At 43.5% G+C, this 72,089-nt stretch overlaps 1 protein-coding gene and 3 long non-coding RNA genes across 4 annotated transcripts; 3 read left to right on the forward strand and 1 right to left on the reverse strand.

Moving 5' to 3' along the window:
- Positions 1-669: 669 nt before the first annotated feature.
- Positions 670-10,325, forward strand: LOC143815778 (uncharacterized). Its single transcript, XR_013223796.1, has 3 exons — positions 670-788; positions 3,188-3,273; positions 10,307-10,325. It is a non-coding gene; the product is annotated as an uncharacterized LOC143815778 (long non-coding RNA).
- A 2,095-nt stretch (positions 10,326-12,420) lies between these two features.
- On the forward strand, positions 12,421-36,966 carry LOC143815779 (uncharacterized). Its single transcript, XM_077295376.1, has 5 exons — positions 12,421-12,922; positions 13,572-15,519; positions 30,312-30,411; positions 33,325-33,372; positions 34,900-36,966. Exons 1-4 carry the CDS (start codon positions 12,568-12,570, stop codon positions 33,343-33,345), a joined length of 2,424 nt encoding a protein of 807 aa, XP_077151491.1. The 5' UTR covers positions 12,421-12,567; the 3' UTR covers positions 33,346-33,372; positions 34,900-36,966.
- Positions 31,226-33,318, reverse strand: LOC143815780 (uncharacterized). Its single transcript, XR_013223797.1, has 2 exons — positions 32,744-33,318; positions 31,226-31,606 (listed from the first exon to the last, which is right to left on the reverse strand). It is a non-coding gene; the product is annotated as an uncharacterized LOC143815780 (long non-coding RNA).
- Positions 36,967-39,860: 2,894 nt separating the features above from the next.
- On the forward strand, positions 39,861-45,497 carry LOC143818140 (uncharacterized). The gene is made up of 3 exons (XR_013224338.1): positions 39,861-39,966; positions 45,189-45,343; positions 45,429-45,497. It is a non-coding gene; the product is annotated as an uncharacterized LOC143818140 (long non-coding RNA).
- The last annotated feature ends 26,592 nt before the right edge of the window (positions 45,498-72,089 follow it).

Below are 72,089 nucleotides of genomic sequence, written 5' to 3' on the forward strand. Positions count from 1 at the left end.
CTTAAAGGGGTTATGTGGTGAAAACAAGTTGTCACCTATCTATAGCTTAGAAGATAACTTCTTGTACAGTGGGTGTCCCTCAGCTAGGACCCACACGTTCATAATCTTTATGAATGAAGCAGCAGTACGCATGTTTTGACACTGCTTCATTCATTCTCTATGGGGCTGCTAAGTGCTGCTCTTGACTTTTCCTGGCAGCCCCATAGAGAATAAATGAATCGAAGATCGTGCATACAAACGGATATTCCACTTTGTAACAGGGATAAAAGTTCCTCGTCGGGGACAAAATATCCTTGCCCTAATGATTGGTATGGGTTCCATAGATCAGCAAGTTATAACCTATCATGGGGATGGGTGAAAACTTATTTCACTGTTCAAACCTTTTGATCATTCATTCAAAAAGGATGCAGGTAACATCAGCTGGGTCACTTCTGGTTGAAAACAGTGAGTCCTATTGTTTGGACATTTTACAGTCCTTAAAAAAGCTCGTTCTTGGTACATTTGCAAAAATTAATAATTTCGTAGAGAGGCACTGATGTTCCTGAGGCACAAGTAACAGCTAAAGCTAAAGATGGGGGAAAGAACTTTAGGCTATTCACAGTACGTTAGTGAATGACATTAGAGAACTATGTATTGGCTGAATGATAAATTGCCCCAGGTTACAACTAAGAGCTACGTGAGACTAGGTGTAAAGGAAACACCACACCTTTTTCTAGTTAGTTAGATTCTTTAAAAGCCCTGAGCTAGGAGCTGAAGTATAGATCAAGGAACAGTTGCTCTGCCAGAAGGTAAGATAAGTAGTAGGTAATTCAAATGGAAAGTTTGTTTCGACTTTTGGATTTGATGTCTTAAGGCTTATACTTACTTGCAAGAAACTCGGATGAGTCTTCCACTTCAATGCCCCCGGCACTCAGGAGCAGAGCGGAGCTCAGCTTCATGTATTGCTATGTGGCCACGCACTCCGCTCCTGAATGCCGGTTGCAGGGCCGGATATTGATGTACGTACTCATCCGAGTTTCTCGCAAGTGAGTATAAGCCCTTAAAAAGATATTCATTTGTCAGCAGAACTTAGTATGAGGAGGAAGGAAAACTATTGTTAATCCATCAAGGTTTGATATCCTATTACTGGGATCTAATAACGATTTGGAGACAATCATATTGGATAATATTAATTTTCAATATAATCCATGTAAATTTAATGGGGAAAGATTAAAAAAAATTGATGAAATTACATATACTATATATTTAAGTAATGCAATTTTTTTCTCAGAATTCAGTTTTAAATGAAATCTTGAATTGAAAGCGCCCACTTTTAACACCATATTATTTTAGGTTCTCAGAATTTTGTGTTGATTAATTTTGCAATAAATCTTTAAATCATACAGGGTGCCAAATCTATTGAACCAGCACGTCAAATTTTTTTTTGTCCTTATACTTCTCATTTAATAGCAAAATTCTAGCAGTGTAATTTGGTTCTGTGATATCTCAACCATGTCAGATAACGAAGATAGTAAACATTCTCCTGTGTGAATAGGTTAGCCTCTTAATTCATGTGAAATATAGGAAGATTTAATCACTAATTAAGTTTCTCCCAACAGTTACAACAAAATGCCCAAGGAAAAGGTCTTTCCTCCTTGCTTCTATGCATGTTCTCTCATGCAGTTAAAAATACAATTATAAGGAGCCCAATTATATGAGTCTAAAGTATGATCTCCACTCAGTCACATTAAGGGTGATTAGAACTTGTGTGCGCTCTAAGCAGAATCTCCAGTGTGTTATATAAGAGGTATCTTTTGACTGCTCAGGCCTGTATCCTGCTTGTAAAAGCTGTCAAGAGGAAACCTATTGCAAGCAGAGAAGACTGTAAGATTGAAACCACTTATGATCATAGGATACACTGAGACTCTACAGTGTTAGGGGACAACAGTCATTCTGGGAACTGGATAGGACTGAAACCTGTATTCTGCATTAGGGAAACAATATCAGAGTGTTAGAGATGAATGAAAATGGAAAATCTATTGACAGAGGTATGTACAAAACATACATAAAGGCCTAATTATTATTTTTTAACAACGATTTATAAGCAAAAAATAAAAATAAATTGTATCTTCCTATGGTATACTGTGTTACTCTTCACTATAATCTGAAGGCAGTAAACTAGGGGTGGCTGCATATATTAGTAATGTCTATGTCTATACATAGCTCTGTATCTGACAAACAAGACTTCGATCATTAAGAAGTAAGAAATTACTTGGCACAGCATTGTGATATTTGGTGTTTAAAGAAAACCTGTCAGTTAATTAATGCTCCCCAAACCACTTGCAGCATGAATCAGAGCCTGGCTGCACAATTGGAAGCAGGTATATTGTTCTCTGAAAAGCTCTGGAGTTTCAGAGAAAATATTGTTATAAGATCAGGGACCATAGTTGGTGACGTCACGAGAACTGCACCCAGCTGGCTTTTCCCAGTGCTGTTGCAAGTTGACATATCTCTCCCATAGCAACAGACCTGACATTTACCTGGAATGTTGCAGAGAAAAACTGACTGGGTGCGGCATCGGACTAGTGTCGTCACTGACTATGCCTCTGGACAGTACTTTTAAATATTTTATCGCTGAAACGTTTTAGACAAAAATATACTCGGCTGCAATCATGCATTCAGGCTCAAATTCATGCTGCCTGTGGTTTGGACAGAATGAATCAGCTCACAGGTTCCCTTTAAAGAGAATCTGTCAGCTCCATTTTGTAATGTAAAGTAAAGACATTGTTGCAATGAGGCTGTAATACTGATACAATTGATAACTTTGATGAATAAATCTGCTTTCTCGTTCTTCTTTAATGACCATAAAAAGCAAATTTTACAAATATAAAGTCTTCCAAGTGCATTATTAACACATCCTCAGAGCACTTCCAGCCTCATTTGCTGATGACTTCATACTAGCTTTCCTAAGAATGACATATCAGATCCTTGCAGAAAAAGTATAATTTTTATTTAAGGATAAGCACCTGCTTTGACGCAAATTCTCCAAAAACAATTTACATTGTAGTAGACTGTATCTCTCGCAGATTGCTTCCCCGATATATCTTGCACCTCTATGATAGTCTCTCTCTCTCTCTGACTCTCTCTCCACACTGAACGCTATCTCCCTCTCTTATTCACTCCTAATGAATGCGTTTCGCTTTTTCAGGCTTTGATCATTCATCATGGGAAGTTTGAAGACCACGCTTATATTAATATTTGCTCTTTACATCAAACACAGCTGTTCAATCATATGTAAGTAAAAGTTTATGATGGATCAAATATAGATAATTTGAATTTTTTCCTCTAAATAGCATGTTGTACAGCAGCATTTACAGTTCTTTTAGGGGTTTCAATTGAAATCTTTTGGGGGGGTTGAAATAACATAAAAATGCACTCTCCATTAACACCCACTATCATGGTTCCCTATATATATATATATATATATATATATATATATATATATATATATATATATATGTCAGACTCATTGCCATGAGACGTAGCAATGGCACACAATAATTGAACAAAGAAGGGATATGTCAACCTGAGGCTACATTCACATGACTGTACCTTTGGTCCCTATCAACAGTATAAGGTTCGATTTTTACAATTCCACTATTTTTAGATTTAAATTTTATGGCGTTGACTGTGCATGACATGGTAACTTTGTTCATTGCTCTGTGGGTCACTAAATATGAAAAAATATATTTTGATTTGTGTTGACATATTCTGAGACTATTTATTGACTTAATGCAATTGCATAATGCAGTAATATTTCATAGGATTGATATATATGTTAAAGATATGTAAATGATGAAGAAATGGAGGCAAAACTTTAAAATAATCTCAGTTTATTCAGTATCGCATGAAGATATACACACACTTACAAACCTTGACATGCTATCAGTAAGGTGTCTGAGGAGTGTCCTTCCCTGTTGAATACACAAGGGCACACAAATCAACAAGATTCGCTGTTTGCTGCTCCCTGTCTAATTGCCAACCAATGATGTCCCAGTAGTGCTCAATGAGTGATAAGTCCAGAGACATTGCAGGCCATGACAGCACTTTGAGTCCATGCAGGTTGCTCACATGAACAACATGAAAAATTGGCTCCTGGGACACTTTTGCGAAATGGCCATACCCCTTCTCATTCCTAATGCTTTGCCTTGTTAAAATTAAAACACATATAGTACCCAACGATGCTGATGCTGTTGCAGCAGTGTCCGCACTTGCGTTCCTGAGGCTCACATGAGGTTGTCATGGTCAGGTGCCCCCTGTGCCCAATGAATGCTGGAACCACTGTCCCTGCCTTCAGACAAATCAAACACTAAGAGGAAGTCAGAGAGAAGCCTCAGCCATTGCTTCCTTTGATGTTCAACACATCCGAAGGAGGGGACAGTGAAGCTGAGGCTGATTTGGTGCATGGCTAATGTGAATTACCAACCTCACGTGAGCCCTGAGAACCTGAGTGCTCATGCTGCTGGAACAGGTTCTCCAAAGCGTCCCAAGAGCTATTTTTCAACATGACATTAACAGGTTGCATGCTGCTCACATTACTATGAGCGGCCTTCATAGCCTAAACATGCTAAGGTGGTCTCCAGGGTCTTTGGACTTGTCTTCAAACAAGCATATGTAGGACATCATTGGTTGGCAAATGCAAAGGAAGCTGTTAACCCATTATCTACCAATGTCCTTTTTTTTGGGACGCCTAATCTTTTGCTTCTAGCAACTAAGATTTTATAATTTTTATAATTAGGTCCAATTTTTTTCTGTCCTGAATGCTGCTGCCAGAATCATATTCCTCACCAACCGTTACACCGATGCCTCTACCTTGTGCCAGTCATTACATTAGCTACCCATCCACTCCAGAATCCAGTACAAAACTACTACCTTCATCCACAAAGCAATCCATGGCTCAGCACCACCCTACATCTCCTCTCTGGTCTCAGTCTACCACCCTACCCGTGCCCTCCGCTCCGCTAATGACCTCAGGTTAGCATCCTCAATAATCAGAACCTCCCACTCCCGTCTCCAAGACTTTACACGTGCTGCTCCGATTCTTTGGAATGCATTACCTAGGTTAATACGATTAATCCCCAATCCCCACAGTTTTAAGCGTGCCCTAAAAACTCATTTGTTCAGACTGGCCTACCGCCTCAATGCATTAACCTAACCATCCCTGTGTGGCCCATTCAAAAAAAAAAAACATAATCAGGTTCCTCTCATCATGTTCTCATACACTTTATGCAGTTAATAGCCCTCTGTGTCTGTACTGCTACATACTTAGGCTGTTAACTGGTTCATGCAGCTTTACATGAACACCCGAGCCTTACACTATGGCTGGTCCAAATAACTAAAGCAATTGTTACCATCCACCTCTCGTGTCTCCCCTTTTCCTCATAGGATGTAAGCTTGCGAGCAGGGCCCTCATTCCTACTGGTATCTGTTTTGAACTGTGATTTCTGTTATGCTGTAATGTCTATTGTCTGTACAAGTCCCCTCTATAAGTTGGAAAGCGCTGAGGAATATGTTGGCGCTATATAAATAAAAATTATTATTATTATTATTATTATTATTATTATTGTTTTGTTTGTAAAATGAATGTTTTCAAAATAGGAAATCATGTCATTGTCATTTTTAATTGAATATTGGGACACCCTTTTCTGAAAAATCCGTAAAATGAAAATTTCAAATTTGGCAAGTAATGGGTTAACAGTGGATCTTGATGTTTTTTGTGCTTAAATGCTTTCAACATAGTAGAGCATTCCTCACACAACCATGAATAACCTCAATAATAGCAGCCAAGGCATCTAAGTGTATGTATTTCTCTACATGTCACTCATAATCAATACTGGATAAATCTAGATGTTTTGAAAATTTTGTTTCCATGTTTCTATCATTTACATGTCATTAACATGTTAATCGATCCTGTGATTTTTTTATAATTCCATGACTTTTCTTTCTTGCTGTTACAACTTCAATGCTGAGGAGTGTTTTAAGATTTGTGATAACTACAAGATGAAGCTGTTAGGTCATCTTTGATAAGTTAATGTATCCACACAGGTATCATAATCCTAAATGTACTATTATGCACAATCACCTCAGTACTGACCTCCAGATTTAGTCATGGAAAATTCATGCAGTGGACACAAAAGGTGATGATTTTGCTTATCCTCCAGCAGGGTTAGTTATGTTTGTAAAGCACTCTTATTTGGTAAAGTATGACATAGTTATTGAGCATTGTATGAAAATAGTACTAAAAACTGGTTTTTCACCACTGTATGGAACTTACCGTATATACTCGAGTATAAGCCGACCTGAGTATAAGCCGAACCCCCTAATTTTGCCACAAAAAACTGGGAAAACTTATTGACTCCAGTATAAGCCTAGGGTGGAAAATACAGCAGCTACCGGTGAATTTCAAAAATAAAAATAGATGCTCCATACTGTTCATTATTGCCCCAAAGGAGGTTCCATATAAAGCTGTGCCATATATAATGCTCCATACCGTTGATTATTGCCCCATAGATGCTCCTTATAAAGCTGTGCCATATATGCTCTGCACTGTTCATTATGGCCCCATAGATGTTCCTTATTAAGCTGTGCCTTATATGCTCTGCACTGTTCATTGTTGCCCCATAGATGCTCCTTATAAAGCTGTGCCATATATGCTCTGCACTGTTCATTATTGCCCCATAGATGCTCCTTATAAAGCTGTGCCTTATATGCTCTGCACTGTTCATTATTGCCCCATAGATGCTCCTTATAAAGCTGTGCCTTATATGCTCTGCACTGTTTATTATTGCCCCATAGATGCTCCTTATAAAGCTGTGCCTTATATGCTCTGCACTGTTCATTATGGCCCCATAGATGCTCCTTATAAAGCTGTGCCATATATGCTCTGCACTGTTCATTATGGCCCCATAGATGCTCCTTATAAAGCTGTGCCTTATATGCTCTGCACTGTTCATTGTTGCCCCATAGATGCTCCTTATAAAGCTGTGCCATATATGCTCTGCACTGTTCATTATTGCCCCATAGATGCTCCTTATAAAGCTGTGCCATATATGCTCTGCACTGTTCATTATGGCCCCATAGATGTGCCATATAAATCTGTGCCATATATGCTCTGCACTGTTCATTATTGCCCCATAGATGCTCCTTATAAAGCTGTGCCCTATATGCTCTGCACTGTTCATTATGGCCCCATAGATGCTCCTTATTAAGCTGTGCCTTATATGCTCTGCACTGTTCATTATGGCCCCATAGATGCTCCTTATAAAGCTGTGCCATATATGCTCTGCACTGTTCATTGTTGCCCCATAGATGCTCCTTATAAAGCAGTGCCTTATATGCTCTGCACTGTTCATTATGGCCCCATAGATGCTCCTTATAAAGCTGTGCCATATATGCTCTGCACTGTTCATTGTTGCCCCATAGATGTGCCATATAAATCTGTGCCATATATAACGCTGCTGCTGCAATAAAAAAAAAAAAAACACACATACTCACCTCTCTTGCCTGCAGCTCCCCAGCGTCCCGTCCCGGCGTCTCTCCGCACTGACTGTTCAGGCAGAGGCCGGCGCGCACACTAGTACGTCATCGCGCCCTCTGACCTGATTCATAACTTTAATGAGCGGTCCCACGTGACTGCTGAACAGGGGAAGAGCTGCGGCACCCGAAGACAGTGTGACAGGCAGGGGGAGCGCCAGGAGAGCTGGGACTAGGTGAGTATGCCTCAGACCTCTCTTCCCCTCACCCGCCGACCCTGCCGCCGACCGTGACTCGAGTATAAGCCGAGAGGGGCACTTTCAGCTGAAAAATTTGGGCTAAAAATCTCGGTTTATACTCGAGTTTATACGGTACTTTGACCTATTTTGGTAAATTATTCTTTATTTCACATGCCAATCATACAGATTAAAGGGGTCCACATACCCCATAAAGCGTGTGAGAACAAGATATACAAGGATCCTGCTTATGAAGAAAATTTTGAATGGGCAACCCAGGGGTAGTTAGATAAATGTGAGACAGTAGGCCAGTCTAAAGAAATGCGTTTTTAGGGCACGCTTAAAACTGTGGGTGTTGGGTATTAATTGAATTATCCTGGGTAGCGCATTCCAAAGAACTAGCGCAGCACGTGAGAAGTCTTGGAGATGGGAGGTTCTTATTATTGAGGATGCTAACTTTATATCATTAGCAGAATGGAGGGCACGGGTAGGTTAGTAGACTAAGGTGAGGGAGGAGATGTAGGGTGGTGCTGAACCATGGAGCGCTTTGTGGGTAAGAGTGATAAGTTTATATTGATCTCTGGAGTGGATTGGTAACCAGTGCAATGACTGGTAGAGGCATTTAAAACAGATTATTGAGGGGAGAGCATGGTAAGAGGGAGACCGATAAGCCAACTGGAAAAAATATACCACGGTACTTGAACATTTTTCCATTGAATCTCAAAGATACTGCACATCGGGAAATGTTTTTTAGTTCTGACTTCAATATTTTGGTATAGTAGTCCCATGTACAGATACATTTCAGACAGTGAGTGCAATGTGTTCTATTTGATTACATGTATAATATGTAATATTAGAATACAATGCAGTGATGTTATCATATCTTGATGTATGCTTTGTGTACTCCAATAGACGTAGACATAGGTGCATGTATGTCTGGCTCTGCATTGACAACTCATGAAATAACTGATACTATTGGTTGCAATGGTTTCAATTCCACCTGTCCAGCAAATCATATATTGTAGCAAAATGGTTCAGGTGCTGGTCCTGTAACCTGATCACAATGTGTCGTGTCACTTTGGGTTCTCTGTCCTTGACCTCAGACTTGGAGTAAATGGTAAAAAGTTTTATGGCACGCATTTTTGGATCAGTTTTGCCAAAAGTTGTGATCTGTTTAGTTGCATCAGGCTCAGAAAACTAAGTCTGATGCAAAGTACAGGGTGGACCATTTACAGGGTGGGCTATTTATATGAGTACACCTAAACAAAATGGGAATGGTTGGTGACATCAACTTCCTGTTTGTGGCACATTAGTATATGGGAGGGGGGGAAATTTTTCAAGATGGGTGGTGACCATGGTGACCACTTTGAAGTTCGCCATTTTGGATCCAACTTTTTTTTTTCCAATGGGAAGAGGGTCATGTGACACATCAAACTTATTGAGAATTTTACAAGAAATACAATGGTGTGCTTGGTTTTAAGGTAACTTTATTCTTTCATGAGTTATTTACAAGTTTATGACCACTTATAAAGTGTGTTCAAAGTGTGTTGGATTGTCAAATTGTTCAAGTTGTGTTGGAATATCAATGCAACCCTCTTCTCCCACTCTTGAAACACTGATAGCAATACCACAAAAGAAATGCTAGCACAGGCTTCAAGTATCGGTTGTTTCAGATGCTGCACATCTCGTATATTCACAGCATAGACAATTGCCTTCAGATGACCCCAAAGATAAAAGTCTAAGGGGGTCAGATCGGGAGACCTTAGTGGCTATTCACCTGGCCCACAATGACCAATCCACTTTCCAGGAAACTGTTCATGTAGGAATGCTCGGACCTGACACCCATAATTATCTTTGGTCATCTGGGTCATCCTCATTGAGATGCTGCAGCAGCTGGATTTTGTAAGGGTGCCATTTGTGAGTAGCTAATATCCGCCAAAGGGATGTTCGATTGATGCCAGAAAGGAGCGCTGAATTTGCAGAATGGGCAAAATAAAAATTGGAACAGGACCATCAGTTTACACAGAACATTATGTTCAGTGATGAGGCAAACTTTTTTGGGTGGGCCATTTATGAATGGTGACAGTTTTCTTGTGTAGGGTGTCTTGCATTGAAATCTGCTGTAATGACCCGGGTACTATATTCATCAGACATCAACACAATTTCTATCAGCTCATCTTCGACATATCAATGGCTGTAAACAAAGAGAAACTTGTGAATAACTCATGAAATATTAAAGTTACATTAAAACCAAGCACACCATTGTTTTTCTTGTGAAATTCTCAATAAGTTTGATGTGTCACATGACCCTCTTCCCATTGGAACAATTAAAGTTGGATCCAAAATGGCCGACCTCAAAAGGGCCGACCTCAAAAGTGCCGCCATGGTCACCACCCATCTTGAAAATTTTTCCCATTCCCATTTTATTTAGGTGTATCCATATACATGGACCACCCTTTATATATATGAACCAATCTTTAATTTATTTGCTTTTTATGCCAAATGTTAAGTTTTATACTTTTAATGTTTTAATGCTTATCATTATCTTTTTTTTCCAGCATTCACATCTAGTAAGTATTTGCATGCTTTCTTCAGTTACTTAATATGTAACATAATTTTCGGACTACAAGACGCACTTTTTTCCCAAAAAATGTAAGGGGAAAATGGGGGTGCGTCTTGTAGTCGGAATATACTTACAAATTATGCGGCAGCAGCAGCGGCGGCAGTCCCGATGCAGCCATGCTGGTGCAGCTGTGGCTGTGCTGCGGGCAGGGACTGTGCTGCAGGCAGGGGCTGTGCTGTGGGGCTGTGGCAGCGGCTCTCTAGGCTCAGTGGGGGCTCCAACGGCATTTCTTCAAAGCCCGGAGGCCCCCCGCTCATCCGACATGTTGCGGTGGCCTCCGAGAACATAGGCGCCAGGAAAATGGCCGCCGGGCCGGTGCACTCTCAGATTCAAATCTCGTCAACGAGATCTCGTCTCCCGAGATCTCGGGGCGAGATCTCGGCAACAAGATCTGAATCTGAGCGTGCGCCGGCCCGGCGGCCATTTTCCTGGCGCCCATGTTCTCGGAGGCCACCGCAACATGCCGGATGAGCGGGGGGCCTCCGGGCTTTGAAGAAATGCCGTCAGAGCCCCCACTGAGCCTAGAGAGCCGCTGCCACAGCCCCACAGCACAGCCCCTGCCTGCAGCACAGTCCCTGCCCGCAGCACAGCCACAGCTGCACCAGCATGGCTGCATCGGGACCGCCGCCGCTGCTGCTGCCGCATAATTTGTAAGTATATGCCGTCGGAGCCCCCACTGAGCCCAGAGAGCCGCTGCCACAGCCCCGCAGCACAGCCTGTGCCCCAGAGCCCAGCCACTGCCGGCAGCACAGCCTGTGCCCCAGAGCCTAGCCTGTGCCCCAGAGCCCAGCCTGCGCCCCAGAGCCCAGCCTGCGCCCCCAGAGCCCAGCCTGCGCCACCAGAGCCCAGCCTGTGCCCCAGAGCCCAGCCTGTGCCCCCAGAGCCCAGCCTGTGCCCCCAGAGCCAAGCCTGTGCCCCAGAGCCCAGCCTGTGCCCCAGAGCCCAGCCTGTGCCCCAGAGCCCAGCCACTGCCCGCAGCACAGCTTGTGCCCCAGAGCCCAGCCTGTGCCCCGGAGCCCAGCCCCTGCCCTGAACACAGAGCCTCCACCCCTGCCCAAGCACAGCACCAGCCTGGGATGGGATTTCCTGGAGGCCAACGCACCAGCCTGGACCACCGAAAGGCCCCTGTGACCACTTCTCCACCTGTGGCGAGCCCTTCACTGTTAAGCTGAATTTGGACTGTAAGACGTACCCCCATTTGAAACATTTTTTTTTTCCTTATTTTTATTATGAAAATTTGGGGTGCGTCTTATCGTCCGGTGCGTCTTATAGTCCGAAAAATACGGTACATTATTGAAATACAGTATATAGGACAAATCACATTCTCCTATGGAGCACAGCCTTTATATAATTTTCTTAAATATTTTCTGTGTAGCACAGTCCCTTTATGTGTGCTGATCCCATGGGTGCACAGAAAGCACTCACAAGATCACCATGAGAAACATGTATATCATTGTATGGCAACACACAGCCTCCTAAGATGTATATTTTGGTCTTGGGTCAAGAACAGATTAGCGTGTTAATAAATGAATCAGACTCTCTACTTATTTATTATAGTAGACCTCTATATACTGAAAAATAGAGAAACTTATGGTGAATCAATCAACACCAGCTTGTTGACAGTTTCCATGTTCCAACTTTTTATGAGTACTGCACAGTATAGGAACAAGAAATAAAAATTGGAAAGAAAGCAATGAATATTCAGTATACTCAAAGTGTGTCACAATATTCCATTTGCTTTCTGTAGAGGAAATAAACTTGTTTTTAAGTAATTACACTCATGAGATGAATTGTTAAAACATTCACCTTTTTTGACTGCATCGTTACTATTACCATTCTATTTTCTTTTTTATAGATGCGAAAACATGCCAAGATTGCAATAAAGATGCCATTTGCAAACAGTTGACTAATTACGTAGAATGTAGTTGTCCTAGTGGAACTGCAGGAAATGGTTTTAACTGCACGAAAATTGTGTTCTGTGATTCCACAAACTGCTGTCCACAAGGCTATACCTGGAACGGAGCCACAAAAAACTGTGATGATATTAACGAATGCGCAACAAATACTGATAAGTGTGCCTCTACAGCTTACTGTATTAATAGGAATGGCATCTACATTTGCAGGTATGATGCATCGATTCTATGTCCTACTCAAGTATGCAGCACTGATGAAGATTGCGTTAACGTAAATGGATCAATGATGTGTGTTGATCCTTGTAAAGCGTTCCAAACGTTGGATGGATCCAATAGGCTGTACACTATTAACAGTACTGGAAGATTTCAAACTGATCGATACTATTTTGGTTGGTTCAGATATAAAGCGGGCTTTAGAATGAGAGCGGGGCCTGTTGGAGTACTGAAATGTGGATCTCTTAATCCTTATTCTCTCAATGCTAATTACCAATCAATTACTCAAAATGTGCAAACAGTTCCGCTTTGGAGTAACACAGAACCTCCAGTCACTGGACCATCCATACAGGTGAAGGCCTGCCCTGGAGGATTTTACGTTTACAAGTTTTCTGGAAGCTTAACGTTTGAGGTCTATTGTACAGGTGTGTGATACTACTAGATATTTTTTTACATAAAAACTATAAAGTTTATGCTTGCAATAATTTTATGCATAATCTCGTGAACAACAGAATAAACCGTCTGTAGTAACAAATCATGATGATGAATATTTAAGACTCTTTTGAATATCATAATGTGTTCTCTGAAGCCATGAAAATTATAAAGTACCTAAATATTTACTAAGTAGTGAAGAATCAAGGGGCATCTAATATGTAAGAGAAATAATATAACAAGGCTGCTAACCATTTGGGAACACAGCCTTAAAATAATTACAATTCTTTTTTAAAATGGATTTACACTGCTACAGAAATGTTTTAATTCAAATAAAAAAATGTTTTCTTTTAGAATCATTATTCCTCATGCAAATATAGCACCTTGGCCACTAATCTGTCACTGTAATTGCAGTGATGATATGTTATTTCAGCATGTGAACAATAATTACAACAGCATTGATGTTAGTGAGGTTAACACACTGAAACCAGTGATTGAGTACTTACTGATCCTTGTAGTAGAAAATGCAAAATCCAACTTAAATTCAAGGGAATGCTCTAATTGGACTCACATTGCAAATATGGTTCAACCTAACTGTTTGACTACTTATTTTATATGCATATAATTTATTTTTATTTTCAGAACAAGAACCAGCTACAACAACGGCAAAACCCACTACTACATCCACTTCTAAGCCAACCACAAAACCCACTACTACATCCACTTCTAAGCCAACCACAAAACCCACTACTGCATCCACTTCTAAGCCAACCACAAAACCCACTACTACCTCCACTCCTGAACCCACTACAGCATCCACTACTACCTCCACTCCTGAACCCTCAACAGCATCCAGCACTACCTCCACTCCTGAACCCACTACAGCATCCAGTACTACCTCCACTCCTGAACCCACTACAGCATCCAGTACTACCTCTACTCCTGAACCCACTACAGCATCCAGTACTACCTCCACTCCTGAACCCACTACAGCAACAAGTACTACTTCCACTCCTGAACCCACTACAGCATCCAGTACTACCTCCACTCCTGAACCCACTACAGAATCCAGTACTACCTCCACTCCTGAACCCACTACAGCATCCACTACTACCTCCACTCCTGAACCCACTACAGCATCCAGTACTACCTCCACTCCTGAACCAACTACAGCATCCACTACTACCTCCACTCCTGAACCCACTACAGCATCCAGTACTACCTCCACTCCTGAACCCTCTACAGCATCCAGTACTACCTCCACTCCTGAACCCACTACAGCATCCACTACTACTTCCACTCCTGAACCTACTACAGCATCCACTACTACCTCCACTCCTGAACCCACTACAGCATCCAGTACTACCTCCACTCCTGAACCCACTACAGCATCCAGTACTACCTCCACTCCTGAACCCACTACAGCAACAAGTACTACCTCCACTCCTGAACCCACTACAGCATCCACTACTACCTCCACTCCTGAACCCACTACAGCATTTAGTACTACCTCCACTCCTGAACCCACTACAGAATCCAGTACTACCTCCACTCCTGAACCCACTGCAGAATCCACTACTACCTCCACTCCTGAGCCCATTACAGAATCCACTATTACCTCCACTCTTGAACCCTCTACAGAATCCAGTACTTCCTCCACTCCTGAACCCTCTACAGCATCCAGTACTACCTCCAATCCTGAACCCACTACAGAATCCATTACTACCTCCACTCCTGAACTCACTACAGAATCCACTACTTCCTCTGCTACCGATTCACTCACATCTGAACCAGGGACAGCAACCACTAATGCACCTACTTCTGAACCAAGGACAGAGACCACTGATTCACCCACTTCTGAACCAGGGACAGAGACCACTGATTCACCCACTTCTGAACCAGGAACGGAGACCACTGTTTCACCCACATCTGAACCAGGGACAGTGACCACTGATTCACCCACATCTGAACCAGGGACAGAGACCACTCATTCATCCACTTCTGAACCAGGAACGGAGACCACTGATTCACCCACTTCTGAACCAGGGACAGAGACCACTGATTCATCCACTTCTGAACCAGGGACAGAGACCACTGATTCATCCACTTCTGAACCAGGAACAGAGACCACTGATTCACCCACTTCTGAACCAGGGACAGAGACCACTCATTCATCCACTTCTGAACCAGGAACAGAGACCACTGATTCACCCACTTCTGAACCAGGGACAGAGACCACTGATTCATCCACTTCTGAACCAGGGACAGAGACCACTGATTCATCCACTTCTGAACCAGGAACAGACACCACTAATACACCAACTCCTGAACCAGGGACCACTCTAGGGACAACATCACATCCCCCTGATAGCCCCAATGACCAAATAAAATTAAAAATTTCCATTTTTAGCAACTCCGTGCTGAGCAGTTTCCTTTATAGCAAAGTGAATGCTACAATGCCTTCTTATGTAGTGCTTGAGGCTGAGGACAGCCATGGAAACCAAAATATTTTGCTTATTTATTCCAAGTTTGACATTCAAGATAATCCAATAAAAGATCCATATTCCTTCGAAACATTTTTAGCAGATGAGTAAGTATTTTCAACATTTCAAAATGTTTTTCTTTAATACTTATCTTTATAAAATATTTTGTTAAGGCACAGTTCCATGCATCTTATGTTTAATATAAATAAACATACACTGCTTATATACAGTAGTTCAATGTAATAAATTAAGTGCTTGAAGCTGAGGACACCTATGGAATTAATTTATGGTTTGCTATAATAGCTACTGTAGCTATATAAAATATGAGGTCAAGACACAATTTCCTGCTTTTTATATTTTAAACAGACATGTATTGATTATATACAAAATTAACCATGATTAATTAATTAATAAATTAAGGGGTCTAAGGGGTAACGTTTCTCCTTATGGAGAGTGACATACCAGCTGGCTTGTCAAGGTAAGGAGGCTTATTCGCCGTGCAATGCTCCTCTGGGAAATTAACTATGCAAATTGCCTCTTCTGAGAAAAAGAGGAGTTAACTCTATAGGCGCTATAAGTCCTCTTTTTCTCAGAAGAGGCAATTTGCATATTTAATAAAGTAAGTAATTATGCAGATGGCCAGTAATTACTCAGATGACCATCCCTTAAAAAAATCCTAACTGTCTATCTTTTTATCATATTTTATTATTACGGTATTTTATTATTATTATTTGTTAATGTGGCTATCTGCTGTATTATCTATCTTTGTATTTGTTTGTCTGTATAAAGATGCATTTACATTGCATGACTATTGGGAACAAGTGTTCCAAGCAGTGCTTGCTTTCTATGATCATGCAGTGTAATCAGGCTGCCGAATACCCAAACAACAAGCAAAATGTTCATTTATCTGGTGAAATGATTGCTAAGCTTGCTTAATAATAATCATTCTTGGCATCTTAGCATCCTGTGTAAGTAGGACATATACAGTACTTCCAAAAACAATCACTGCCTATGCACACAGACTGATTGCCTACTTATTGCAATGCAGTTGGCCTGTCTAAACAGGCTAGTAAATGACCAACAATTGGCAAACATGTAGATGGTCTGATGTTGTTTCAAGCCGCAGATCAAGTAGTGTAAACCCATGTTAAGTTAGGCCTCAATGTTAAAGGAATTGTCAGGACAAAAAGAAAAGTTTCCAAGGGACTTGCACTTTAACCCCTTAATGACCGCCAATACGCCTTTTAACAGCTGCAGTTAAGGGTACTTATTCCTCAGCGCAGCTTTTTAACGGTGCTGATAAATAAGTGTATAGCGCCCCCCAGCGTCAGAAATTCTCTGGAGTCTCGGCTACTGCTACCTGGGATAGCTGAGACCCTGAAGAACATGATTTGTGTTGGTTTTTATAGTCCACAGCCACATGATCGCTGATCACCGAATAACGGCGATTGCAAAAAAAAGTTTGATTTTCAATTAATTTCTCCATCCTCTGATATGATCTAGCATACCAGGGGAGAGACAAATGGGGTCCCCTGAGCCTTTCCCGATGCCTCTGCCATCCTCGGATCCTCCTGCTTCTTCCCAGGTTTTTTTCCTGGAAAAATATAGAGGGCACATGCACAGTGCTCCCACTGAAATCTACCGGCCGGTACCTAGCAAAAATAGGAGATTTTTTCTTTTGGTTCATTTTAAACATTGTGATAGACCCTATCACATTGAGATCAAAATAAAACAATATCAACTAAAACCACCTTTTCTCACCCCCTTAGTTAGGTAAAAATAATAAAATAAAAATACAAAATTTCCATTCTTTGCAGTTGGGTTGGGGTTAGGGTTGAGGTTAGAGCTAGGGTTAGGGCTGAGGCTAAGGTTAGGGTTATGTTGGGGTTACAGTTCTGTTGGTGTTATGGTTGTATTGTTGGGGTTAGGGTGGTGTTGGGGTTACAGTCGTGTTGAGGTTAGAGTTAGGGTTGTGTTGGGGTTACGGTTGGGATTAGGGTTAGGCGTGTGCTGGGGTTAGGGTTGGGGTTAGGGCTGTGTTAGGATTGAAGTTAGAATTGGGGGGTTTCCACCATTTAGGCACATCAGGGGGGTCTCCAAATGTGACATGGTGCCTGCCGTTGATTCCAGCCAGTTTTGCGTTCAAAAAGTCAAACGGTGCTCCCTCCCTTCTGAGCCCTGGCATGTGTCCAAACAATAGCTTTTACCCCCATGTACGGGGTATCAGCGTACTCAGGATAAATTGCACAACAAATTTTGTTGTCAATTTTTTCATGATACCCTTGTGAAAACAAAAAAAAGTAACTTTTTTGTGAAAAAAGTTAAATGTTAATATTTTCCTTCCACATTGCTTTAGTTCTCGTAAAGCACCTGAAGGGTTAATAAACTTCTTGAATGTGGTTTTGCGTACTTTGAGGGATGCGTTTTTTAGAATGTTGTCACTTTTGGATATTTTCTGTCATATTGACCCCCCCAAAGTCACTTCAAATGTGAGGTGGTCGCTAAAAAAAATGGTTTTGTCAACTTTGCTGGAAAAATGAGAAATCACTGGTCAACTTTCAAAAGTCCTACCAAAAAAAATTATGTTTCCAAAATTGTGCTGATGTAAAGCTAACATGTGGTAAATGCTATTTATTAACTATTTTTTGTGACATGACTCTGATTTAAGGGCACAAAAATTAAAAGTTTGAAAATTGCAAAATTTTTACCAAATTTCCATTTTTTTCATAAATAAATGTGGAGCGCCCCCACACCGCCGCAGGGCCGAGGGGTACCCGGAGCCGGGCCTCTGGGATCTCAGTCCTGGGGTTGTCACGGTGGCTAGACCTGGTCCGTGGCCCTGTCTGTCAGTGGGGGACGTCCGGTGCAATAAGTGGTGTTGTAACGGTGCAGTTGTGGGGTGCAGGTCGCGATAAATAATGAGGACACCAGGTTGCAGTCTCTTTACCTCTTTACTGAAGATCTCTGGGTCCTCAATCCAGAATACGGCTCACCAGGCTGCGCAAGTCCGGCCGGTCCAATGACACTTCCAGAGTTCTCTTCACAGGAGGAAATCTGTGCCTTCCCCCTAGCGCTATGTGTTGTAGTCCTTCCCTGCTGTGCTTACGGAAAGTACCCCACAACTGTTGTGTCTGTTTCTGATGTTCCCTCACAACTCGACTAGATGATGTTCTGCTAATCCTCCGTCCCTCCCTGAGGTTCGGGTAGGAACGGCACCAATTTGACGGGTAGGCCTGGAGTTCTTCCGGGACCCTAGAGACGCCCCTCTCCCACAATTGCCTCCCAAGACTTCATAGGTGATTTGAGTTAGACAGCCCGCCTGAGACTGACTGTCCTGCCACTGTTTGGAGTATTGCTTGAAGCTGAATGTTGTTCTACTCCCTCGGCGTTCCGGCCACCGGTATTGCGCCTCAGTAGGATGTTGCTTCGGTCTTACAGCACGACTCCTACTGGTATTTCTCCTTTGCGTGATCCCGTTTCTCACTCAGCACAATCTATCTCTCTTCTAATCCTTTCTTGGGCACCGCCGCTACCCGGAGCAGGCACGGTCCCGTTACGTTCGTTCTCGTTGCCAAGCCTCTGTCAGGATCCCACCCCTGACAGAGACCATACTGTATCTTCCCCTACAACACCCTCTGCCACAAGGTGTTGCCTGGTTCCAACCCAGTCAGCTTTCTGATCTAACTTCCTGCCTGACCCCCGGTTTACCCACTATGGTGGGGAGTGGCCTAATGAATAGCACTCTTAGCTCCCCCCGGAGGCCCGGCTGTGAAATGTATTGGTGTCTGTGATACCTGATCAGATGAACTCCTTCAGTGCCATCGGACGCACCATAGCTCCCCATAGTGGCGGAGCCACAGTACTGCAACGACCAGGACTCTGGGGCGCTGCACTCCCCCCTGGTTAAACACAGTACTCCGGGACTGGGAAGAAAACAACAATACAAGTTTAGCAAAAAGACATACAGTTTGGTTGAGTGCAATAACAATAAGTATACTTGAACAAGCTTCCCTTTATGGGAGGTGAGGACACTTGAACGTTACAAAACATGGTTAAATATCATAGCAACATGCTATAATTAACTTTCCTTACCCAACCGGGTATTCTACTAAGTGCAAAAATTGTTGAACAATAATTTAACCTTGCCTTTAAGGACATACACTCTTAGTCCACTAAAGACCTTCCTATAATCACATTATAAGGTATTTTAACTTTTTCATTCTCCTTCTTTAAATCTGCAGGACCGCCTGTCCTATCGGCACCAGACCTACTGCCTCTCCTTTCTGTTACAGGACCGCCCCGTTCAGCCAGGGCCTACTGCCTTTTCAACTACTATACACAGTATAGAACATAACATTACTTTCAGTTTAAGAGCACTGAGCCATCTCTACATGACTCCTATGAGGACTCAGGGTTTACCTTCTAACCTAACTATCTATCAACATTATCAAGCATTTTCTTCTGAACATTAAGCCTTCTCATTATCTTTCTTTCTATCATGCATGCTGGACTCCACGTCTATCCCTATGGGTCCACTGCATCCTTCTTCTACCTTTCACCTTTTTACTTCTCAGAGCACATCATCAGTATTTCTTCACATTTAACTAATTAAACACATATAACTTTCTCGTACAACATTATCATCACTTTTCTCTCATCAACATTATTGCTACTTGTCTTAAGCAATATTTCTATCGAAATGCGGCAAATGAACATCCCCTTTAAGAGAGGACCAAGTCTCTGTGAGGTAGCGTATTTTCTCAAGCTACCAGTCCATACTCAGCAAAGGTTCCAGTGCGGTATCTTCGCAAAGAGTCCTTCTTTAAGTAAAACCAGTAGGGAGCGCCTTTAATAAGGTGCAAACTATGTACAAGAAGTTTGGATCATGCACTGTTCATGATTTCAGCAGTTTTTAAATAACATAGAAAAAATAGAAAATAACCAAAAACAATAGGGGTCCCGGGTCAACAAAGAGATCCCTTTTAGAGTTAACCCTGGACGGGTTTTAGCAGCAACATAAAAGCAATAAAACAGTAACTATTTACAAGTAAGAAAGTACAGTAAAATCTTACTGTGGTGGTCTCCGATCTGGCCTTACCAGGCCAATGGATCGCACTGGTGAGCCAGGAAGCAGTTCCGGTCCAAGCAGCGATAAAATCCCTCGCCGGGAGGCCCTTCTCGTTGGCAGGTGCACACGTTCCTCTGGGGCACGGCGAGGCCGGGCTTCTCGAGGTTCCGCGGGGCCGGGCTCTGCTGCTTTCCCCACGGGATCTTCTTCTTCCGGTGTTCCGGCAGCAGCCTGGAGGGCAATGCATCGCTGTACGCCTCGCGCCATCCAGCCAGCCTCTCCCGTAGCCCTCCTCCATCTGGTGTAAGTCACCGCATCACCTGGCTCCAGGTCGCGGGGAAATCTTCCGCTGCAGGGCTCCACCTCCTCCCGATCCACGTGGATTTGTAGCGGCTTCCCGATTTCTTGGATAACCCCGCGTCCATATCGGGGGTTGAAGGAGACCACTACACCCCAGTGGGACGGCGGGATCTCCGGAGCTCTGACCAAGTCAATCGACGCTGCAGGCTGGGGCCGGCTCCGCCATGCTGCCATCAGACGCCGTAGATGTTCGGCATCCGGCAAGATCTTCAGGTCCGGCGTCTGTAGCGTACCTCGAGCCGCGGCCAGGCGGAAGGGAACAGGGGACACTGGGGACAAACGGATCTCCGTGGGCTGGCCTAGCCGAGTAAGCACGCAGGCATCAGCCTCCAGCCGGCGGGCTAGCTGTTGGGTCTCGGCTGCAGCCACACACTCCTCAGACAGCGGCAAAGGGGGTCGGCCCACCGGTGGCTCCGTAAGGGTCAGACCCCACAGCGTTGGCGCCTCTGGGGCTGTGTCGGGCCGCGCAGCCTCAGGCCGGATCGGATCAGTCCCACGCGGGATTCCTGGTGTCGCCATCTTTGCCTTCTCTCCAATGTCCTCTTCCCGCGGTCTCTTTCGTGGGCGGCCCCGTCTCCATGGTCTCCACCCTCCAAACAGGATCAGGAGGCGGACCTCGGCCGTTGACGGACACGTCCTCAGGACCAGGAAATGTTTAGACTGGGCGGCCATTGCCCTTCCCGCTCTCTAGCTTGTCTACGCCCACTCCACGCCCCTCTTCTTCTCCTGCGCCTCTCCTCAGCGCTGCAATGGCGGCGGTTTTGGCGGCAAGTGGCGCAGCACACAGTCTTTGCAATAAAGTACAGTCCAAGCACAGTAAATCACAGTTCCAAGGCACACATGACCTGATTCTTCAGGCTTAAGTAGATCCTGTTCGGGGACGCCAAGTTGGAGCGCCCCCACACCGCCGCAGGGCCGAGGGGTACCCGGAGCCGGGCCTCTGGGATCTCAGTCCTGGGGTTGTCACGGTGGCTAGACCCGGTCCATGGCCCTGTCTGTCAGTGGGGGACGTCCGGTGCAATAAGTGGTGTTGTAACGGTGCAGTTGTGGGGTGCAGGTCGCGATAAATAATGAGGACACCAGGTTGCAGTCTCTTTACGTCTTTACTGAAGATCTCTGGGTCCTCAATCCAGAATACGGCTCACCAGGCTGCGCAAGTCCGGCCGGTCCAATGACACTTCCAGAGTTCTCTTCACAGGAGGAAATCTGTGCCTTCCCCCTAGCGCTATGTGTTGTAGTCCTTCCCTGCTGTGCTTACGGAAAGTACCCCACAACTGTTGTGTCTGTTTCTGATGTTCCCTCACAACTCGACTAGATGATGTTCTGCTAATCCTCCGTCCCTCCCTGAGGTTCGGGTAGGAACGGCACCCGTTTGACGGGTAGGCCTGGAGTTCTTCCGGGACCCTAGAGACGCCCATCTCCCACAATTGCCTCCCAAGACTTCATAGGTGATTTGAGTTAGACAGCCCGCCTGAGACTGACTGTCCTGCCGCTGTTTGGAGTATTGCTTGAAGCTGAATGTTGTTCTACTCCCTCGGCGTTCCGGCCACCGGTATTGCGCCTCAGTAGGATGTTGCTTCGGTCTTACAGCACGACTCCTACTGGTATTTCTCCTTTGCGTGATCCCGTTTCTCACTCAGCACAATCTATCTCTCTTCTAATCCTTTCTTGGGCACCGCCGCTACCCGGAGCAGGCATGGTCCCGTTACGTTCGTTCTCGTTGCCAAGCCTCTGTCAGGATCCCACCCCTGACAGAGACCCTACTGTATCTTCCCCTACAACACTGTTATGGTTTCCAATGGCAAGGAAACATCAGAAGCATAGAATAAACGGACAAGCTCTCGGGTGATGGAAACTAGAGCTGACCGCGATGCTAAACCTACACACCACACTAGAAGTAGCCAGGGGGCATTCCTGCGTTGTCTCTAGATGCCGCGCGCCAGCCGGAGAACTAACTACCCCTGGTAGAAGAAAACACAGTCCTGGCTTGCCTCCAGAGAATGTCCCCACAGGAGATAGCAGCCCCCCACATATAATAACGGTGAGAGCAGATGAAAAGACACACGTAGTATGAAAGCAGATTTAGCACAGAGAGGCCCGCTAACTAAATAGCAGAAAGATACAACAGAGGACTTCGCGGTCAGCTGCAAAACCCTTCAAAACACCATCCTGAAATTACCTTAACTCATGTGACAACTCATGCCACTGGAGTGGTAATTTCAGCCCAACAAGAGCTTCCAGCTGCAGAGATTCACATAAGTGCAAACTGGACAAAACATACAAAAATAGACTTAAGGACTAAAGTGTCCAACTTACCTGAGCAGAAAACTGGGAGCAGGAACATGCAACAGAATCACTCTGGATACATTGATGGCCAGCATTAGAATGACTGAGGAGCAAGGTTAAATAGGATACTCCCACATCCTGATAGGAACAGGTGAACTGAGAAGGCAAAGCTTGCAGGACACCAATACCACAAGAGACCACCGGGGGAGCCCACGAACCGAATCACAACACAACACCCTCTGCCACAAGGTGTTGCCTGGTTCCAACCCAGTCAGCTTTCTGATCTAACTTCCTGCCTGACCCCCGGTTTACCCACTATGGTGGGGAGTGGCCTAATGAATAGCACCCTTAGCTCCCCCCGGAGGCCCGGCTGTGAAATGTATTGGTGTCTGTGATACCTGATCAGATGAACTCCTTCAGTGCCATCGGACGCACCATAGCTCCCCATAGTGGCGGAGCCACAGTACTGCAACGACCAGGACTCTGGGGCGCTGCAAATGCAAGTCATATCAAAGACATTTTACCATTAACATAAAGTACAATATGTCACAAGAAAAGGGACAGTGGTCAGAATTATAAAAATTGGCTTGGTCATTAAGGTCAAAATTGGCTTGTCATTAAGGGGTTAAATAAATAGCAAACTATTTGATACTTACATACCAGAACTAGTGATGAGCGAGTATACTTGTTGCTCGGGTTTTCCCCGAGCACGCTCGGATGACCTCCGAGTATTTATGACTGCTCGGAGATTTAGTTTTCATCATGGCAGCTGAATGATTTGCAGCTAGTACCCAGCCTAAGTACATGTGGGGGTTGTCTGGTTGCTAGAGAATCCCCACATGTAATCAAGCAGTCTAGTAGCTGTAAATCATTCAGCTGCCTGTTGTGGATTCTGTTTGTGGGCTCCCTCTGGTGGTTACTGCTGGTACTGGGTGACTTTGGTGGGTTGCGGCCTTTGGTTTCCACCTGTCCATCAGAGGCTGGGTGTTTCCTATTTTACCTGGTCTTTCTGTCATTCCCTTGCCGGCTATCAATGTATTCAGATGTGCTCTGTTTGGTTCCTGCCTACCTGCTCCCAGATCTTTCAGGATAAGCTAAGTGCTGATTTTCAGTTGTTTGGTTTTTTGGTCCAGCTTGCTTATTATGTCTCTATGCTAGCTGGTAGCTCTAGTGGACTGAGGTTCTCCCCATGTGCCATGAGTTGGCACATGGGTTCTTGTAATCTCAGGATGGTTTTTTGATTAGGGTTTTTTGCTGACCGCTCAGACCCCTTTTGTATCGTTCTGCTTTCTAGTTTACAGCGGGCCTCAATTTGCTAAACCTATATATATCATCTCTATGTGTGTGCCTTCCTCTCATTTCACCATCAATACATGTGGGGGGCAACTATACCTTTTGGGGTTCATCCCTCTGGAGGCAAGTGAGGTCTTTATTTTCTCTGCAGTACTAGTTAGCTCTTAGGCTGGTGCGTGGCGTCTAGAACCAACGTAGGCACGCTCCCTGGCTATCTCTAGTTGCGTTTGTCAGGCGTAGGGCAGCGGTCAGCCCAGGTTCCATCACCCTAGAGCTCGTCCGTTATATATTTGTACCTTGCTTGTCCTGTGCTATCCCTAGCCATTGGGGATTCATGACAGTATAGCCGGCCGACAAAGTGTTAATTGTTTGGGCTGAAGCAGGAGAAAAAGAAGTGTTTAAGGGAAAAATTTTTTATTTTTTTTTCCCTTCAGAGTTTTGCTGCCTAGTCCTTAATTGCTGTCTAGCTGCTTCTTACCTCCTCTTAACCCTTGAATGGCTCTGATCTTAGCTGTTTAACATGGATGTCCAGAGTTTGGCTTCCAGCCTGAGTAATCTCGCGGCAAAAGTTCAAAACATACAGGATTTTGTTGTTCACACTCCCATGTCTGAACCTAGAATTCCTATTCCAGAGTTCTTCTCTGGAGATAGATCTACCTTCCTGAATTTCAGGAACAATTGTAAATTGTTTCTTTCTTTAAAATCTCGCTCCTCTGGAGACCCTGCTCAACAGGTCAGGATTGTAATATCTTTCCTGCGGGGCGACCCTCAGAATTGGGCATTTGCATTGGCACCAGGGGATCCTGCATTGCTCAGTGTGGATGCGTTTTTTCTGGCATTGGGATTGCTCTATGAGGAACCCAACCTGGAGATTCAGGCTGAAAAGGCTTTGTTAGCCCTCTCTCAGGGGCATGATGAAGCGGAAATATATTGTCAAAAATTTCGGAAATGGTCGGTGCTTACTCAGTGGAATGAGTGCGCCCTGGCTGCAAACTTCAGAAATGGTCTTTCTGAGGCCATTAAGGATATTATGGTGGGGTTCCCTACGCCTACAGGTCTGAATGAGTCTATGGCTATGGCCATTCAGATTGATCGGCGTTTACGGGAGCGCAAACCCGTGCACCAGTTGGCGGTGTCTTCTGAACAGGCACCTGAGACTATGCAATGTGATAGAATTCAGCCCAGAAGTGAACGGCAAAATTATAGGCGGAAAAATGGATTGTGTTTTTATTGTGGTGATTCAGCTCATGTTATATCAGCATGCTCTAAACGCACAAAAAAGCTTGATAAATCTTTTGCCATTGGTACTCTGCAGCCTAAGTTCATTTTGTCTGTGACTCTGATTTTTTCACTGTCTTCCATTTCCGTTGATGCCTATGTGGATTCGGGCGCTGCCCTGAGTCTTATGGATTGGTCATTTGCTAAACGCTGCGGTTTTAGTCTGGAGCCTCTTTAAGTTCCTATTCCTCTGAAGGGAATTGACTCTACACCATTGGCTATGAATAAACCACAGTATTGGACACAAGTGACCATGCGCATGACTCCCGTTCATCAGGAGGTGATTCGCTTCCTTGTACTGTATAATTTACATGATGTACTAGTGCTGGGTCTGCCATGGTTACAAACTCATAATCCTGTCCTGGACTGGAAAACAATGTCTGTGTTAAGCTGGGGATGTCAGGGGGTTCATGATGATGCACCTCCGATTTCAATCGCTTCATCTACTCCTTCTGAGATCCCTGAGTTTTTGTCTGACTATAGGGATGTTTTTGAGGAGCCTAAGCTCAATTCGCTCCCTCCTCATAGAGATTGTGACTGTGCTATAGAATTGATTCCTGGCAGTAAGTTCCCTAAGTGTCGTTTGTTTAATCTGTCACTGCCAGAGCATGCTGCTATGCGGAATTATATTAAGGAGTCCTTGGAAAAGGGACATATTCGTCCATCTTCGTCCCCCTGGGAGCAGGTTTTTTTTTCGTGGCAAAAAAAGATGGTTCCCTGAGGCCTTGTATAGATTATCGCCTTCTGAATAAGATTACAGTCAAATATCAGTATCCATTGCCATTATTGACTGATTTGTTTGCTCGCATTAAGGGGGCTAGGTGGTTCACTAAGATAGATCTTCGCGGTGCGTATAATCTGGTGCGGATAAAACAGGGTGATGAGTGGAAAACCGCATTTAATACGCCTGAGGGCCATTTTGAGTATTTGGTAATGCCTTTTGGACTCTCCAATGCTCCGTCAGTCTTTCAGTCCTTTATGCACAATATTTTCCGTGAATATCTGGATAAGTTTATGATTGTGTATTTGGATGATATTTTGGTGTTTTCTGATGACTGGGAGTCTCATGTTCTACAGGTCAGGAAGGTGTTTCAGGTTCTGCGGGCCAATTCTCTGTTTGTGAAGGGCTCAAAGTGTCTCTTCGGAGTCCAGAAGATTTCTTTTTTGGGGTACATTTTTTCTCCTTCTACTATTGAGATGGATCCCGTCAAGGTTCAGGCAATTTGTGACTGGACACAACCTACATCTGTTAAGAGCCTACAGAAGTTCTTGGGGTTTGCTAATTTTTATCGTCGGTTCATTGCTAATTTTTCCAGTATTGTTAAACCTTTGACTGATTTGACTAAAAAGGGTGCTGATGTTGCTGATTGGTCTCCTGCGGCCGTGGGGGCCTTTCAGGAACTTAAGCGCCGGTTTTCTTCTGCTCCTGTGTTGTGTCAACCAGATGTTTCACTTCCTTTCCAGGTTGAGGTTGATGCTTCCGAGATTGGAGCGGGGGCGGTTTTGTCACAGAGAAGTTCTAATGGCTCGGTGATGAAGCCATGTGCATTCTTCTCTAGAAAATTCTCGCCCGCCGAGCGCAATTATGATGTGGGTGATCGGGAGCTTTTGGCCATGAAGTGGGCATTTGAGGAGTGGCGTCATTGGCTTGAGGGTGCTAAACATCGTGTGGTGGTCTTGACTGATCACAAGAATCTCATTTACCTTGAGTCTGCCAGGCGTTTGAATCCTAGACAGGCTCGTTGGTCGTTGTTTTTTTTCTCGTTTCAATTTCGTGGTTTCATACCTGCCAGGTTCAAAGAATGTGAAGGCAGATGCTCTTTCCAGGAGTTTTGTGCCTGACTCTCCTGGAGACTCTGGGCCTACTGGTATCCTTAGGGATGGGGTAATATTGTCCGCCGTATCCCCAGACTTGCGAGGTGCATTGCAGGAGTTTCAGGTGGATAAACCAGATCGTTGTCCACCAGAAAGACTGTTTGTTCCGGATGATTGGACCAGTAGAGTCATCTCCGAGGTCCATTCTTCTGTGTTGGCTGGTCATCCTGGAATATTTGGTACTAGAGACTTGGTGGCCAGGTCTTTTTGGTGGCCTTCCTTGTCTAGGGATGTGCGTACCTTTGTGCAGTCTTGTGAAGTATGTGCTCGAGCTAAGCCTTGCTGTTCTCGGGCCAGTGGGTTGTTGTTATCCTTGCCCATCCCGAAGAGGCCTTGGACGCACATTTCCATGGATTTTATTTCTGATCTCCCGGTTTCACAGAAAATGTCCGTTATCTGGGTTGTGTGTGACTGCTTTTCTAAGATGGTTCATTTGGTGCCCTTGCCTAAGTTGCCTTCCTCCTCTGAGTTGGTCCCTTTATTTTTTCAGAACGTGGTTCGTTTGCATGGGATTCCGGAGAATATCGTTTCTGACAGGGGATCCCAGTTTGTGTCTAGATTTTGCCGGACGTTTTGTGCCAAGATGGGCATTGATTTGTCTTTCTCGTCTACATTCCATCCTCAGACGAATGGCCAGACGGAGTGAACTAATCAGACCTTGGAAACTTATTTGAGGTGTTTTGTTTCTGCTGATCAAGATGACTGGGTTGCTTTTTTGCCACTGGCCGAATTTGCTCTTAATAATCGGGCTAGTTCTGCCACGTTGGTCTCTCCTTTTTTTTGTAATTCGGGGTTTCATCCTCGTTTTTCCTCTGGTCAGGTGGAGTCTTCGGATTGTCCTGGAGTGGACGTGGTGGTGGACAGGCTACATCGGATTTGGAATCTGGTGGTGGACAATTTGAAGTTATCTCAGGAGAAGACTCAGCAGTTTGCTAATCGCCGTCGCCGCGTGGGTCCCCGACTTCTTGTTGGGGATTTGGTGTGGTTGTCTTCTCGTTTTGTCCCTATGAAGGTCTCTTCTCCTAAGTTCAAGCCTCGGTTCATCGGTCCTTATAGGATCTCGGAGATTCTTAACCCTGTATCTTTTCGTTTGGATCTCCCAGCATCGTTTGCTATTCATAATGTGTTCCATCGGTCGTTGTTGCGGAGGTATGAGGTGCCCGTTGTTCCTTCGGTTGAGCCTCCTGCTCCGGTGCTGGTGGAGGGAGAATTGGAGTATGTTGTTGAGAAGATCTTGGATTCTCGTGTTTCCAGACGCAAACTCCAGTATTTGGTTAAGTGGAAGGGTTATGGTCAGGAGGATAATTCCTGGGTGGTCGCCTCCGATGTTCATGCGACTGATTTGGTCCGCGCCTTCCATAGAGCTCACCCTGATCGCCCTGGGGGTTCTCGTGAGGGTTCGGTGACCCCTCCTCAAGGGGGGGGTACTGTTGTGGATTCTGTTTGTGGGCTCCCTCTGGTGGTTACTGCTGGTACTGGGTGACTTTGGTGGGTTGCGGCCTTTGGTTTCCACCTGTCCATCAGAGGCTGGGTGTTTCCTATTTTACCTGGTCTTTCTGTCATTCCCTTGCCGGCTATCAATGTATTCAGATGTGCTCTGTTTGGTTCCTGCCTACCTGCTCCCAGATCTTTCAGGATAAGCTAAGTGCTGATTTTCAGTTGTTTGGTTTTTTGGTCCAGCTTGCTTATTATGTCTCTATGCTAGCTGGTAGCTCTAGTGGACTGAGGTTCTCCCCATGTGCCATGAGTTGGCACATGGGTTCTTGTAATCTCAGGATGGTTTTTTGATTAGGGTTTTTTGCTGACCGCTCAGACCCCTTTTGTATCGTTCTGCTTTCTAGTTTACAGCGGGCCTCAATTTGCTAAACCTATATATATCATCTCTATGTGTGTGCCTTCCTCTCATTTCACCGTCAATACATGTGGGGGGCAACTATACCTTTTGGGGTTCATCCCTCTGGAGGCAAGTGAGGTCTTTATTTTCTCTGCAGTACTAGTTAGCTCTTAGGCTGGTGCGTGGCGTCTAGAACCAACGTAGGCACGCTCCCTGGCTATCTCTAGTTGCGTTTGTCAGGCGTAGGGCAGCGGTCAGCCCAGGTTCCATCACCCTAGAGCTCGTCCGTTATATATTTGTACCTTGCTTGTCCTGTGCTATCCCTAGCCATTGGGGATTCATGACAGCTGCCGCGATGAAAACTAAATCTACAAGCAGTCATAAATACTCGGAGGTCACCCGAGCATGCTCAGGAAAACCCGAGCAACGAGTACACTTGCTCATCACTAACCAGAACCCATTTGGATGCAGTGCAGTCCTCTGGATGGTTTGCACTGAGACAGGAAGAGAAGACATCATTGTTCCACCAGCAACAGGACCATTGTGACCTGTGATCAGCTACAGCAGTCTGGCGCTTGAGCAGTGCATCCTTGGATGTTTTTCTGATGAGCTGCTGCTCAGGTCACTTGACCGCTGTAGTCAATCACAAGCCGCAGTGGTCCTGCTGCTGGTGGAACAATTATATATTCTCTTCCCGTGTCAGCATAGACCATGAAGCAGCCTGCACTGGATTCAGGAGGATATTGGCAGGTGAGTATCAATCAGTTTGATATATATGACAGATACAAACAAATTGGAAACTTTTCTTTTTGCCTGGACAACCCTTGTAACTGCTGAATATTTATTTTTAAAGGAATCAGCTTTATGTTTTTTTAACTTGGTGTATGTTTTGTTGGTTTCTGCAGATGTCTGGAGGAAAGTAATGAACGAACTTCTAACCTCTCATCTATAGTCAAATGGTTCCAGGTATCAGGAACATCAAGCAAAGATAGCTGTAACGCCAAGGCAAGTTACCTCAATTACCTCAATTGTATATATGTGAATAAATAACATATTTCAGGGTGTTACATTTTTGGTATTTTTTTTTACTCCAAAAAGTCGGTAGCCAAATGTAGACTGGAAGTCAATAGGAAATTAACTGAACACACATTTCATAATTTCTGGTGGCTTTTTAATGATTGTTGATTTAAATCAAGATAATAATGAAACAAAGCATGCTCTAGTTTTAGCATTTGTTCCTACACATTCTCCATTAGGGATCCAAAGTGTTTTGCACTTCTTAAAAAAAGTTTTAAAAAGTTGCAAAAGAATTAATCTAAAAGCAGAGACTTTCTTTGCATCTTTCAGACCATAAAACACAGAGAAGCTACCCTGTTTTGCCAAGGTGTTTGAACAGAATTCTAAATTAAGCATAAAATGCATTGAAATGTTGCAAAATTTGTGCGCAGCTCAAATTTGTGCAAACATTTTGTGATTGTTGCTGTTTACAACAGTTTTAGCCAGCTCCACCAAAAGGGGCAGTGCTAGGGCAGAATGGGGTGTGTCATAATCCTCAAGGCAAATTCATAACAATTTGCGCAACTATAAATTATTCCATAAAGTTATGCCAACCCCTGGTTATAGTAATATTTTTTATCAAAGGCGAACAGCAGCTACAAGATGAGCCCACACATTAAGAGACGCACGCCACTTAATGAATTAGTCACATCTTACTCCAGCATTGCCCTCAATAAGAATGGTGTGCTAACTGCCAGCCCTAAAAAAAAATCAGGGCCAAAAAGTGAGTGCAAAAATACTCTCTGTCTAGATCTTTGAGTAGTTCTGTGACAAGGAACAGTAAATGTAAAAATAAATTGAAAAAAACCCAGTTTGACTAAAGGCAAACATCTTGATAAGCTTGCCATGTTTCCCAGTGAATACTTACCTTTTGTACTATTTGCTCTCTAAGACAAAACATCTGAGGAGTGTGGGTGTCTGTGTGCCACTCCAAAATCGTAATCTCTAACTGGAGTACGATTTCTGGGGCAGGGAATGCCGGAACTTGTCATGAATTAGATGAGCCGTGACATTACACCACTACCGCGCTTTGTCACGCCCCAGCTCCACCCATTTTCACATAACTGGCAGAAACTCAAATGACAAAAGTCAATGTTTGTGCAACTCTGAGTTGCGGTAAAATTTTGCGAGTTTTCAAAGCAATCTAAGGCTGGTTTCACACTTGCGTTTTTATCTGCATGCATTTAAAAAAAACCGCATGTGTGAAAAAACGCATGTAAATGCGGTAAAACGCATGCGTTTTTTAGACGCATGCGTTTTTATAGAAAAACACAAGAAAACAAGAAAAAACCAAAAAACCCTACCCCTAACCCTACCCCTAACCCTACCCCTAACCCTACCCCTAACCCTAATCAGTGGCCACTTATATAAGTGCCACGTATTTAAGTGCCACGTATATAAGTGCCACGTATTTAAGTGCCACGTATTTAAGTGCCACGTATTTAAGTGCCACGTATTTAAGTGCCACGTATATAAGTGCCACGTATATAAGTGCCACGTATTTAAGTGCCACGTATTTAAGTGCCACGTATTTAAGTGCCACGTATTTAAGTGCCACGTATATAAGTGCCACGTATTTAAGTGCCACGTATATAAGTGCCACGTATTTAAGTGTCACGTATAACCACGTAGTTATAGTATTTATAGTACGTGGCACTTAAGTACGTGGCACTGAAATACGTGGCACTGAAATACGTGGCACTTAAATACGTGGCACTTAAATACGTGGCACTTATATACGTGGCACTTAAATACGTGGCATTGAAATACGTGGCACTGAAATACGTGGCACTGAAATACGTGGCATTGAAATACGTGGCACTGAAATATGTGGCACTATGACTGTCAGAAAATGTTCAATAAACGGTTAGGGGTGAGGTTTGGGGTAGGGTTAGGGTTAGGGTTTGGATCCCTTTATCACCTTGATGGTGGTGGGTGACTTTTCAGTGTGTTTTCTGTTTTTTTTCTATAAAAACGCATGCGTTTTTAACGCAAACAAACGCATGTGCTTAAAAACGCATGCGTTTACATAGACAGCAATGCATTTTTTTGCCGCGAAAAAACGCATGCGTTTTTTCGCGGTAAAAAAAACGCGCAAAAAATACTACAGGTTGCATTTTTGAAAATGAACGCATGCAGAAAAAAATGCATGCGTTTGAAAACGCAACCAAACGCATACAAAAAAACGCATGCGTTTTCAATGTTAAATATAGGGGGAAAAAAACGCATGCGTTTTTTTTGCAAAAAACGCTGCAGACAAAAACGCAAGTGTGAAACCAGCCTAAGCCAAAATTCTGGCAATACTGCTTCGATGAATCAGGGTCTATTTGTCAGTCTGGTACCCTTTTTTTTGGCATATTCCTGAATTCCTTGTTTTGTAGATGTAACGAAGTTTTACTTTCAGGCATAGGTTATTTCAGGTTAAGTTATTTTTTTATAACTTCCATGTTTGAATACTAGATCAATACCGGAGTGTGGCTTAAAGGGATTGTTCAGAACTGAACTGATCTACAATGCGCGTGATTAGTGGTGATTCAACATCCCACCCCCTCTAGTTTAAATCTGCTTGGGCGGTGTCCAGATATAAGCAATGCATGGGGCAGAAAACCAAGGCTCCATTCATTCCTTAGTGATCACTGATGGGTACTGTACCTTATCCCTATTCAAGAGAATACTTTTTTGTAAGTTGCACTCAAATACTCCAGTATAGAATATGCTATATTCATTTACAAAGCTTGCGCATAATCCTTGTTTAGTATCCTAGGTATTATTAGCCAAATAAGTGGAAAATATTTACTTAAAATTATGTTAGAACTCTGCTTTACATGTGCTATAACAGTATTTTGTTTTATTTTTTTCCAGTGTAAGAAGATAGGTCAATAGAACATTGTGATGCAGTCATCATTAAAGGTAATACTCGTACATTTACTTTATATAAGGAAATTATGATTTTTGGACAGACTCTTTATAACCGATGCTTACAGTGCATCACCAATGCTGAATGTAGTGATAAAAGAGAATTTTGTTTAAATGGTAACCATTAATAAATCAATAGTGCATATAAAAATAAGAAACTTTGTAATACCGTATATCTTATCAGACAAATCTGCTTCCTATTCCACCAGGACTGATCATTCATTCTCAAAAGTCTCAATTCACAGGTAAAATCTGTCTTGAAGAGAGATTTTTATGATGGCAACTGTGACTGATAATAGTGAATGTGGAGGGGAGAGAGGAGGATGAAGGAGCTAAAGACTCCCTTATCCATTCAGTGTTATAAAAAACAATGGTCATCTCCTACCGGCAACGTCAAAATCTGTCTTCAATGAACACAGATTTTACTTGAGAACTGAGAATTTTGTAAGTGAATGATGAATCCTGATAGAGAAAGAAGCAGATTTATCTGGTAAGATATATCACAAAGTTGCTTATTGTATGAGAAGAAACTTGGCTCTCAAGATAAAGAAAAAAATTCTTTTTTTATTTTATTGCAATCAAAGGTTGAACTTTTTCGGTCTTGAAAAGACCGTCATTAGAACTGATTGCTATGGGTTTCAGGGAGACCTTGTAAAGGGGCCGTATGAGAGGCAGCTTTGCTGTGTGCGACATCTGTCGCTGAGGAATGATGCTGGATTGCAATAAAAATAAAAAAAAATAAAAAATAAAATAAATTGTTTTCATCATTTTGAGTGCTAAGTTTCCTCTTAGATTATTACGAACATGTTGAACACCCTACTTGTGATTTGCCAAGGAAGGCAACTGATCCCTAACTAAAGATGGTTAAAAATTAACTTATAATGAACTATTTAAAAAATAAGATGAAAAGATATGACAGCCAATGTGCATAAGGGGACATTGGGATATAACCCCTTCCCCGCTATGCTCACAATATAGTAATTCCCTATATCCCGCACTAGTATTTTGATAAATATTAGCTTGGTGCGGCTGCTACCAACTGCTCTCTAATATTGTTTCCATTAACACTGACTGAAGCTAGTAAAACCTAAAGCCTCCCCAACATGTTACACCAGAGATCTGGCGTCATCAGGGGACAGAGGCTTAAAGCTTTCCCTGATGATGCCTGATCTCTGATGAAGCATGTTGGGGAGGCTTTAGGTTTTACTAGCTTCAGTCGGACTGTGTTAAAGAGAACTGGTCACCCCCCAGGGCGTTTTTAAGTAAAAGAACCACCTTCAGCAGCACTAAGGCTGCATTCTGTGAAGGTGGTTCTTATGTTTCTGATCCCTAGTAACACTGAAATATTGATTTTTGTGCCCCATACCTGTATTGAGTCCCAGAAGTATGGCGTCTCCCCCTGTTTCAGCCACCTCCCAGCCGTCCATCATCCAGCTCTTGCGTCTGTGCGCCGCCTATGTTTATTTTAGTAAAAAATGTCATACCACTATTTAACCAATGCTGTATTTGTCTTTCCATCAGCGCTGTAATCTCATACCTGGAATGATTTCAGATTCAACACTTGGAAGACAGTAATTGAACTGGAAGTCTATCAACATGGCACTGTTCTGCTTCTGGATCTATACTGTGCATTATCTTTATAAAATCATTCATAACAATCATACCTAATGTATTCTATTTATTAGCTTTCCTATTTTTACAAACAGTATCTTTTTGATTGTGTTTTTGTATCTTTTGATTTTGGAAGTGAAGGTTACCCCTGCCATATTATGAGTTACCTACTGCTTGTTAGGCGCGTGACAGAATACTAATTAATTGTCAACCCCAGAATCTTCCTATACTTGGATATTTCGATTTCTTCAATTTAATGTTGCCAGAAGCATACATAACACTCTGTGTTCTGCTCTGTATGCTTTACACAAGGGCTTGTATTCATTTGTTTTTACATGTATTTGAGATAGGTCTATGCCATATACATCATAATGCATAGAATCCTTTTATGTTGTAAAATAGCAATTGTCACTTGTTTAGTAAAATAGCTACATCAAGTTCCATGATGCTATTCTGCAGTTAGCATAATATCCTATCCCTTTTCTTATTTCTGTTGTGGCTACTTTTATGGTCCTGTGTGACCTACATGGAAATATTGTGACACTGCTACTGCAATACCATCTCAGACCTTATAGTTGCCTAAGAAATATTTACAAAACTGCATAAACTACGTTATCCATAAAAATCTCAACAACTAAATCTACACTTATTCTGATGTAAGAAGATGTGTGCTCTCATTGGCGTAGGGAATCATTATTTCATGTTCTATGGCTAGAAGACAAATTTTGGCCACATTACATTAATGTTTGAAATGTCAATCTTCTAGTTGCAATTAATGATAGTAAATGTTGTTGCACAGAAATTCAGGCTGATTGGATATCTGTTGACTAACGACTAGTATAACAAATTTTAAAAAAAGTATGTCTTTCAACTACCAGTCGGTGTGTAAACCATAGTCTTCATTATGCAATAAAGTATGCATTAAGTCAATGAGAACAGCGCCAAAAAATTGCCAAGAATATTTTCTGTACAGACACTTTAACACACTGTATAATGTGGAGAATGAAGAATCAGTAAGTAAAACACACCTGTCGTTTTTTAAACTAGTCTGACATGAGACTTGCTGTAATTACAGTTTACAAATTGTTAAGTTCTAATAAACTTATTGGGACTGATTCATTAATACATTTCTGCCTTGCCTAGTTTTTGGAGTATGTTCTTTAAAGCAATTTCATTTGTGTTCACCTATCCTTTTTTTCTCGTTATGATTCCATTATGGGCAGGATTTCCTGACATTTTTGGCCGATTTATTAAATGTGAGTTTTTAAAGAGTCCAAAAAAATGTTTTCAGAAATGTATCCTGGGAGCGATTTTTTTTGTACAGCAGATTTTTAGGCTCAAATGTTACCCCATTTTAACGAAAAAGTCACAAAACAGGTTAGAGACAAAAAAGTGGATTTTTTATTTTGCACAAAATTCATGAACCAAGCCAAAAGCCAAAAGCCAAAGAAAAAAAAAAGAAAAGTGAATGCAAAAAAAAAATCACAAATGATGGATTAACTCGTTTCAATTTAGATAATATTCAACATCTTTGTTTGTGGTCAGTGATTGGAAACATTCTTTCTTTAATCCAGAGGTAGTGAACAAGCAGAGAGTTTTTTTCCGATAGCATGGATTAAAAAATCCTCTACAGCAGGCAGAGTTGCTCTGTATTTGCCTAAAACTCAAAATCTATTTTTAAAATGAAGGGAGAAAACAAAATAGGCTGCCTAAGAAATTCTGGGATATAATATATTTCTTTGAAATTGTTTTTAAAGTTTATAAAGCTATACAAGCAGTATTGTTCATGTTGGGACCAATAAATTGTCTGCTTCTGACCATTATATTTAAAGGAGGTGATTTTGTAATCCACACGATATTTAATTTTCTGAATGCTAGGAGTGGTTTGTGAATAAATCATATATTATAAAATTGATAGATTATCTATCTGATATGTGCTCTAATAAGAATGAAAATAAACTTTTGTGATTAAATGTATCATTCTTTTTAGTTATTATTTACTAGTAGCAATTATTTTAAATATTATAGAGGCATGTTAAGGAGGAGTTGTGAGTTCCACAAAATGAGGTTACCCCCAACCAGCTTTGCAAAGTATTATATCTGACCAATTGGACTATACAGTATGAACATCATACAGGGGAATCCTTTACTCTTGGGCCCCATCATTATGAAGAAAACAAATAAAATAGAAACACTTACTTTAGTTGCTCATGGTGATGAAATTAATACAATACAAAAATATGTTGCTATCTGCAAATTCCATCTGTGATAAACTCTTCATCAGGATATTTAAGGCCCATTTACATGGGCTAACTTTGGCCCATGATCTAGTACTTGTTGATTATTTGCAAGTCCAACGACGCTCATTAAGTGGTCTTTTTACACAAATTTTATAAGACAGACCAATTTTGAATACATTTGCTCTGTCCCCATACACCATACATGTTGCGACTGGTTAAACAAGGTAGTAATAGATAAACTTGGCACACATAGAAATCACTAGGTGCAGTGAGGATTTTAATAGAAGCAAGTACAGCAAGTACAGTAAGTCTTAGTTAGTAACAGACGGGACTAGCGGTGGATACTGCGTCCGTTACTAACTGAGATTCTGTGCTATCTTCCAGCATATCCGGACAGTCCTTCATTAAGGGGAATCTTGATTTCCATTACGGACCCATAAACGTTACTAGTACTCCATTTAGGTACATTGATGAAGGTCAAATCAGACCGAAACATCTACTGTATGTACTTGCTTCTATTAAAATCCTCACTGCACCTAATGATTTCTGTGTGTGCCAAGTTTATCTACTACTGAATATGGCTTGGGCACCTACTTGAGCACCACTAATAAGTTGTGGCTACGAGCTTTGCTACTATCATGGTTAAACAAGGTAATGTGCTCCATACAAAAAAACATTTAACCCCTTTATACTGAAGCCTGTTTTCAACTTTCTGACCAGGCCATTTTTTTTAATTCTGATAACTGTCACTTTATGAGGTCATAACTCTGAAACGCTTCAACCGATCCTGGTGATTCTGAGACTGTTTTCTTGTGACATATTGTACTTTATGATAGTGGTAAAATTTCTTCGATTTGACTTGCATTTATTTGTGAAAAAAAAACGGAAATTTGGCGAAAATTTTGAAAATTTTGCAATTTTTAAACTTTTAGTTTTTATGCCCTTAAATTAGAGAGTTATATCATACAAAATAGTTAATAACTAACATTACCCACATGTCTGCTTTACATTAGCACCATTTTGGAAACATAATGTTTTTTGTTAGGAAGTTATAAGGGTTTATAAGTTGACCAGCGATTTCTCATTTTTACAACAAAATTTGCAAAACCATTTTTTTTAGGGACCACCACCCACTTGAAGTCACTTTGAGGGGTCTATATGACAGAAAATGCCCAAAAGTGACACCATTCTAAAAACTGCACCCCTCAAGGTACTCAAAATCACATTCAAAAAGTTTGTTAACCCTTTAGGTGCTTGACAGGAATTTTTGGAATGTTTAAAAAAATTGAGCATTTAACTTTTTTTCACAAAATTTTTACTGCAGATCCAATTTGTTTTATTTTACTAAGGGTAACAGGAGAAATTCAACCAGAAAAATCGTTGTACAATTTGTCCTGAGTACGCTGATACCCCGCATGTGGGGGTAAACCACTGTTTGGGCACATGGCAGAGCTTGGAAGGGAAGGAGTGCCGTTTGACTTTTCAATGCAAAATTGGCTGGAATTGAGATTGGACACCATGTCGCGTTTGGAGAGCCCCTGATGTGCCTAAACAGTGGAAACCCCCCACAAGTGACACCATTTTGGAAAGTAGACCCCCTAAGGAACTAATCTAGATGTGTGGTGAGCACTTTGAACCCCCAAGTGCTTCACAGAAATTTATAATATAGAGCCTAAAAAAAAATCATATTTTTTCACAAAAATGATCTTTTCGCCCCAAATTTTTTATTTTCCCAAGGGTAGCATGACAAACTGGACCCCAAAAGTGGTTGTGCAATTTGTCCTGAGTACGCTGATACCCCATATATGGGGGTAAACCACTGTTTGGGTGCATGGCAGAGCTCGGAAGGGAAGGAGCGCCGTTTGACTTTTCAATGCAAAATTGGCTGGAATTGAGATCGGAACCAATGTCGCATTTGGAGAGCCCCTGATGTGCCTAAACAGTGAAAAAACCCCACAAGTGACCCCATTTTAAAAAGAAGACCCCTAAGGAACTTATCTAGATGTGTGGTGAGCACTTTGAACCCCCAATTGTTTCACTAAAGTTTAGAATGTAGAGCCGTGAAAATTAAAAAATCATTTTTTTTTGCACAAAATGATCTTTTAGCCCGCAATTTTTAATTTTCCCAAGGGTAACAGGAGAAATTGGACCGCAAAAGTTGTTGTCCAATTTCTCCTGCATACGCTGATATCCCATATGTGGGGGGAACCACGGTTTGGGCGCACGGCAGAGCTCGGAAGGGAAGGAGCGCCGTTTGGAATGCAGACTTAGATGGATTGGTCTGCAGGCGTCACGTTGCATTTGCAGAGCCCCTGATCAGTGGCGTACACACCATGTATGCGACGGGTGCCGCCGCATCCGGGCCCCACGGCCGGGGGGGCCCGGTGCTGCCCGGCCCCATGGTGTGTACGCCACCTATTTTATTTTTTTTTTTGTGTTAATTTTTTTTTTTGCTCGGGTCGGGGAGGGCGCGCGCGCGGCGAGGCGACAGGGCTTTGCTGTCGGGCCCTGTCGGAGATGAGCGTGTGGGGAAGCAGGAAGCTTCCCCACGGTGCTGCGCTGCAGTTGGAGGGGGAAGGTCACATAGGGGGCGCGGTGATCTCATTTCCGAGCGACCGGAAGTGACGTCACCGTGCACCCTTTGCGACCGACGGCTGCTCGCTCCTGGAGAGTGTCAGCGGGGCGGCTCTGCGTGTCTGGGTCCACGGCCTGGTGTCCGTGCAGCGGAGCACAGTGGGTGAGTAGCGGCTCTGCTCTCTGCTGATTATCCTCCCCTCTCCCAGCGCATTCTCCTCCCTCTGATCCTGCCTGGACCTCTCTTCCTGGATCCCTCTTCCTCCCTGTGGGATCTGCTGGGATCCCTCCTTGCGCCATCTCTGGCAGTGACCTCTGATCTCTCCGCTGCGCCGGTGGGAACACTTAGGAAGTTGTCACTTGTTGTAAAGATGAGCAAACTATGTCCCAGTATGTAGCAGAGCTGGGAGTGCTGGGATCACTGGGAGCTCGGTGCATCAGGAGAACTGTGCTGCATTACCGGGGGAGAAGTGTGGGAAGCATGAGTCTGCACAACCAGTCTGCTCCAATGGATGATTGTACTACGCCACAGCAGCTGAGAGAGACATTGTACTCTGCATTATCCTAGCTCCTAGTTGGCTGACAAGTAGGTGCTATAAGAGGTTATAAGGGGTCCCCTCTAGGACCCTCGCCCACATGTACATGCCATAAGAGAGAATATAAGGGGTCCTATAAGGCAGGCAGCCCCTCTGGGACCCTCACCTACATGTACATGCCATAAGAGAGAATATAAGGGGTCCTATAAGGCAGACAGCCCCTCTAGGACCCTCACCCACATGTACATGCCATAAGAGAGAATATAAGGGGGTCCTATAAAGCCCCTCTAGGACCCTCACCTACATGTAGATGCCCTAAGAGAGAATATAAGGGGGTCCTATAAGACAGGCAGCCCCTCTGGGACCCTCACCTACATGTAGATGCCCTAAGAGAACATATAAGGGGTCCTATAAAGCCCCTCTAGGACCCTCACCTACATGTACATGCCCTAAGAGAACATATTAGGGGTCCTATAAAGCCCCTCTAGGACCCTCACCTACATGTAGATGCCCTAAGAGAACATATTAGGGGTTCTATAAAGCCCCTCTAGGACCCTCACCTACATGTACATGCCATAAGAGAGAATATAAGGGGGTCCTATAAGGCAGGCAGCCCCTCTGGGACCCTCACCTACATGTAGATGCCCTAAGAGAACATATAAGGGGTCCTATAAAGCCCCTCTAGGACCCTCACCTACATGAGTTGTGCGACCTTACAGTCTCAGCTCAGCTGCATCGTCCGGTCTTCCAGCTCTGCTACATAGGGACATGAATAGTGCACTTTTTACCAATGACATTTTCACTGGAAAACACAAATAACTGAGATGGAAATGGCGGACTGTGATTAACCCCGTGGGTGATCTTAGTCCTGTCACCATGGATGACCACGTCTTCCCATCTCCTGGCTTGTCTGTGGACGCCATTTGTTGCAGATGTGACTCGGAGGCATCAATGATTGACCAGAGGTGCAGCCAATGCTTGCGGGAGCTCAAGGGTGACGGTGGTGTCACTTATTCTACAGGTGTCTACTAATTAACAGCCCCTCGGCCCGCCGCGCAATGAATTGCGACAGGGCAGAGCCTGACACAGGATTTTAATTGACTGCCTCCTGGCAGCTCGGAGAGTGGTGATCCCGGCGATATGGGTAACAGTGCTTCCCAGCCAGCGAGTGGTGCAGGGCAGTATAAAAAAAAGATGTTCAGCTAGGGGTCCTGAATCTACCATCAGACCTAGACCATTCAGTGTATTTATGTTATGCCAGGGAGGAAACGTGAGCAATGCTTTTGCAGTTCAGTAGTGGTTATACTAAGTTGTTCTGCAGCTAGAAGGTCACACTGAGTTACACGGAACTAGAGGTAGTCTGCAAGAACCCCTTGATGGGAGATGTGATGTATTTCCAGGAGACATAGCAATTGATGCCCTACAGTCAGACAGACCAGATCAGGTGTTTAATCTAAAGTTAAGGTTTTACTGAATTTAGCTCTTCAGTTCAAGTGGTTTCCAGGTTATGAAGCTCTGCTGTGGAGGGGGATATAAGGTTGAATGTGCTTTGTTTCTACAGAAAGAAGCTTTACCATTATGTCAAGCTACAAGCATCTGAGCGGTGCTCAGAAGCGTAAAAAAAAGAGAGAGGAAAGCCAGAAACATGCCAAAATGCCCAAAATCAGTAGTTTCTTCAATGCCCCTTCTTCTGCAGAGAGCTCTGTTACTATTTCACATACAGAAGATTTAGAAGCAAGGGCTGAAAGTCTTTGCTCCTCAGAGAATTCAATACAGGAACTGGCGCAATCCAGAGATCATCCTGCAGCAAGTACAGTTGAGCAAATGGCACGTGTTACTGAAGCTAGCACGGAAGATATTTGTGAAAAACAGGCAGACCAGCCAGGCACTTCTGGATTGGCTAGCGAAGAATTCGTTATGCCATTTGATAGCAGTACGAGTCCTATCAACCTTGCTTGTGAAAAATACATAACAGACAGAGCAAATTTCCCAGTTACTATAACAGACTCGTCTGTTAAGATGTTTATAATTACGCATGGCCCTTGCAGACCACCAGGACCATTTCCTAGAGATAATGACGACAATAAAAGATGCTTTTCTGCGAAGTATTATGAGAAAATAACGAAAACAGGTCAAAAATTTCCAGTTTCTTGGCTTTGTTACTCGCCAAAATTAAATGCAGCATACTGTGAGCCATGCTGGCTGTTTGGTGATCGAAGAAAATTAGGATTTTCCCCAGCTTGGGCCAGAGGACTTAAAAACTGGAGAGGCTTATCGCACAAAATACAACGCCATGAATGTTCACAATCTCATCTAGAAGCTTGTGTAGTTTATGATCAGTGGCGAAGAAAGGGATCAATTGACCTGCAAACTGAAAATCAGTTAAGAAATCAACATAATTTCTGGAGGCAAATTTTAAAAAGAATAGTGAATGTTACCCTAACAATGGCCATGGCTAACATGCCATTTCGGGGTCACAGAGAAAAAATTGGCAAAATCAATAGTGGTAATTTCCTGGCAATTATAGAGTTACTAGCACTCTATGATCCCCTGCTTAAGGAACTGCTGGAACTGCCAGATGGCACAGCAAAATACCTTAGTCCCAGAATTCAAAACGAATTAATAGAAATTTTGTCAACCAAAGTAAAATCTGAGATTTTATCTCAAGTGAATGAAGCTCACTTCTATTCGCTGATCATGGATACAACGCAAGATGTATCAAAAACTGATCAGATGAGCCAAGTAATTAGATACGTGTCTGTTGAAAGGAATGCAAATATGAGAGCCACGAAAGTTCGCATCCATGAAGCCTTTCTTGGATTTCAAGCCATTCATGACCAGCGTGCTGCTGGTATAGAGAAAGAGATCCTGGAATGCATTGACAGCAATGGCCTTTCCATTCATAAGTGCCGTGGTCAGGGCTATGATGGAGCTGCCACAATGAGTGGCATCTATTCTGGTGTGCAGGCCCGAATTTTAGAAAAAGAACACAATGCTATGTATGTTCACTGTGCAGCACATAATTTGAATCTTGTTCTTCAAGATGCTGTTTCAGAAATTACAGAAATTTCAAACTTTTCTGATATATTGCAACATGTCTATACATTTTTTGGGGAAAGCATACGACGTTGGGAGCTTTTGTCATCATTTACAAGCAGTTCATCGGTCACACTAAAAAAATTATGTCCCACACGCTGGTCTTCCCGTCATGAGTCGCTGCTTGCCCTAAGATTTCGTTTTTCTGATGTAATGATGGCATTGTCAAAAATCATCCTTATTTCATCCAAAAAAACTGAAATAAATGAGGCAATGGCTCTTAAAAAGAAAATGGATTCATTTCAGTTTGTTTTTTTGGTTGTCCTTCAGACAAAAGTATTACAGACTGTTAATGCACTGTCAACCATGCTGCAGGCAGAAAGCATGGATTTATCTAAGGCAACTAATTTAATAAAGAATGCAGCTGAAGAACTTTCACAATTCAGAAATCATTTTGATGAAGCGAAAGAGAGCGCTATCTTGTTGGCACGCAGCTGGGGCATCTCCCCAGCTTTTGAAAGTAAGCGATTATCAAAAGTTAAAAAGCATTTTGATGAACTGAGTACGGATGAGAGATTGCACATTCCGGAGGACCGATTTAAAGTCACCGTGTTCTATGAGTATTTAGACATCATTGTAGGTCAGCTGTCAAACCGATTTAATGGAATGAATCGGGTTGTGCAGTATTTTAGGATACTTCAGCCTGCAGATCTGGCATCTTCCTCAGATGAGGAATTATATGAGGCTGCATTACAGCTGCAGAAAAAGTACAACCAAGATCTTTCACCAGCATTTCCAGCCCAGCTTCTGAGTTTTAGATGTGCTCTAAAGAATGACATTCAAAAATTGACATCTGTCAAGGACCTTGCACATTTACTGTTAGTCGAAAATAGCCTGCTATCGTCAAATCTACCAGATGTGTGCATAGTCTTACTTTTATTCCTAACCTTGCCAGTAACGGTAGCATCAGCAGAAAGATCCTTCTCAAAATTAAAACAAATTAAAAACTATCTAAGAAGTACAATGTCTGAACACAGACTCTCTGGTCTTGCCATTCTAAGCATTGAAAATGCAAGAGCCAACCAACTTGACATAGATGGCATTGTTGACCAATTTGCTGAAGCAAAAGCACGTAGGCGCCAGTTCTAACCTTCCTAACGTTTGTTATACTCCGTGAGTATGCAAGTTGAAGTTGAAGTTTTATTTTTTTTTTATAGAGATGGGTGGATTTTCCATACTTATTTCCAGATTCCCCTGGAATGTAATTTTTTTCGTAAATGCCAGTTTTGTTAATGTTTTAATCTAGGATTTTAATTGGCTATCAAAACACCTCTTTTTACAATGAGACTTAATCTTCTCTTAAAAAAAAAATTCACCCATCTCTATTTCAGAGTTCTGGTTTCAAAGTTCCATTTGTTGCATCTGCATGAATGCATCAGTTCTTTATGTTGTTTAAAAACGTTTTCTAAGCCTTTTGCTGACCTGTATACAGCTGTATCATACACCATTCACATGTCTTTGCAGGTGTTGTAAGGGGTTAGAAGCTACTTTGCCCTGTCCATATTTTGCAGAGGGCAAGTGGCAACTATTTCCTTTACAGTAGTTAACTGACAATTTTATTGGCCATTTTAATACTGAAAATATATCTACGTCAGTCACTAAAATGTATTTTGCTATATCTGTTTAAATATATACCATTATGGTATATTCTAGTTTAAAAAACAAGCACGTTATGGTGAATGGCAGCTGTATGCACACATGGTAAAAGGCATTCAAAGTCTCACTCAACTAATTTGTGTTATTTACATTATAGGTTGCCACATCTCAATATTTGCGGAATGTTTGGCCACAGTTTTGGTTTTGAGTTCAAGTTTCAGAAGTTTAGAATGTTTCCAAGTTTTTCTGTTATTTTCAAGTTTGGGAGTTTTTGCTGGGAACACCACCATTCTCTGTTGTTCAAAGTTCCAGGTAATGTTTATCATACTAAAGTGAATAAATGTTTAGGATCACACTGTATTGGGGATGGCAAATAATAATAGTTTCACTTTTTTAGGTTGAATTCATTTTATCTATTACTGCAATGCAATGCTGCTTTCTCCTGCAATGCTGCTTTCTGGTAAGTCTATTTTTTATTGCCTTCGCCATATAAATTAGTAATTGGGGGGTGTGGCTGTGGTGAGGGTGTGGCTGTGGAGGGGGTGTGGCTGTGGAGGGGGCGTGGCTTAACATGCAAATTTTCGACGCGCTACGCGCGCCACCTATTCCCCTCCCTTCTTCGGGGGGGGGGGCCCTTTGCTCAATTTTGCTATGGGGCCCTGTGAAATCTATGTACGCCCCTGCCCCTGATGTACCTAAACAGTAGAAACCCCCCACAGGTGACTCCATATTGGAAACTAGACCCCCCCAAGGAACTTATCTAGATGTGTTGTGAGAACTTTGAATCCCCAAGTGTTTCACTACAGTTTATATCACAGAGCCATGAAAATAAAAAACTCCTTTTTTTTCCACAAAAATTATTTTTTAGCCCCCGGTTTTGTATTTCCCCAAGGGTAGCAGGAGAAATTGGACCCCAAAAGTTGTTGTCCAATTTGTCCTGAGTACGCTGATACCCCATATGTTGGGGTAAACCCCTATTTGGGCACATGGGAGAGCTAGGAAGGGAAGGAGCATTGCTTTTTCAACGCAGAATTGGCTGGAATTGAGATTGGACACCATGTCGCATTTGGAGAGCCCCTGATGTGCCTAAACAGTGGAAACCCCCCAATTCTAACTGAAACCCTAACCCAAACACACCCCTAACCCTAATCCCAACCCTAACCATGACTCTTACCACACTCATAACCGGAACATGCCCCTAGCCCTAATCCCAACCACACCCCTAACCCAAACACACCCCTAACACTAATCCCAATCATAACCCTAACCACACCCTTAACCCTAATCCCAACCCTAATCCCAACTGGAAATGTAATCCAAACCCTAACTTTAGCCCCAACCCTAACCCTAACTTTAGCCCCAACCCTAACTTTAGCCCCAGCCCTAACCCTAACTTTAGCCCCAATCCTAACCCTAACCCCAACCCTAACTTTAGCCCCAACCCTAACCTTAAATTTATCCCAACCCTAACCCTAACTTTAGCCCCAACCCTAACCCTAATTTTAGCCCCAACCCTAACCCTAAACGGGAAAATGGAAATAAATACATTTTTTAAAATTTTATTATTTTTCCCTAACTAAGGGGGTGATGAAGGGGGGTTTGATTTACTTTTATAGCGTTTTTTTGGCGGATTTTTATGATTGGCAGCCGTCACACACTAAAAGACACTTTATATTGCAAAAAGTTGTTTTTGCATCACCACATTTTGAGAGCTATAATTTATCCATATCTTGGCCCACAGAGTCATGTAAGGTCTTGTTTTTTGCGAGACAAGTTGTCGTTTTTATTAGTACCATTTTCGGGCACATGACATTTTTTGATCGCTTTTTATTCCGATTTTTGGGAGGCAGAATGAACAAAAACCAGCAATTCCTGAATTTCTTGTAGGGGGGGGGGGGTGTTTACACTGTTCCGCGTGTGGTAAAATTAATAAAGCAGCTTTATTCTTTGGGTCAGTATGATTACAGCGATACCTCATTTATATCATTTTTTATGTTTTTTATTGGCGCTTTTACACAATAAAAACTATTTTATATAAAAAATAATTTTTTTTGCATCGCTTTATTCTGAGAGCTATAACTTTTTTATTTTTCTGCTGATGATGCTCTTTTTGTGGGTTTTTTTTGCAGGACAAGATGACGTTTTCAGCGGTACCATGGTTATTTATATCCGTCTTTTTGATCACATTTTATTGCACTTTTTGTTTCGCAGTATGATGATAACGCATTGTCTTTTGCCTCGTTTTTTTTGCAGTGTTCACTGAAGGAAGGGGTTAACTAGTGGAAAAGTTTTATAGAGTGGGTCGTTACGGACGCAGCGATACCAAATATATGTACTTTTAGTGTTTTTTTTCTAATTTACATAAATAAATGGATTTATTGGAAAATATTTATTTATTTTTTTCTTTATTTGGGGATTTTTTTTTTATACATTCTATTTTTTTTTTTTACTTTCTAACATTGTCCCAGGGTGGGACATCACTATATTTCATCAGATCGCTGATCTGACACTTTGCATAGCACTGTGTTAGATCAGCGATCTGACAGGCAGTGCAGGAGGCACTTCTTGGATCCAGGAACTCCTTCCAGAACACCGGAACAACTAGTACTAGTATGGCGCATGTCGGGAAGGGGTTAATGCTGATATAAAGTAAACAATCAGCCATGTTTTAGTGTTTTATAATTAGCCTTAAGAAAGGCTGTTGTTGTATGTCACGGGTTCCTTCTCCGGTATCACACAATCAACAGAGCAAGAGAATAGTGAACAATTCCAAGACCTTTATTTAGGCAAAACACGAAAGGTCCATATATACGATCCATCACACAAAGGATTAAATATTGCAGAACACGAATGCAGTTCAGTTACAGAATAAACATCCAACAATCCAGCACAGAGGATAACAGTCCATATTCCCTTCTTTCTCTCTGATATGCTCTTCACATCCAGGTTCCAAACAAGACTGATCTCTGTGTCTCACCTCCCTGATATTTACAAATCTCCCCCCTCATTCCAGGCCAGGAGGGGGAAGGTCTCAGGGGCTCATTGTTTCAACAAGCTAGGTCAACATGTCATTAGCATATTAGCAAACAACATTATTCACTGACCCTGTGGAGAGATAACAATACAGAACTGTGGGGAGAATATCAGATGGCAAATAACAACTCATCCTACAAAGATACAGTAACACCATGATAATCAGTAAAATAGAAATATACACAAAAATCATACCCACATAGCATATCACACCATCACATTGTACTTTACAGAAATATGAATGTGGTTGAATCCCTGACTAATACGCAGCTACAATTCTGTCCCACTCTCACCAGCACCTCTCCCTACTCTGCCTCTTTATGGGATACTGTGGGAAACCAGGGTCCATTTTGTCTTCTCGGTCTCCATTTTATGCTGTAAATCTATCACGCTGAACTTTTACACAGAAACCTTCCCTACACATTCTAAGTCCCTGAGATCCTGGATCGAACCAGACAGACAAACCTATCTCTGAATCCCACAAAACGGTTTCTTGTTTGTTGGAATAAAGCCCCACTTGCGTTTAATTAAACTGGAATCTTATGCTGGACACTACGTGTGTGTGTACTGTATTGATTCTCCAAGTTCGTTCATCACAACACCTTTAATCTGGCCTTGCACATCAGCTCAGATGGCCCATTGCACCCAAAGTACAGTGTGTCAAACATAGCATCTTATATAAACCTCATGAATATATGTGCCCAGCAAATCACAGTAATGGCACAACCAAGATGGCTACAGCATTACAGTGACAGGGAGGCAATCCCCACATGTTCATTGCCTGTCTAAAAAGCCCCAAACCTGCAGGGCGGGGACTCGAGCTCCCCCTCAAACATTTAAAAATACTCGTTGTGCAACGAGCATCCCGAGCACAGTTATGCTCGAATGAGTAACGAGTAGTGACAAGCATGCTCACTCATCACTAATGTTCAGGTGTTAAAGATGTGCAAAGATAGACATAGATAGCCCTTTCTACCAGGGGTGTATATAAACCCCACCCACATTTAATTAAAGAGGAATCTTATGATGGACATTACATGTGTGTGTACTGTATTGATTCTCCACGCTCATTCATCACAACACTTTTAAAACAACCTTGCACATCAGCTCTGGTGGGCCTATTGCGCCCACAGTACAGTGTGCCGAGCATAGCATCATATATCTTATATAGACCTCATGACGCTATGTGCCCAGCAAATCTCAGTAATGTCACAGCCAAGAAGGCTATGGCATTACAGTGACTGGCAGGCAATCACCTTTAATCCGACATTGCACATCAACTCTGGTGGGCCTTTTGTGCCCACAGTAAATTTGACACCCGAGAACAGGGACTGGACAACAACTTCTCCCATCCTAGCAGTCCAAATAGAAGAAAAAATGAATGGCACTGAGATAATGTAATGAGTTACTTACTGTAATAGAGGGATACACTCTGAATCATTGGCACATTATGGGAGTAAAGTCAATTGGTGGAGGGTGCTTGCCAGGAAGAAACATGTAGATAAATCCAAACGAAGAGGAAAGCAGCAACACTTCCATTTTGTGACGAAGAAACCTTAGTCCTTTATTTCCAATATAAATTCATGGACAAGGTAAACAGGGCAGGGACAGTGCAAGTAAAAAGGACGACGGCCGTTTCGCGCTAAACCATGCTTCCTGGACACGTGTAAGCGTGGTTAACGCAAAACTGCCGTCGTTCTTTTTACTTTCACTGTCCCTGCCCTGTTTACCTTGTGTTAGGGCTGGCGAAATGCACCGAGTTAATTGAGAGATATTATTTGGTGTGTCCGCAGCCCGGGGTCCACCGTGCAGGAGAGGACCTGCTGCTGGCAAATGGCGGCCCTTTATTGCGGTAGAAGCGAACACTGTTACTTCACAGAGACGCTGTGCCAGGTCTCACTCTGACCCTCAGTGGCTTTTGAGCCTGCGCCTGAGGACACCCCGAGTCAGCAGCTGAGACTTTGACAACTAAGAAACGCGGAACCCTGTTGACTTCACAGGAGTATCCAGCAACTGCCAAGCTGATGGCAGTGTGTGGCAACACAAACATACATTCTCCTCACCGGAGGAGCCGGTATTCTAGGGGCTTATTTCAGCCGAGGTCCTAAATCCATGCACACAATCTCCTCGCCGGAGGTGCCGGCATTCTAGGGGCTTATTTCAGCCGAGTCCCTGAACACACATAAATGTGACCACACTGGCGCATGCACATAACTGATTCAATACTAGCGCATGGCCGTGTGGTCATGTGAGCCTTAAATAGCTGCAGCAAGTACAGAACCTTCCTAGAAGGACCAATGAGAGGCTGCTACAGAGACTGAGCACCTTCAGGACCTTCCTGGAGGACCAATGGATTTAGTTGCAGTATCTGAACATGTGACCCTCGATCTCCACTGAGAGATCTTACTCTGGGCATGCTCAGAACGAGAAAAGCAGGACATAGTCCCAGAAGCATCTGCTCGCCTCTGCCCAGCACTGGCTTCAATGGCAGAAGCTGGAAAAGCAGCAGTAACCCTTTGTACAGAGTCAGACTGAGCAAGACGCTGGGACTGACGTCTCTGCTGAGCAGGCTCCACTGCGGCAGGAGAAGAATGGGAGACCGCAGCGGAGATGGCCCAAGATTCCCCCTGTGCAGAGGCAGGAACTCGACCCCCAACATTGGGCCCCCTACCTTGGGCCCTGCCATGCTCGAAGGCAGCAATGAGCTGCGGAGCCTGAATGTGCTCAGCAGGCTCCCAGGACCTGTCCTCAGGACCATAACCCTTCCAGTCCACCAAATAAAAATTTTTGCCACGTACCACCTTGCACCCCAAAATAGCATTCACTTCGTAATCGTCCGTAGACGAACCCGATGTCCCGGCAGATGACTCAGAAAACCGGGACATGTATACGGGCTTAAGGAGGGACACATGAAAGGTGTGGAGGAAGGGCTAGATGGTAGACCACAGGGTTAACCTGTTCGAGGACCTTGAAGGGACCCAAGTAGCGAGGTGCAAATTTAGTGGACTCAACATGCAGCCTGACGTTACGGGCGGAGAGCCACACTAAGTCGCCAGGAGCAAAGGTCGGAGCAGGGCGCCGATGTGCATAGGCGGAGGACCTCATTCTCTCCTTGGAGGCCTGGATGGCATCCTGAGTGCGGTCCCAAATGTCCTGTGCCTCCACTGCCCAGTCTGCCACCCTGGAGTCAGCAGAAGACACGGGCATAGGCACAGGAACCCGCGGATTCTGGCCGTAATTAAGGAGGAAAGGAGTTTGACCGGTGGAGTCGGCTACAGCGTTGTTAAGCACAAACTCCACCCACAATAGCAAGGATGCCCAGTATAAAGTGTCAATGTAAAGGTAATACAGTGATCACCACTGCCATTGACATTACCTAATGCATCAGCTTACTGTCGGTGTTAGAGCAATCTGCAGTGACCAAGCTAGAGTAAGGAGCTCTCTGGGTGCAGTGGTGCTTCTGCTGAGTTCGCTGATCTGGTGCCTTTATTCTGCTGTACGGTGCTTTGCAGCAGAGAAAGCTAAGTGTGAAATTTTTGTTACCTTGTCCCTTTGTTGTCTCTCACTTTCCCCTGTTTATTACCTTCAGATGTGAGGCTAGTGCTCCTTGCCGGCCAGTGCACTAGCCAGGGCATTTATAGGTGACAACTAGGGACGAGGTATACTGATGGCGGTGGGGAAAGGACCTGCATAGGGCATTAGGGGAGTGCAGGGACAGGCTCAGGTGTGAGTTCAGGTAGTGATCATCCCTCATTCCCTATTGGTAGGGCATTACTGCCCCTTATTCCATCCCCAATGTGTGTTGTGCTGTTAGCTGACTGACTATCCATTGGGTCGTGTCACACTGTGATAGTCACCTGGTGACATTAACACCGAACATCACTTTTTTCCTAGTGAGCCATGGCTCAATTGCAGGCCTTTGCCCAACTGATCCAGTCCCTCACTGATGATCTTAAGGAGCTAAGATGTCAGGTGACTCAGAAGCTTCAGCAGTTGATGGGGATCTTGGCCTCAGCTCAGTTGCAGGCTCTACCGGAACCCAAAATATCTCTCCCTGACCGGTTTTCTGGAGGGAGAGAAAAGTTTTTGGTGTTTAAAGAAGCTTGTAAACTGTACTTCAGTCTTTACCCTCGTTCATCAGAGAGTGAGGAATAGCGTGTGGGAATCATAGTTTCCCTTTTTAAGGGTGATCCCCAATCCTGGGCCTTCTCTCAGTCGACCGATTCACCATCTTTGCGGTCGGTGGACAAGTTTTTCGCAGCATTGGCGCTAGTGTATGGGGATCCTGATGGCATCTCCCTGGCGGAATCTCAACTCAGTAAAATCAAGCAGGGGGGCTGGCCGGATGAGGAGTACTGCTCAGCATTCAGGAGGTTTTCAGGGTCTGTCTCCTAGGTTGCAGGATGCTCTGGTGCAGTATGCTGCTTCCAAGTCATTGGAAGCCTTCATGTCCCTTGCTATCCGGGTGGACAGACACCTCAGGGAGAGGCATACACCAAATATGGCCTCTTTTGTCCTAGCTAGGGAGGAGGACACACAGGTGCTGATGGACAAACCCATGCACGTGGGAGGAGTTGCTTCTCAAACAGGGTTGCCTGTGGTTCGCCGTGGTGTGGCAGCATGTTTTTACTGTGGGCAGAACAGTCATTTTATCAATGTCTGCCCAGCTCTCACCAAAGTACCTGCACCATATAAAAAGTTGCATCCCCCTGGTCGTGTGGAGGGAGGCGAACAGGGTGTGTATATTTCCTCCATCTTCTTGTCTCAGTGCACCATCTCTGCTGAAGTGGTGGTTGGCGGGGTGACAGACTATACTTGCTTGTGGACCGACCGTGGAGCGTGAGTCAATTTTATGGAAGCTCACTTTGTCCAGACCCATGGCCTAGGGAGTAGGATGCTAGCAAGACCCATAAGCATCCAGCCCATTGACTCTGCCCCACTTAGCCAGGAGAGGGCGACCCAAGTCGTAGATGATTTACACCTGTGTATAGGGATTTATCATGAAGAGTCCCTGTCGTGCTACGTCTTGGAGGGAATGCCAACTCCCATCATTTTAGACCTCCTTTGGCTGAAGAAACACAACCCTATCATAGATAGGCGGTCCAGGGAAGTAGTCAGCTGGGACCAGTCATGTAAGGACTGCTGCCCGGGAGCAACGATCTCTGCCGTCCTTCTACAACCTACCCCTTCTTGTCCAGTGGGGACAGCAGAGGTGCTGCCAGGGAATAGGGGCAAGACTCAACCCTCACCACATGATAAACCTGAGTGTCTGAGCTGAGTCCTCTTAGGAGGAGGGATCAGGGGAGGGTGGTGGTTCCCTCTGTGCATAGTGGGGGTGTGAGTGTGATGACACAGGGTGACACCTTTGTTGTCTGTTCCTCAAAGAGTTCACCATCGTGTGTCAAACATATGCATGGCAATAAACGTTCCTGTGTGTGAACGAGTATGTGTGGGTGTCCACCAAAAACATCAGGTGGAAGGGTGCTACTTAGACCTGGAGTTCTAGGGTGATTGGGCCGTATTGGGTGTCGGTGATTCTCAACCCGGGAACTTTCAAGCTGGAGTTACCCCCAGTAATGCACATACACAACACGTTCCCCAAGTTGCCACTATGGAGAGTTGTGGCGCCTCTAGAGCGTACATTATTGTCACCTCCATCAGGTAAGGCTTGCCATAAACCTGAGGGTCATGAGACTGGCGAGGTGAACTCTGGTGGATCGAGGCGTCCTCACCGTATGTCGTTTTCCAGTGAGATCCGGTGTTGAGGGTCCAGAGGCCCCTCTTTGATAGGGGGATACTGTCACGATCCATCCTCCCCCTTATTCCATCCCCGTTGTATGTTGTGCTGATAGCTGACCAACCATCCGTTGGGTCGTGTCACACCTTGATAGTCACCTCGTGACAGGTGTCCATACATCTAACAACATTGTTAGTGGCCCAAGTCCAAATTTAGCATCAGGGCCCATAGGACTCTAGTTATGCAACTTGCTACTTTTGTTTAAGTATCTGCATCCCACACTGCGGGTTAATTAGTTCATCTATACTTGGTACACATCTCTGCACTATTGTTCCTGTAGTACTATTTTGATCATCCTGTTTTCTGACATTTTCTTGTATTCTGACCACCTGCTTGCTTTCCGATTCTGTCCTCTTCTTGACCTCTTGGTAATGACTCCACCTGATGATCCTTCTTGTTCTACTGTCCAGCAGCCTACACTGAGGCCCCAACCCAAGGGCCCCTGCATAAGTCCAGATCCCTGTACAGGGGTTAAAGGGTGAAAGCCATGGCAACCCCTTGGATCTGGTTGATGTAGTAGATTGCGCTAAGTGTATATTTCCTAGCTGAAAGTGATGTGAGAAACTTTGATGGAGGCAAAAACTGCATTTGATGCTATGTGTGTTTAAAATGGCATGCTTAAGATGGGATAAGAGAAAAAAACATTCCGATCATTAGGGGTTTGACCTCAGGGATCCCCATTAATTTTGAAAACTGGGATTCTTAGAATGGAATGGAGGTCTATCATTGGCACTGCCCCTCCTTTTATTGTAGGAATGCCAGAGATCACCCAGCACAGTAGTTGCATTAAGAATGAATCAAGCAGCTGTGTGCATGATTGACCACTGCTCCATACACAGGTGGCTCTTCAGTGCCCTGGTACTTGGGATTGGTTGGGGTTCCAGATAAAATGGAGTCCAGCAGTCTGACTGCGATCAGAAAGCTTTCACTGTTGGACAAATAGTGTGAACTTCCAAAATTCAAAAAAAGAGAAAAAGACCAAGGCATATAAAGTGTGCACTCCTAGATATAGAAATGCAAAGTACAATTTTATTGGCACTAAAAAAGCATAAGAACACTTAAACATTTAATAATAAGCATCCATAACAATAATGTGGCCCGCAATATATTCAAAATACATAAGTAAACCACAATAGGGAGTCATTCATGATACCACAAAGATATGTGTCTAGATAACATGGCATGTAGGAGACACAAGGGTGAACAACAGAGCATAAACCAACACCTGATGATACAGGCATGGATGTGCATGATAATAAACAATACAGAGTATATACAACAATGCACAATCAATAGTGGGTGTCCCCACTTAAGATGTTAAAACAAAGAAGAGCCTAAATATCCCAATACATATCAAATATGATGGCAGAGAAGAAAGTGCATAAAATTAGGCACTGGAATGATGGTCCAAATGGAACATGCATATGCAGGGATAGTAGGCCTACAGGAGAAGAAAAGGAAAAAGAAGACGCTAATAGAGGTGCACAGACCTGATATATATGTGAAAAAAACAGCTTTATTGAAGCAACAACAGGTGCACATCTATATATATAATCATCTAAGGGGCACTTCCGTCTGTTTGTCTGTCTGTTTGTCTGTCACGGAAATCCCAAGTCGCTGATTGGTAAAAGCCAGCCGGCCGCTACCAATCAGCGACGGGCACAGTCTGGCCGCGAAATGGCCGCTCCCTACTCCCCTGCAGTCAATGCCCCCTCCATACTCCCCTCCCAGTCAGCGCCCGCCGCCCACATAGCGTTTTAGCAGTCCGTTAAACCGACTGCGTTACACCACGGCATAACGCGGTGTAACGCAGTCTGTTAACGCTGCTATTAACACTGTGTGACAAACTTTTTACTATTGATGCTGCCTATGCAGCATCAATAGTAAAAAGATATAATGTTAAAAATAATAAAAAAAAAAAATGGTGCTATTCTCACCTTCTGCCGTCCACCGATGCGCACAAGCGGCGAGGCTGCCGCCAGCTTCCGTTCCCAGAGATGACCATCTGGGTAATTTCGCAATGCATCTCTGGGAACGGAAGCTGGCGGCAGCCTCTCACGCATCGGGACAACTTCGGTGGACGCCGGAGGGTGAGTATATAACTATTTTTTATTTTAATTCTTTTTTTAACAGAGATATGGTGCCCACACTGCTGTATACTACGTGGGCTGTGTTATATACTGTGTGACTAATATATACTACATGGGCTGTGCTATCTACTGCATGGGCTGTGTTATTTATTGCGTGGGCTATGTTATATACTACATGGCTGCTATATACTGTGTGGCTGCTACATACTACGTGGCTGCTATATACCATGTGGCTGTGCTATATACTATGTGGCTGCTATATACTATGTGGCTGCTACATACTATGTGGCTGCCATATACTACGTGGCTGTGCTATATAATACGTGGCTCTGCTATATACTACGTGGCTCTGATATATACTATGTGGCTGTCTGTGTTATATAGTACGTGGGCTGTGTTATATACTACGTGGCTGTGCTATATACTACATGGCTGGGCTATATACTATGTGGCTGTGCTATATACTATGTGGCTGCTATATACTACGTGGCTGTGCTATATACTACGGGCTGTGCTATATACTACATGGCTGCTATATACTACGTGGCTATGCTATATACTACGTGGCTGTGCTATATACTACATATCACGTGGCTGTGCTATATACTACGTGGCTGTGTTACATACTACGTGGCTATACTATATCCTGCACCCCGAACCCCGACATCCAGCACCCCAACATTCTGTGACCAATCAGCGACAGACGCAGTCCAGCCGCGAATTGACGCGGGATTTAAACCATTCTTCACTGATTGGTTGCGCCTGGCAGGCCACGACCAATCAGCGATATTGGCACGGGATTTAAACACCACTTCAGTGATTGGTCGTGCACAGCCGGCCGTGACCAATCAGCGATATTGGCGCGGTATTTAAACACCGCTTCAGTCGTTGGTCATGCCCGGCCAGACGCAACCAATCAGCGACAGGCGCAGTCCGGCCGCGAATTGGTGCCAGATTTAAACCACACTATGCTGATCCGCCATTCAGGGCTGACCAATTAGCGTGAAATTTAATCCCCACTCACAGAACGACGTACATACATACATACATATTCTAGAATACCCGATGTGTTAGAATCAGGCCACCATCTAGTACAAATATAAAACAAGATCAATGTATAGACACACATGGTAGCGATACGCGTAGGGACGCCCTGCATGCCTATACATTGATCTTGTGGCAAGTATGCATTGTTGCTTACATGCAAGCCCACTTATGTGATATGGGTTGTTTCATATGGCTATATATTGACTATCTGTTATGTATTTGGTCCTCATGATTGTATTTAGACATTGCTTTTTATAGGGTCACATGTATGCTTATCAAGCGGAACTTTACTGTACAAGTGAATTTGCACATGTTTAATTATATCAAATATATGGGCTACATTTTAGTCTTACATTATTTATTATTATGCCTATGATACAGCAACTTTTCTAGATATAGCTTGCATACTGCTCCTAGTTTTAACAGCTATGATATTAGCAAGCCATTAACACCTACAGCATTATTCATCGACCTTTGTTTATACCTAGCCATTATGACCTCATTGAGCCATGATTTGTATGTGTTTTAAATGTTTTTAAATGTGTTTTATATTTGTATGTGCACCTGTTGTTGCTTCAACAAAGCTGGGTTTTTTCACATATATATCAGGTGTGTGCACCTCTATTAGCGTCTTATTTTTCCTTTTTCTTCTCCAGCATGCATTTGTAAGATGCTATGGTAGCACCTCTATATATTACCTTTAGTGGTGCCCGCTCACTTTTTCTTGCTAGATAGTAGGCCTACACACACCCACAAGAAAAAGTGGACCAAGGGGTATCTAGGCATTTAAGCAAAAAAGTCTCCATGGAGTGGAAGGAACCCTGTGGTAAATGTCTACCGTAATAATAATAATGCCAGCAAAGAGGTATCAAAAGAAGCCAGGGACGTGTGGGAAACCCAACACATATCGCTACACATGCAGCTTCATCAAGGAATAATTAGAAAATTGGTTACCGGTGTGTCCAGCAGTGGCCCAGCATGGTTGTAGTGGTAGGTGGTAAGAGCTAAGTGGCAATCAGCTGATGCCTATGGAGGAGGAAACGCAGTGCATGCGCAGCCATCGGAGTGAGCAGGGAACCCTGAATGACGTATTGCCAGGGTAAGCGCATGCACAGAGGAGTTACCAGGGCAGCACATTGGGTCAGTGGATAGCACTGCAGCCTTGCAGCGCTGGAGTCCTGGGTTCAAACCCCACCAAGGACAACATCTGCAAAGAGTTTGTATGTTCTCTCCGTGTTTGCGTGGGTTTCCTCCCACATTCCAAACACATACTGATAGGGAATTTAGATTGTGAGCCCCATCGGGGACAGCGATGATAATGTGTGCAAACTGTAAAGTGCTGCGGAATATGTTAGCGCTATATAAAAATAAAGATAGGAGGAGGAAACGCCATGCACAACCACCAGAGTTAGCAGGAGATCCTGAGTGACGTGTGCCCAGGGTGGGCGCATATGCAGAATAGCAATGCTGAGGTACTCGGCCGATAGTGGATACGAGGTCAGCATATGCACAATGCAGTGGCAAACTTAAAATCAAAACATGTATAATGTAAAATTGAATAATAGATCATGTATAATGCAGAATTGGAGCACAAGATGTTAGGAGACAAGTCCAGAGCCCAATAAAGGGCAACACATCAGTTCAATATAAAATATTGTTTTACATGAATAGACAATTAGTATACAACAAAAAATGTATAAGAAACATACATATGTATATATACAGAGCTTCTCTATAGATGTAAAATATAGGAAAGGAATAGGAATAAAGATAAGTTCTATAGAAAAGGAACCAATATGACTGGTCACCCTGTGATGCACGACCAAGGCTTCAGTCTGCACGACCAAAAGGTGAAGTTCCTGCTGTACACAGATGACCTCCTGCTACTCTTCCCAACTGAGAGAGGCCTCCAAGATAGCCTGGCAGTGCTGGAATCATTCAGCACCACCTGGGTGCTGGCCATCAACCAAAAGAAGACCAAAGTCATGGTGTTTCAGAAGAGAAACCAGAATAAAACCCCCACTAACACCATCACATTAAATGGTTCCACACTGGAGAAGACCAACAGCTATACCTACCTTGGTCTGGAGCTAAGCCAAAACGGGAGCCTCAAGCAAGCAGCAGAGACCCTGAAAGAAAAAGCGTGCAGAACCGTCTATGCCATCAGAAGACAACTGTATCACCTGAAACCACCGGTGAGAGTTTAGCCTAAGATATTCAATAGCGTCATCACTCCTATACTGCTGTATGGTAGTGAGGTTTGGGGCCCAGCGACTTACCCAGACCACACAAAGTGGGATTCCAGCCCAACCGAAGTCTTCCACCTGGAGTTCTGCAAATATCTCCTCCAAGTACATCACAGCACCTCAAATATAGCCTGTCGGGCAGAGTTGGGACGTTTCCCCTTATGGCTAACTATAAACAAGAGGGCGCTATCACACCAGGCGCACATACTGAGCAGCAATCCCAGCTCCTACCATCGCCAAAGCCCAGAGCAAGCCACGAACCCCAGCAGCCAGTCCCACTAAAGTCAGCAAAACAACCTGACAAAAGCCGAAATAAAGATCTCAGAGAGCTGCAAGATGCAATATATAGAGGGTTGGCAGAGTGAATTAGAAAACTCCCAGAAACTCACTATCTACCGGTCACTGTAGAGGGACTACATTCTGGCCCCATATCTGGAGAGGTTACATCACCCCAAAGACAGGCAGATCCTGAGTCTATACAGACTGAGTGCCCACAGTCTAGAGGTGGAAACAGGGCGGCACTGACAGACATACAACCACGGGAGAACAGACTGTGCCAACACTGCCAGTAGGGGGCACTGGAGGATGAGGCGCACTTCCTGCTTCACTGCAACAAATACTCAGCAGTGAGAGCCTCCCACTTCCAGAGACTTTCCATTCACAATCCGGACTTCCCATCCATGGACGAGGAGAGGAAACTCTGCATCCTACTGGGGGAAGAGTAATCAACAGTGGAGATCGCCACCCAATACGTCACCATATGTCATAAGCTGAGAGGAGCTTAAAACCCCAAATGGACTACTATTTCCCAAATTGTGCGCCCAACACCCCATTCCCATAATCCCCAATCCCCTCCCCTGTCACATTTATTTTCCTTGCTTTGGCAACACTAAATGTATTTTGGTCCTGCCAATAAAGACTATTTGAGTTTGAGTTTGAAAAGATATAATTCATAGAAGTCCAATATATATTCTGGACAACAGAGAGTTTAACCTCCATAGGAGAGGTATGTATGCTTTCCTCAGAGGAAGCATATTTCTAATGTGCCACAAGAGTATAAAGATGTGGCTTAGGTGAAAAGAAAAAGCCTAATAACACAAAGTTCATATGAAAGAAATGTTGATCAGAGTTTAATGATCGTAAAGCACCATCCAGTACATTAAAGAGAAAAAGTTAAACAAATAAAAAGTGAAGGCATCTGTATATAATGTCTAACGAAGCATCCAAGTTACCTATGGAGAAATTAATCAATTTGAGGTGATGTACTGATTGCCACAAGGAAACATCTGCCACAAAAAGATGTGTATATATATATATCGTGCATGTTAAAAGACATCCACTGAGAGTTGTAATGGCCCAAAGGAACAGAAATCATGGAAGCATCAGTATGTCCCATGAGCCACAGTTGGATGCATTGTGACATGGTTATGTCTGGCAGGCTGGAACAGTGACTTAATATATTAGCCCAGAAATCCCATAGACAGAATTTCTTCAGTCAGTCCAAGTGTAGCTGCATCCAACCGGTCAAGGCAGTAATTGGCATGCTCGCCAAGAATTGTCCAATAGGATTCAGTTAAACACAAAATGGCATGATTCTATTTAATGTGCCAGAACAATGGCTTATATGCTGGCTAGGAAGTCCTATTAATAAAGACTCTTCTTTGAATCCAGATGTCGCTGCCAAAGTAATGGCCTACTTGCTAGCCAAAAAGTCCCATTGACAAGAAACTCTTCTCTGAATCCAGACATGACTGCATCTAATAGGTCAGAATGAAGGTTTATATAATATAAACTGACCTCGTATCCACTATTGGCCGAGTTCCTTGGCATTCTTGCTCTGCACCTGCGCCCACCCCGGGCACATGTCACCTAGGATCTCCTGATCACTCTGGTGGTTGCTTATGCCCGGCGTTTCCTACGTGGTTGCATATGCTCCTCTGCACACTCGTTTACTCTGGCTATATGTCATTCAGGGCTCCCTGCTCACTCCGATGGCTGCGCACTCTCGGCTTTTCCTCCTCCATAGGCATCAGCTGGTTGCCACTTATCTCTTTCCCTTGTTCTACCACTATGACCATGCTGGGCCACTGCTGGACACACTGGTAACCAATTTTCTAATTATTCTTTGATACTATTTATGTACTTTGCCGATACCAGTCAGGACCTTCACCTGACTAAGCTGCATGTGCAGCGATATAAGTAAATGAAAGTCTTTTTCAGCTCACCTGTCCACTTTGTGCATGGCTGCCATTCCAAGAAAATCTGATACATAGTGAAAAAGTCCAGCACCAAAAGGTTGCACTCCAACAAACTTTATTCCAAAATCTTCATATAAAAACATAGGCAGCCGACAATAGGAAAAATGGCAAAAATAGCAGAGGTCCCAGACACCGGCATACGCGTTTCTGTGTCAAATAAGACCCTTAGTCACAACTTAGTGTTATACCAGTGAGTCAGGATTTTCTAATGGCCAAAGATTCAAAGAACACCCCCCCCCCCATCACATGGTTCAAATTTTTCACACTCACAAACATTAAAAATCTTTTACTAGTACAAACATACTAATTTAAAGCCACCAAATATAATGCTGTCATTATATACATTCAAAAGGTCAGTGAACAATATTAATAGAACAATATTATATCTGTGCACTTGTTTACACCAGTGGGATGGGCGGTCTCCATCATCAGAATCCAAAAGGTTTCCCGGCTAAGAGGTTTTTGTCACCAAGCCCCGCCCCTTCTGGGCTTACTGACCCTTTCCATCTTGAAAAACTGGAAACCACTCAAATCACCACCGTGCACTTGATAAAAATGTTTTGATACATTAGAGGGATTAGGTACATGGCTGTTTACTAAATTCGTAAGGTGTTCACTGATGCGCTGACAGAGATTTCGTGTTGTGCAGCCTATGTAGGAGAGATCACAAATAATGCAGGTAACCATATATATGACATGTACTAATGCAATTAATAAAGTCATGAACAACAATTGTTTCAGATCTCACTTTCTTAACAAATTGCTTGGTATTTACTGCATATTTGCATACTCAACATTTGCACCCCCCACAGCTAAAGAAACCTTTAGTAGACATCCAGGTCTTTTAACAGGACTATCCATTACCATACTAGGTGCTAACAGATTAGAAATGGTGGGAGCCCTCCTTGTGGAAAATAAACACCCTTCCTGAAGTATACTATCCAAAGTAGGATTGCTTTTGAGCATTGGCAAATATTTATTGACTAGATGGAGGCCCGAGGCGATCGCATTGGGAGGGCGGTAATGTCACGATGGGGGCAGGCTTTGCAGCGTTGAGAATCTCTCCCCCATGTGCTCACCCACCTGCCTACTCTCTCTTTCCCCATGTGCTGACTTCTCCCATCTGTGCTCTCTTCTTTGACCTGTCTACCCCATGTGCTATCCCCCTTGTCTGCCGTCTCTCTCCTTCTTGTGCTGTGTTCTCCCCTCATGTGCTGTGATCAGGGTTTAAATGAATTAATATGTCTCTATTGAAGGGAGACTCACTATCTTCATTGTGAAAGACAACTGCAACTTCACTCACTGTTGGGTTGTTGTATCGCCATGGATCCTGAGTCCTATCTTGCTTAATAGCCATTGTGATGGTTGGCATAACAGTTCCATTTTGATTAGATTTGATCTGTGCTTGTTGTTCGTCGCGTAGCATTTGATAGGCAGCAGCAAATTGATTAATAGCATTCAGTTGCTCAGCGATAATGTTCATCAATGTATTCTTTTTTTTTTGAGTCTGAGTTCATTTGCATTAGTGGTAGCCAGTATATAAAGTTGAGAAAATTTTGGATGCCATTATGCAACAACCCCATCGTGACATTACGATAGCATAGCATCTGGCCTCCATCTAGTCTATTAAGATAATCGTCTTAATCTGGTTATATTCTCTGCTATAGCTGGTAACAAATATGATTTTTGGTTCTCCTGTTTTTTTGGTCTTTTTTTTAATGGAATTTTACCTTGTTGGTTACGGGAATTTTTTCCACAATTTTTATTTTTTTATTTTTCCAAAGACCAATTCTGATAACCTATTTCCCTCAAATGTGCACAGATTTCTTCTCTCTTGAATATAAGATTCATGGTCACTGCAGTTTCTTTTAGATTTATATAATTCTCCCCTTGGAATAATAACCCTCACATGTCTGGGATGACAGGAATCAGCTCTCAAAATGGTGTTGTCCATAGTTTCCTTGCAGAAAGGAGTAGCTTTTACCTTATTCCTGTCATTCACAGAGATCAATAGATCCAAAAAACTGATGTTGGTTTTATTATGTGTGGGTAAAAAAAAAGTCTACAGCTGTTATTATTCAGATAACTCATGAATTTGGGAATGTCAGAAATGTCAGCAGACCAAATAATAATCATGTCATCCATTTATCCAGCATAACTGAATATACTAGACCCAAATGGATTGTTTTCAGAGAAAATCTTCCCACCAAGACACAAATAAATTTGTGAAAGATGGAGAGAATTTCGCCCCCATTGACACGCCTTTACACTACAAAAAAATATTACTATACAGAAAATAATTGTGTCTGAGTAGAAAATCAAGGGCAATTCAAGCAAAAGAAATAAAGTCAGGGCTGTAGGTAAAATACTTGAACAGCATTTCAGAAATAGCTAATATACCCATATTATGTGGGATACATGAATAGAAGCATTCTATATCGCAAGTAACCCACACAAACTTGTCGTCCCACACAGTATGGTCCAAAAATGCCAATAAATGACATGTGTCTTTGATGTAACCTGGACAAATTTGGACCACAGGCTGTAAGATGGAGTACACTCATTCAGATAATTTTTCACTAAAGGATCCCATCCCAGAGACAATGGGTCTCTCTTTATGAAGCTTGGGAACACAGAAAGAAAAATTAGGACCACTGGATCACTTACATACATATACTTTACTTCTTTTATTAAATCAAATATTTTTTATTGAAGAAAGCAAAGAGAATGACATTACATACATAAGCATGCACAAGTATACAAACAGTATCACTTTCCTTTCTTTTATGAAAATACAACAAAAACAAGCCCCCCAAAACAAGGAATCCTGCCCTATTCCCCCCCCTTCCCCGTCGCGCTTCCACAATCCTTGTCTATGTATTACATGATTGTACACATTCTTATAACCCTAACATTCTATCTCTAACAAGATTTGCTGAGGCCAATCCAGGGATGTCCAACCAGCCCCCCAGATGCTCTCATACTGATTCATTTTGCCTTTTTTCATGTATATGCTCCAATCGATAAGAACTACAAAGTTAACTCTGTTCACGAATTCCTTAATAGTAGGAGGATTTTCATCTAACCAGTGTAATGTAATAGTCTTCCTTGCAACATAAAGCATTCTGGTTATTGCCAGCCTGCCCCATTCATCCAACGCCATCCCCTCCACATGCGCTAAAATACATGTCAATGGATCTCGAGAAATATTTGTTTCCATCACTCCCTCTATTACATTAAGGAACACTATCAAAAATGCCTGCTATCGGGGACAGGACCACAACATATGAAGAATATCAGCTTCATCCATCGCACACCTCGGGCATCTAGAGTCCATTCTTAGTCCCGCCTTTCTCATCCTCACAGGGGTCCTGTTTACCCTATGTATGGTGAATAATTGCGATACCCTCCCAGATTCACTTATACTGTAGATATTCTAGGGACATATTGTAAAATCGACTCACATTGGTCATCCGATATATCTCCCAAATCCTCTGTCCATTTAGCTCTAGCCATCAGCGGATGTTTATCCAGGAACGTGTCCAACAATCCCCTATAAATTAGCAATATAAGACCCTTAGTACTCCTCTGTGGACCAATTATATTCAACATACTGTCACTCTGTATCACTATCGGTGACCTTCTCCACTGTCTAGAGAATGCATGTCGCAGCTGCAGATACTAATAGAACATAGTATGTTCCAAAGGGAGCTCTTTCCCAAGTGTTTCAAATGTTTTTAACGTCTCACCATCCAGCAGCTGCGACACATACCATATACCTATTCTTCTCCACTGTCCAAAATTCTGTAGCTTTATCAGTTTAGTTAACCGGGGGTCATGCCAAATGGATGTGTATCTCGAGTATTCCCCTATTCCCCTCCATTGCTTAATTTTTTTTACGGTTTCTCAAGCAACGCCAATGTTAGAAACCTCTTAGTACTCAGCCAAAATCTACCGCCTCCAAGGCAGCCAACAGCGGGCCCCTCCCCACCACATGAGAAATAACCTTATCCACTGAGCTAGTGAAATCGGGATCCCCCCCATCCCACCACATGCTGGCATTGAGACCCAATGTAATACAACCATGGGTTGGGAACAGCCAGACCCCCATCATCCTTAGAAGCTGCAACAGTTCTAACTTAATACGTGCTCAGCCCCCTTTCCATATCAAGTCACGAAAGTGGCATTCATTTTGCAAAATCTATTCTGAGGTAGCCAAACCGCTGCATTGTGTAGCACGTAAAAGAGCTATGGCATAAGTATCATCTTTATTAAATTAGCACGCCCAGCCATTGTTAAGTTTAGCTTCCTCCATGCCGTAATCTTTTGTTTAAATTTACCTAGTAAGGGGTTCAGGTTAAGTCTTTCATAATCTTCAATATTATTTGACACCCTAATGCCCAGGTAGGTGATCTCCTTAACCACTTGAATTTGAGTTGGCTGATCTCCAACAACAAGAGTCCCACGATCCAACAGCAGCAATACAGATTTATCCCAATTAATACAGATCCCAGATAAACCGGCATGCTCGTCGAGGACCGTCATCACTGCCCTCAGGGAGCCTCCCGCATCTCCCAAAAACAACAATATGTCATCAGCATAAAGTGCTACCTTTTCCTCATGTTTCCCATATTTAAAACCTACAATAGTTTGTTCCTGTCGTATCACCACCGCCAGTGGTTTGATTGCTATAGCAAACAACACAGGGGATAAGGGACAACCCTGTCGTGTGCCCCTAAACAAGGAAAACTCCTCAGACAGCCGCCCATTAACATGTACTCTCGCCCTAGGAGCAGTGTACAACAACTGAACCCATTTGATTAACACCTCCCCAAAGCCCATATGACACAACGTGGCCCACAAGTATCTCCACTCTACGCTATTGAATGCTTTGGCCTCATTTAGTGACAGGATCGCTCTATGCCCTTCATTTTCCACCTTCACTTGCATGTTAATGAAGAGTCTCCTGAAATTCGTCGCTGTGGATTTGTTAGGCATGAAACCCACCTGGTCCTGATGTATTATAGATGTTATAACTTTATTGAGATGATTAGCCATCATTTTATCTAAAAGTTTTAAATCTGTCGTTAGCAATGAGATTGGGATCCTTACCTTTTTTAGGAAAAAAAAAAAACACAAAGAAAAAACCCGAAACAAAGTCCGATGTAAGGTATATATAACAAAATTTATTAGAATATATGGTGATGTGGTAGAGTGGGAAAAAATACCAGAAATAGGCACTACACCAGGGACATACAAATGGCAATCATAAATAATTAATATAGCCACAGTGCAAATTCAACATATATATGCATATCTATGTATATATGCCATAAACATGTGATTCGCAGAAATACCAGAAACTATATAGATTAATAAAGTGCATGTGCATAATTAATAAGGTGGCAAAAAACGATAACAAAGACCAATACAAAACAAGTTAATGTATAACACTGAGATCATAGTGGTGCCAGTGTAATGTAAACCAATGTACTGTCAGATAAACAAGAGAAAGAGCCACCTGCAAATTACCTGCTGTATTAGGAGATAGTCCCTAGGATGTGCCGTGCCCCGATGCCCGTTTCGGTGTCTGCCTTCGTCAGACCCCTCCATATCCAGTCCCGCATCAGATCCCTCAATGCAAGGATCGATTATGTCTTAATCTTGTGAACAAATATTAACATATTAGATCACCACAAAAATTCCCAAGAAGCCACCAGAGGGGCCAAGTAAGCAAACAGACGCTCAACTCATGGGACCTTCAATCTGCAGACTCTCTCCTTCTCCAGCCACAGTTGTTTCTCATTACAGTCCAGCCACCTAAGTGCAACTTTGGCTTCAGTAAAAAAGTGAAGTTTATTTACAGCTACAATCCGCAGCTTGGCAGGATATAACATGGAATATGTCACACCAATCTCCTGTAGCCTTTTCTTGATATCGTTAAACCTAGCTCCCTGCTTCTGTACTTCGATAGAATAATCCAGAAAGATGGAGATTGCAGAACCATTAATCACAAGGTCTGAGTGGTCCCTAGCAAGCCTCAGAATGATATCTCTATCCTGATAATGGAGCACTTTAGCTATTGCAGTCTGGGGTGGAAGTCCAGGGGGGAGGGGACATGTGGGCTCGTTCAGTGGCATAGAACTGAGACAGCTTATCGGCACCCAGCTTATCCACTAGCCACTTCTCAAAAAATTCCGTAGGGGTATTACCCTCAACTTTTTCCAGCACGCCGACCAGTGTCAAATTATTATGCTGGGACCTGTTTTTCAAGTCATCTGCTTTGGCCTGGACAGCAGTAAGGGCTAATGCCATTTGCTTATGCAGCGCCCCAGAGTCCTGGTCGTTGCAGTACTGTTGCTCCGCCACTAAGGGGGGCGATGGTACGTCTGATGGCACTGAAGGAGTTCACCTGACCAGGTATCACAGACACCAGTACACTTCATAGTCTGGCCTCCAGGGGGAGCAAAGGGCACTATGCATTAGGCCACTCCTCACAATCTGGTAAAACTGGGGGTTGGATAGAAAGTTAGAGAAGAAGCTGACTGGGGATTGACCAGGCAACATCCTGTGGCAGAGGGTGTTGCAGGGAGAGACTCAGGGGGGCCCCTGTCAGGGGTGGGATCCTGACAGAGGCCTAGCAAACAAGAAGAACGTTACGGGACCGCGCCTGCACTTCATTTCGGCGGTACCCCAACAAAGGACAAGAAGCGAGGTTTATTGTGGAGAGTGAAAAACGAGATCATAGCAACAAGGAGAAAACACCAGTAGGAGTCGTGCTGTAAGATCGAGGCAACATCCTACTGAGGCGCGTAGCCAGTGGCCGGAAACGCCGAGGAAGTATTGGCTCCAAGCCTTACTTCAAACCAACGGCAGGACAGTCAGTTATAGGCGGGCTGTCTCACCTAAATCACCTAAGCAGACATAGGGGGCAACAGTGGGAGAGGGGCGACTCTAGGGTCCCGGAAGAACTCCAGGCCTACCCATCATACGGGTGCGTCCTAGCCATATCATCTGGGGGACGGAGAAGAACATCAGAATCAGTTGTGAGGGAACATCAGAAACAGACACAACAGTTGTGAGGACTATCCCGTGGTGCTCAGCAGGGAAGGACTACAACACACAGGCGCTAGAATGAAGGCACAGATTTCCACCTGCAAAGGGAACTCTGGAGGTGCCATCGGACCGGCCGGTCTCAGACAGCCCTGTTAACCGTACTCTGGATTGAGGATCTTGAAGCCTTCAGTAAAGAGGTAAAGAGACTGCAACCCTGTGTCCTCGTCATTCATCGCGACCTGCACCACACATTATTATCCTCAACTTTCATTGGTCGCCCCTTAGCAGGGTCACGGACCGGGTCTAGCCACCGTGACAATCCCAGAACTGAGACAGAGAGGCCCGGTACCGGGTACCCCTCGGCCCTGCGACAGTGGGGGGGGGGGGCGCTCCACTTATATTTCTTCTCGGCTTCTACTAGTCCTCTGTAGAATTATTTTCTCGACTTCTCCTACTCTCTCCTTCACCACATGCATAGTGTGCTGCATTTTGGTCATATTAACTTGGATGCTTCCCAGCTGTGCCGCCATGCTAATAATGGAAGAATCACAATGTATAATGGCACAAAAAACATCCTTTAAGGTCGGCTCCTCCAGCAGTAGCAGCTCTCCCATCTTCCCCCACAGCAACTCTACAGCCAACCCGCCATGTACTGCGTCACCTCCCTGTGAGCCGCTCCGACTCCCATCTTCGCTCTCATCATCGTCTTCCTCCCTCCCGCTCCAGTTCCTCCTCTCCGCTCTCATACCTCCGCGATGTGCATATGTCTCCTCCATCTTCGGCCTGAATCCGGGACCCCCCCCCCGTGTTTCTGGTAAAAACACACGTCTGCTCACATCTCACTCCAGGCCACGCCTTCCATACTCTACCTCTTTCTCAGACAACACCTCCATAGAACGACCCATATCAACAAGTTTCTTAAGTTCATCATTAAATCTCAATGATTAACTTGCAAAACAATAAGTATTAGTATCCTCCAGAATTTGGCAAGTTAAGATATTATATAAGGTTTTGTTCAACAGGACAACTGCCCCCATTATCCACTTTTCTTATTACCAATTTAGCATTATCCTGTAAAGACTGAACCACTCTATTGTTCTGCTTACTATATGAGGAACTCAAATCCAAATTTTTAAAAATTCATTCTGCACTAATTCCTGAAAATGGTCCAATACTGGCACCCTTGACTGAACCGGATAGAAAGAGGGATTTTTTGTCCGAAAGTATTCAGCAGCTGAGGTATTGGATTGTTCTCTCTTCGATTCAAAGTCCAGCTGTATCAGAGTCTTATGCACAAATTGGTTATCCCATTCCATAGAAACAAGCATATTATTAGTAGGTGTCACAGCTGAATATACATCATTAGCTTCCAATGGCTCCTTGAAAAAAATATCTTTTAACTGTGAGACCGCTGATGAAATGGCTTGCATCCAATAATGTATTAAAAAAGTTAAAGTGGAACTCCGGAACATATCTCAGACCTTTAGACAGCAGATTCAAGTGGTTATTGTTGATGGTGAAAGAGGACAAATTCACTACATTAATTTCAGGGGTTGGAAACTGTCTCCCTTCTGGATGTTACTGCACGGATCCAAAAAGATGGTACAGCAAGAGGACACTATCTGCTGCATTAAATCACTTCTGGTGGGGCAGTCACATGATCTACTACAACTGGAACTTGATACAGCAGGAAGTGATATCCATGGTAACAGCTGTGGTGCTTTGCCTTCCCTATAAAAACCACACATGGCCCTAGTTTGTAAGGCTACGTTCACATTTGCGTTGTGCGCCGCAGCGTCGGCGCCGCAACGCACAACGCAAACAAAAACGCAGCAAAACGCATGCACAATGCTGCGTTTTGCGCCGCATGTGTCCTTTTTTTAATTGATTTTGGACGCAGCAAAAATGCAACTTGCTGCGTCCTCTGCGCCCGGACGCGGGCGCCGCAGGGACACATGCGGCGCAAAACGCAAGTGCGACGCATGTCCATGCGCCCCCATGTTAAATATAGGGGCGCATGACGCATGCGGCGATGCTGCGGCGCCCGACGCTGCGGCGCAGACCGCAAATGTGAACGTAGACTTAGCGCTTCTCTCCTATGCACTATGATGCTATTCTCCTGCGCTGTTTCCATATTTGTTTGGACTGTATGATCTTATGCTGGTAAATTTGTCCACATAGATCCCACTCTAGGTGAATGTATGAATACTGTTTTCATCTTGCTATACCTTTAGCTCTCACCATTGATTAATTGTATACATTTTTTTTCTTTCACAGTGTAACTCCAGCCATTCACACTTCTTGCCACTCTGATAACTACTGAATGAAACTATATACATGTGTGTCTCTCTGACCATATCCTCTACAGTCCTTTTTCTATAATCTATCATACAGTTAATTTTGGCAATATTGCTCTATAATATTAGACTAGTGATGAGCGAGCATGCTCGCAACTACTCTGTAGAGCATCTTACTGCTCGAAATGCTTGGAGCTCGGCGATTTTCTTCGGGGTTGCTCGGCGGGAGATCGGGTCCCCGCCCTGCATGTTTGGTTCTCTTAAGAGAGCCAATCAACATGCAGGGATTGTCTGCCACACACTGTAATGCTGCAGCCATGTTGGTTGTGGCACTACAATGATTGGCTAGCCGAACAGCGTCATCAGGTCTATATCACACCTGACCCTGCCATGCTCGTCACAGTCTGCTCCAGAATCAGGCAGTGTAGGGAGAGTTGCTGCTGCGCTAGGAAGAGATTTTCTTGTCTTAGTTAGTGTAGGTATGCCACGATATATTAGACACATATCCATCTCAACTAACAGTCCTTCTGAGGACTAAGCCAGCTGCATAGATATCAGTGCTAGGAGGCAGGAATTGTATGTGGAAGACTGCAGTGCATATAGCAAGCGGGTCCATTCCAGTTCTGTCTGTTGCTGCTGCTTTGACAGATATTTCTAGACATAGTCCCAGGTATCAGGGACCAGGAATAATTTTTTTAGATCTTAATCCTGATTATTTGCTTAAAAATCAATCCAGGGAACGTGGTTTTTCAGCTCCATTTGCTTGTTGGCACTGCAGAATACAGCCAGATCCTTTCCATATTACAGCGCTAAAAATCCATCTATTTAAAACTGTAGTTTGTCCGTCACATGCATCACATATAATTGCGCTCAAAATTCTGCCATTTCTGGCCTTCGTTTAAATTTTGTTGCAGTGTGTTAGCGAAGCTATTGACACCAGTTTGCTGGTAAAAATAGTTACTTACAGGCCAGATATATAAAACTGTGGTAAGTGCGTCACACGGATCACATATAAGTTCGCTTCAAATTCAGCCATTTGCAGTGAATGTGGAAAATATTGTCCTCCATTTAAAATTGGCAAGGCGCGTGGCAAGGAACGGTAACTGGATGTGATGGTGATGGTGCATGCAGAGGCCGAGGCCGTGGGCAAGCTGAAATTGTGCAAGAACAAACACCCATATCTTCTCACCCGACCTTCCTGTCCCAATTACTAGGGGACCGCATCACACCACTA

Source organism: Ranitomeya variabilis, chromosome 3 (genome assembly GCF_051348905.1).
Source record: "Ranitomeya variabilis isolate aRanVar5 chromosome 3, aRanVar5.hap1, whole genome shotgun sequence".
Lineage (NCBI taxonomy): Eukaryota > Metazoa > Chordata > Amphibia > Anura > Dendrobatidae > Ranitomeya > Ranitomeya variabilis.

Excerpts from the sequence above, each read along its gene's own strand:
- LOC143815779 (XM_077295376.1), top strand. The coding sequence starts at position 12,568 with ATGATGTGTGTTGATCCTTGTAAAGCGTTCCAAACGTTGGATGGATCC. Across the intron at positions 12,923-13,571 it reads GTTTGAGGTCTATTGTACAG|AACAAGAACCAGCTACAACA; the intron begins GTGTGTGATACT and ends TTTTATTTTCAG. Across the intron at positions 30,412-33,324 it reads AAGATAGCTGTAACGCCAAG|TGTAAGAAGATAGGTCAATA; the intron begins GCAAGTTACCTC and ends ATTTTTTTCCAG.